This window comes from Amblyomma maculatum, chromosome 7 (genome assembly GCF_055883805.1).
Source record: "Amblyomma maculatum isolate TAMU_Amacu chromosome 7, ASM5588380v1, whole genome shotgun sequence".
NCBI classification, from domain to species: Eukaryota; Metazoa; Arthropoda; class Arachnida; order Ixodida; family Ixodidae; genus Amblyomma; species Amblyomma maculatum.
Genome location: NC_139350.1, coordinates 31,428,627 through 31,500,715, shown reverse-complemented (window position 1 = coordinate 31,500,715; position 72,089 = coordinate 31,428,627). Strand labels below are relative to the sequence as shown.

The following is a 72,089-nucleotide window of genomic DNA, read 5'->3' as shown; positions in this document are numbered from 1 at the left end:
AGCAGGGCACCTCGGTTTCGTGCGCACGTTGCATCGAATCCAGGAGAAGTATTACTGGCAGAAGTCGCAAAGTTTTTCGTCGAACAAATTCTCTCGCGACACGGCTCCCCAAAAGTCCTATTACGGACAGGGGAACGAGATTTACGGAAGAGCTGACGCAAGCCATCCTAGAATACAGTAATACAAGTCATCGACGAACTACTGCGTACCATCCCCAGACAATTGGACTTACGGAGAGTCTCAACAATACTATTCCGGGTATGATTGCAATGTACGTCGACGCCGAACGCAAGACATGGGACGCCATTCTACCCTACGTCATCTTCGCTTATAATACCGCCATCCATGAGACAACCAGGTCGACCCCGTCCGTAGGGAGTCCACAACGACGCTTGATGCAAAGATGCCATACGTAACCAATGAGGAGAACCTGGACGGCACCACCTACCTTCAACGTGCACAGGAAGCCCAAAGACTCGCCCAAATGCGCATTAAATATCAGCAACGAACCGATTCCCGACGTTACAACTTACGAAGACGCGATGCTGAGTACAAGCCAGGAGATCAAGTCAGGGTTTGGACGCCGACTCGCCGCCGCGGACCCAGCGAAAACCTTTCATGTCGATACTTCGGCCCGTACAAGGTGCTTGGCCGACTAGGACAATTGAACTACGGCACGGCAGCATCGCAGCGGCGCCGAGTGCATCCAGAAATTGTGTATGTTGTACGCCTTAAGCCATATTATGCGCGCTAAAGGCTATTCATGTTTTCTTTGTAATGTTTATGTTAATTCATGTCTGTTGATTTTGAAACATCAGGGCGATGTTTTTAAAGCGGGGAGTAATGCGGCGAACTGTTCACATCTTTATTTGTTCTTGTTCGACAGCCGTTGGCATGCGGCCTTATCATTGCGATTCTGGCGCGCTTATCAATTCATCCCGTGTTTGTTCATGCCCGTTGTAGCGATACGACGCGGTATCATTTTCTTTGTCGCGAACGATGCGCCGAGATCTGTCTCGAAGATTTCGATTTCTTGCATATGTTTCTGCAATGTTCCAGGTTGTGCTAGTAGCAGTTATCGACGTTATCAAGCTTTTCTGAGCAGCCTTTAAAGTGAGCATTGACGAGTGCGACGGGCATTCTTTGACGATCGACGAGCATGTCTCTTGCTATCGCCGCCGCCGACTTGCTTAGTTCTTTTGCGGGTGCAAGTCAGCCCAATAAAGAGTTTCTTGCCTTTACTCCAAGACTATTCGTTTGTGTCATCGACCTTGTCACCGCCACTTAACAGTATTACTTTAGTGCGTTTACATGTACATTGCGTCTTCATTATCGGTTTTGATCACGTAAAAAATGTAGTGTACTGCAGCACTAGATGCACAAAGCGGCATTAACAGCAGTATTATTACCGTGGTAATTATGCACAATGCGTGTTATACATTTCGTATTTGAAGGTGCAAAATAGTGCAGCATACTGCTGCACTAGACCCACACTGAAGCATTATCATCATTGGTTCTACCATGGTGTGTTTATATGCATATTGTGCTGAACATTTGGTTTATGAATTCAGAAATAATGCCATTTACTTGGGCACAAAATCCACAATGGTGTGTTAACAGCACTAGTATTGCCACAGTGTGTAATATATAGCACTGTGTTGATCCCTTCAGTTTTGAAGTTGCAAAATACTTCAACATACTGCTTCACTAGATGCACTCTGCTTAACTAACAGCACTAGTTTTACCATGGTGCGGTAATTCTGCACACCGTGTGTTATTCCTATCATTATTAAGCAAACAGCTGCTTTGTAGCTGCTCTAAAAAATAACTGAATTGAACTGAATTGAATTATTTAAGCTTTGAAATAGTGTAAAGCACTTGTTCACTAGAGGCACACAGCTGCATTTACATCAATAGTATTTATTTATCATTTCTTTATCGAACCTGCAGAATAATGAAATGTAATGCTGCACAAGATTCGCACTGCTGCAATAACAGGTGTACTATTATCACGATGTGTTATATATGCACATGATGTGTTTTTCATTTGGATCTGGAGCTTCGAAATAGTTAAATGTGCTGCTGCACTATATACGCATTGCTGCAATAAGAGGAGTGATAACAGGAAAGTGAGTTATATATTGATAATTTTTATTTGATGTTGCAAAACAGTGCAAGATACTGCTGCACTAGATGAACAGTGCTGCATTAAAACCAATAGTATTGCCATGGCATTGTAATTATGCATGATGAATGTTGATCACTCCATTTTTAAAGGTGCTATATACTGCAATATACTGCTGCAGTAGATGCACACAGCTGTGTTAACAGCAGCCTCCTTAGCATGATATGCAAATTACAAGTTAATAATTTTTACGCTATGAAATAGTGCAACATACTGCTGCACTAGACGCAGTGTCATATTTCCACATTGCACGTTGATCATTGTTTTTGCAGGTGGGAAGTCGGGCAAAGTGCATCTAGTGCAGATGCACTTGGCTGCATTAAGAGCAGTAGTATTACCATGGGATGGTATCTATGTGCACTGTGTGCTGTGTGCTGTTAATTTGGTTTATGAAGCTGCAAATTAGTGAAGTGAACTGCTCCACTAGATGGACACTGCTGCATTACCAGCAATAGTATTACCATGCTATGTTTACATCCACGTTGTGTGTTGATTATTGGTTTTGAACCTGTGAAAGTGTGTAGTATACTGCTTACTTGATGCGCAACCACATAAACAGCAGTAGCAATACCACGATGTAGTATTATGCACAATGTGTGTTAATCATATCTTTTTTGAACCTGTGTAATCGTGCAACACACTGCTCGACTAAACCCACATTCCTGCACTAACAGCAACAGGATTTATATGGCGTGTTATATATTCACTTTATCTATTGATTATTCATTTTTTTAAGCTAATAATAGTGCAACGTATGGCAGCTCTAGATGCAGCAGCATTACCATAGTGTGTTATATATACACATTGCGTTTTCATCATTTTTGAAGCTGTGAAATAATGCAACGTACTGCTGCACTAGGTGCACCCAGCTGAAATAACAGGAGTAGTATTACCATGGTGTGTTATATGTACACATATTGTCTTGATCATTTGGTATTTGAATCTACAAAACAGTACAACAAATTGCTCCATTGATGGTCACTGCTTCATTAACAGCAGTAGTTTTACAATGGGGAGATAATTACGCACAATGTGCTCATCATTTGGTTCCTGAAGTTTCGAAATAATGCAGTGTACTACATCACTAGATGCGCACTGCTGCATTAATAGCAGTTATACTATCATGATGTGTTTAATGTGCACATGGCGTATTTATCATTTGGTTCTTGAAGCTTCAAAATAGTGCAATGAGCTGCTGCGCTAGATGCACATAGCTGCAAAAGAGTAGTAGTAGCATGTTATGTATGAACATTGTATTTGACACTTTGTCTTTGAAGCTGCGAAAATAGTGTGATGTACAGCTGCAATATATGCACACTACTGCGATAACAGCAGTTGTATTACCATGATATGTTATGTATGCATATTGTGTGTTGACCATTTTGTTTTTGGAACTGCTGAATATAGCAACAAACTGCTCAACTAGATGTATATTCCCGCACAAAAAGAAGTGGTACAAGTATGGTGTGTTATGTGCACAATGTGTGTTGATCATTTGGGTTTGTAAGCTTCGAAATTGCACAACGCATTGTTGCACTAAATGGACACTGCTGCACTAACAGCTGCAGAATAACCATGCTGTGTTTACATCCACGTTATGTGTTGATTATTGTTTTTGAACATGTGAAAGAATGTCATGTACGGCTTCACTAGATGCACACTACCGTTTAAGAGCAGTAGTATTGCCATGGTGTGGTAATTATGTACAATGTGTGTTTATTGCTGCCTCACATTGTTGCTAGGTCTCACTTGCACTATCCTCTACACCAAAAGTTAGCAGGTTATTTTTTTCGGGATTGATAGTTATTTTCATCAATGACATATTTTAGAGAGAGAATATCACGCGACAATTTAGTTAGGTGTGATTAATCATTGTTCCCTTCAACCTTATTTACTTCAAAAATATGTACTCAATTTAATAGACTATACAGCTTGACAACTATGGCCCACAGCGGCTCTTTGACCGATTAGAAGTCCTCAAGGAATCTGGACTGACCTTCCTCTAGCTTTTTAAGCATCATCAACACATCGTCAATGGTGACTGCAGCGAAAATCCTCAGGTTCAGGGATTGTCTCAACCTCTCCCTACCCTAGAAATACTAATTACGCCCAAGCACATGCGACAGAAAGCATATCGAAACATTTTCGAATTCGGTAAAAGTGAGTGTTTCGGCACGACACCCGAATTGTGCATCGGTTCTAAGTACGAAAACAGTGTGCATTTCGCGTGTAACTGACCCGGGTAAACAACTGACGTGAGCACATAGAAGAGGCGATGACATGCTCCGGCCGCCCCTTATGTAGCTGGGCCATATCGCTAGGAGTGCCTATCACTCCTACCTGCCAGATAATTTGTTGTGCAGAAGCCAACACCGGGGAAATTTCCTTGGCGATCGGCAACTCTACGGCTGTAGGTGGGGTGTGGTTTTTGAAGTACTTGAAGCTGGGACAAAACAAGTTTGCGAGGGTGGTTCTGAAAAGCTGGAAACTCTGTTGACGCCCACGGTGCCAGCAGTGAGAAATACAGAACCTGGGTAAACAACTGACGTGAGAACACTGAAGAGATGTACGCGGATCGACCTTCAAAATAACAGCAGGCTCAGCAGCGCGCCCTCCACAAACCATTTTGCCGACTGCTTCTTTGAGAACAATGCGCATATGTTCTGACCAAAAGGTGCTTTCTGGATAAATAAATTGCGCCCAACGTCGATTGGTGCCGGTAGTCTTCGTTGCGGCTCTCCCATTCATGCTTTATCTGTCGCTGGCCATACAGCTACAAGCGATAATTCAGCGTGCCCCGATGCCTTTGCTTCCACTGACCATAGAGGCACCCAAAGCTTGTCGGCTTGCCTGCGCCATCATCACTTGAAGTTCGAACTTTGCACCCGATATGCGCTCTGCGAATCAGGGACACTCCGACCAGTCGAGGTTACTATGAAGTGGTTCGCGAGAGCTTACAGAAATGTCTCAGCGCGCAATGCGTACAGGGGGCCGCAGCGTTTGCATCCCTTGTTCTAAAGCTTTTGAATGCCTTCGGTACGGACAGAATGGATGTTCTACAGCGACTGATTTGCGGGAATTCAATCCGGTTCACGTGCAACTGGCGACAGCGTCGATAGTGAGCAACATGGCCAGGGACAGCATAGCAATCTGTAAAACACATCGTATATGCCTTCCTGCAGTATAGCCGCCAAAGAGCTTGTGGGGTTTTTACGGGGCTGGGGGGCTGCTTTCAGAACTGAGCTCTCCTCCGTTTGCTCGAACTGATGGCCGCAATGAACACCGCGGATCCGCCAAACACTTCAATCATTTTATTACAGAACTGTCCAATACTAAGTTATCTTGGGCAGCGTGGTCAGGCAAGTAAGCAGACCCCGTCCAGGGTGGGAATAACATCTGCCCGTCCCAGCTTCGTCGACGTTAAGCACGCTCCAGTTGTCGGGTTAAAACTGGCCCCACCCAACACCACCTCGCCCCACCATGCCGCACTCTACCATAAATAAACACTCCTCCGTTAGCTCCTCCTCCAACTGGCTCTTCTTCCCTTCACCACCCTTTCTTCAACGGCTCCAAGCTGTGCGGACATTCAAGCAGAAATCGAGCTTTTCTCCTCCTGAAATAAAAAACACAAAGCTTAGACCACACTGGTTGCCATAAGGAACAACCCGAGCACCGTGGATACTCTAATGTTACACTTCCCTGGGAAGCGCAGTCAGGCAAGTAGACAGGCAGGCAACTGGGGCAGCACGCACTCCTTCCCCCCATCCTTCCTCTTCCTCAGTGGCGGCGACCGGGCGTGTTCTCAGACTGCTGCGCATGATCCTGCCACCACCATTCCCCGCGCATGTACCCCCCTCTTCCTCCGCGAAGGCGACGGTGTTCTCCGGTTTCAGAAGCACCGGCTCGCTATAAGCGGATCACGGTGGGTGAATCCCAAGCCCAAGCGCAGAACCACTTTGTCTTACCTTCTTAGCGGCGTCAGCGGCATACGTCAGTCGCTGCTATCTTCACCACACATTGAGCCCACGTGCCGCCTCCCGCAACCTCCCGATAACTTAATTGCGCTCTTCATTTTGACGACCAGAAAACTTCCTTCATGACAGTCAAGAACTGTTAGTGGAGTGTTTCTTGAAGAAATATGTGTGAAAAAAAATTGTAATTGTACATACATGTCTTGCTCGAAAGTTTTGCCTCAATCTATTGAAAAAGATGATACAGCTTGTGAGCTCTGCTCAAATTTCGTGTTAGAAAGTAACGTATTCGTCGGCAAATTTTTTTCTCTACTCGTGACAAAGACTGAACAGCAATCCTATGCAACAATAAAGATCGGGGAAATATTAACAATTCATCGTTTTAGATTTGCACAAAGTACCATGGTGGCTGCGAACACGATTAGCAAAAGCTCGTAGAGGGTTTAGATGGGAATGCCGCTGCCGCTTTCGCTCCAGAGTATCCCCATAATGCCGGCATGCCGCAACGGCGACGTGGAAGAGAGAGGCATGCACCAGGGAGAGGCGGCGGGCGGGCGTCTGCACTCTCCTTCACAGAGAGCAGCGGCGAGAGTAGACAGCCTCGACCGGGAGAGGAGCAGGCGCAGTGATGACCATCGAAACGGGTGATGCATTTCCGCAGGTTGCATGATTACCTTGCAAATTACTCTTCCAGCGCTAATCCATCAACTGAGCGCGCATCGAAGCACTCGATTGAAGCGGTCTTGTATGGCGCCAGCTGCGCTAAGCATGTCCAACAGGGTGTACGCGGCTGGTGTATGAAAAGCTATTTACGAGAACTATAAAATGATGCACGAGCAAAAGGTATCCCATCAATCGTCACCGCAACGCAAAATCGTTTAGGCAACCTTTATTCGCACTGAAAATTTGGGCGAACGAAACTGATGCTCCTCTCCCCCCTGGATCCAGCCCACGCCAAAGCGAAAGAAAAAAAGTTAACAATTCGCGACGGCGCCCCAACACGCCCCTTCCCGCCAGCAAAACTTCAGAGCGTCCAATGAACGGGTGCGCCGAGCCCACGTGACGGCCCATGGGAGGTTTGAGCACGGGGCACGAGGTGATGTGTCGCCCCAATCGGTCGCGAGTGGTCGCCACGGCTACTTTGTGCGAAATTATTTGTAAATTATACGCTGCACGCAAAGCTGTAAACCTTGACTCGAATATTCATAAGGATCACCTCTATGAATTTCGGTATTCCGTTAGCAGCCACGCTTAAGTATTGGGCATTTGGAGCCATAAAAAGCCTCCTTTTTCTCGTCATTAAGCTGTCGGAGAGTGAGCTCAAATGTTCAGGACAAAAATAAAATACATTCCCCTACAATATGTTCCGTTAAAAAGTGAGCGCGCCTTACCGCTTCATGGCGACATAGAAGGCTAGGCGACAGAAGCATAATCCTATTAACTCCAGTCGCCCGTTCGCAGCACAGCTTCGTTCAGCTCAAGCGAACAGTGCACATGGCTGCACAATGCAAGGGTGAACGTATGGCTCTCTTGTAAGGGGCGGTTTCACTGAAAATATCCAGCCACATTTCCTCTAAAAAACAGGAATGTTGCTACCTTTTTTGCGCCATTCCTGTCTGATACTTTGTCACTTCGGCATTAGCGCAATTATGGTTGCTGAGCATGCCCTGTGGACTGGGTGTCGAACAGAAACCGAACCTGACCAAATATTTTCCGCCATCTTGGAACTGAGTCCAAACCGCAATTAATCGATAGAACCGTTCCGAACCGGTTCGTGGCACGGTTCCAATTTGCGCGCCACAGCACACCGCAATCATCACGACTATACTGAAATATTGTCCATAGCAAAAAAGATCACAAGTACAATAGAAAATATGTTGCCACATGCATAGCACTAATCTCTGGTATCAGGCTATCATTTCATCCGGAACACAGATAGCTGCTGCACCGCGCGATGGCGCCGCTCATGGAGAAAGTTGCCCCATTCGGGAACTTTCCTAGGTAGTGAAATAATAGCGTATAATTCATAAATTGAGTTATATATCTGGATATATGAACACATGACCGTGTACAACTCAAAAACTAAATGACAAATCTAAAAAATTTCACACAAATGATTTTACTTTCCCGTCGTTCCAAGACATCGAAATGAGTCACATGGCACGTGCATAGCCGCTCTATGCGATGCGACTGTAGCATATGCAATTTGTTTGACAAGGCTTCAGAATGATACGCCTATGCTAATGGTGACAAGTCTGACTCTGGTAGCAATTTTAGCCATCTGTTCTTGAAATATATCTGAAGGCGGCACAAAGATGATTCCACAAGTCGATTTCCCTTTTGCCTTTTATTCCTTTTGTTCCTAGCGATGTCTGCTTATTTTACTTCTCTTGGAAAGTTGCCAGAAGTGAAGCTCCGAGGTTTGAATGTGAAGACTGGGTCGAGCAAGGAAGTGAGTGAAATTACTAGTAGGAGTATTAATTAATAAGCGCTATTTAGCGCACAACTATGGTGTCAAATAAGAGGAATGCGTTTCATTGCTTTATGCGCCATCACTGATGCGAAAACCTAAGACCATCTAGAAACATAGTACTGAAAACTAGAAGTGCACTATAGAAAGAAAACGTTACTGTTCTACTGTTCTACGGGGTGCGCGGAAAGGAGGGCGATCGGGAAAAAAAAAACTTTTAAAGCAGGATGTAGGACGAGGTCAAGTGAACAAAAGGAACCTGTGACTAGGCCCTATGCAAAAACGAAAGAATACAAGAAGGAATGATAGTAATTGTGCAATCGTCGAACTGCAGTGTGAGATCCCCGATATTACATTACGTTGACCAGCGAGGAAAGGTGCCAAGCAAAACAACATTTGGTCACCACATGGAAGCGGCTTCGTCGGATTGCCGGTAGCGATAAAGTAGCGCTACAGGCAGCAACACAATCTCCATGCAAGGGCTTACAACCCCAGGGTAAGCTTGAAGCGTTTTTTATGGAACGAGAACACTTTCTGCAAGCACTCTGATACAGTGGCAGTTCTCTCAAAATTTGAGAAGTACAGAGCCGGCTTTACGCATTTTAAAAGGTGCTCAGAATAAGCAAAGGCTGGAGTGTATTAAAACTTTGGGAGGAGGAGACGTTAAGGCGCCCAGAAATCTATTCACTAGCTATCAGTAGCGCTTACTTTGCCATCTACACAAGTCAGCGTCGAATGAGCATTTCCTGGATGAAAGTATATTCTCTCTTGACATCGAACCCGGATTACTTGAGCAATCCTCGACAATGTCCTCTTCCTTCGGTCTTTCTATGCTGGCAAAAAAAGAAAGTTGGTCAATTTACAGATCACAAAATTAAATATCCGCGAGCCTGATGTCATGTCATGCTTGTAAATTTTGCGTCTAGCCTCAAATTGGTTCTAGGAGAAATTATATAGTGCACCTATACAGGCACCCATGACGCGCACAAGACACTGGAGGCATCCTGTCGCGGCCACATGAGCGAGACAATTAGTTAATTTGGTTCTCCGGCACATACGACAAGAATCCCAACACGGATAAGTGGCGGAGGGGACTTTTGTCATCGCCTTTCAGGCCTCAGTAGAAGAGTGCCTTTGCGTTGCACCCCTCTCTTGGGGTATATGCTTCGTTCGACCCTGATCTGATTTTATAGTCCTTTAGTGGGAGACGGACGAAACATGTTGTATATGTAGCAGTAGAGCTTGGTTTCGCTTTCAACTAAAATTCATGAGACATTTTGTGTACCATAAATGTGCAGCAGGAAACGTGATTTCTTTTTAACTTCCTTTCGGCGTTTGACAGCTTAGTTATGTGCCCATGAAGATAATCATTTTTCGCCATCTTGCTCTAATGGTCGGTAACTCACGTAAACATTTTGATGAGGCCTGTACAACAAAATGAAGACCTTCACGTCTGACGAGAAAAACAATAGACAGACTACTATATGACTTTTCAGAACAGGAAAGAAATCTCAGCATCCGAAAAATGCAGTAAAAATACACTCGAAGTTTTTCTTTTTGAACCCGTTTGAACCGGGTGCCTCAGAAGTAGATTTAATGTTTGACCGGATGGGTGTTGCTACGTCGCTGATAGAGCAAGGCGAGATGATTCAAAGTTTGGGTGTCATTTTGCTGTGCGCATCCCTCCAGTCCCAGTTGCCGCCCACCTTTGAAAATCATTGCCTCTCACTACAAAGCTGCTCTGCAATCGGGTTTTTATTCCTTCCATTCCATCATCACCCGACTCAACTGGCTTAGCGCTGAAGGGGAACAACAGCATCGACTTGTCGCCCAGCAGTCGACATGCTTGGTCTGTAATTTTCTGGCCGAATGAAAGTCTCATTTTACTTCTACTAATACCACGCCCAGTAGTTTTCTGCTGTTACGGTGAACGCAAGATGGCATCATACTTTCAACATCGATTTATGTTAGAACGGTTCCTCACCATGGTGGTGTGTACCACTGGTACAGCTGCGCAATAGAATTTCAGGTGAATCCACGTAATTACACGTTCCACGTGTAAAAAAATAGAATGAAAAGGTTTTGGCGAAAGTGAAGTGCCTGAACAGAGGCATAATCACAAGAAACATTAAATGGTTTTGGGCCGTAAAGATATGCTGTGCAACATTATTCGTTCGTAGCGATCGATCTGATGGCGATACTCAGGAGCGTCACGATACTGGTAGAGCGGAGATGGCTTTAGAGGAGCTGGGTAGGATCGATCCCTTGGGACGCTGCAGCCTCCATTGCGGTGAGGATGATCCACAACTGTTGAGCTGGATGGATCAATGCTACACAGAGGTGACTCCCAAGCGTCAGGTGTTTGTGAAGTGAAGTAGTATTGCCGTCTGATAGCTCTCTTTACACCATGGGGAAAGTCAGGCATGATAGTTAGCTAGCTGTATTAGCATGGATTAGGAAATATTCCAGCTAGTCTGCAGCTTTCGTCCGAGTACTCATGCCTCTCGTCTAGGGAGGCTCTAGTCTACGAGAGGGTAAAGACATCAGCCTAGTCTGTAATGTTTCAAAATGTCATAACAGGTAGTTAGAAGTGTCTGCTTTGTTGTGGAATGTTCAGCAGTTCGAGGGTAAGCATCGCGCTCAATATATTTAGCCCGGCAGCTAACACCTCAGACGAGATTGTGTGCTTGGATGTTCACTATAGAAGGGCTCATGAGCAGGGGCCAGGCGAGGATCGAGACATGGAGACGCCTGAGGTTGTATGTTGCGTAATACACGAAATGCTTGTTTCGAGATAGTCCTAGGTCAATTTCTAATTGCCTGTTGCAAGTCAATCACAATGGCTTCGGTAGCAGGGTCGAGCATGTCTATTCGCAACTTTCACAGACGCTGGCGCCAGCAAGCGGAATTCGCCGGTACCCCTAATCCGATGATCGACGTGATCTGCCTGTCCGAGCAAAGCGTGCTCACGAGCTCTGCCGTTTTGCCCAAGGTATTTGTACACTGATAGCGAAGGATCCATAGATGACCATACCTTCAAAATGTGGTGGATAATGGGCACTCCAGCACCCCCTGAAAATTGGGGGTCCACTAAAGTTAGTGACGTCGAATGACGTCAGGGTTACGTATAACCATTGCAAGAAATAAAAAGTGTCTTTTTTCGAATGTGCCCTGCTGTATTTTCGAAGCCGCCTTTCTTAAGGGCGCCTTGTAGAGCTAGCCAACCTTTGTCATTCTATTGGACTCGAATCCTGCTGTGTGAGTGAGGTTAACATTAATACTCAGCATTTAGAGAACAGTATAGAAAGGGAGCGAACCAGTGCTTCTTCCAAAGGGACAGGCTCAGCATGATCAGCATACTTGTACAACATGACCTGCAAAGCGCTGGCGTAACCGCACACTTTGCAGTAGAGTGTCGAACAAGTATAGCTCGAAAACATTCATGTTTTATTATATCAAGCCCAAAATTTGGTGATAAAGCATATGAACCCAATGTACAATAAAGCGAGCACTGAGCAACATATGTAAATTTTCAATGTGTACGCGTGTGGCAAACTATATATATATATGCAGACGGGAGCGCACATGTGAAAGTCCTGCAGGAAACCGTGTAGTATGACACCGACAGTATAAGTCATCGCTGGTTGCACAGTCCGTCAGTCCTTCGCATGCCGCGAGGTTCGTTTCATAGGCTCCAAGCGCTTTAAAAAACCGAGAAGCGTGCCACAACTGCGCAACAAGATTTAGTGCTGGCCACACGTATAGTACACGAAAACGACGGAATTACCGGACTGGGATGATTCCTACTTCATAAAAAATACTGGGAAGCAACTTGCATGAAAGACGAAAACTTTTTAAAAAGCACATTAGACAAGCGAGCTAACCTTGCGCCATTCCCGGGGAAACCAGCGCAGACAGCCCGGGAACACCATCGCAGACAGCACCTAGCAAGGCCTATGCCGATGCAACATTAAAACGGGATGCAACAAGCATGTTGTGAAATTAAAATAAAAATAAAGCGTTTTTATAAAATAGCTTATCTCCTTCATATAGTAAAGTAAAATATATATTATTAATCTTGTTTTGGGGGTGCAGAGCCTTTTAATTTGCAGAAATACATTTTTTTATTTGAGTGTTTGCCCCCCTGTGGACTTACTGTAGTCGCACTAAATCACATTTTTGGGCCAAGCTGTAAACCAACACCGACCTGTGACGTAAGCAAGATGCGGTGGTGCTGCTGCCACAGTTCTGTGCCAACTGGGGGTGAAAAGAAGGCTTAGCGTCTATAGGAATACATGGAACCTAAAGATATCAAAGCAGCTCTCTGATTTTACTTTGCGCGCATTATGTCATCATTGGGTGGAGAGTATCTATGAACATCTTAGAACACATTTTGAAACTATAAAACCTCATTACAGAGGCAGAGTAATAATAAAACACTCAGATGCAAAGGTGGCACAAGTCGGGACAATGGCCCATGGAGTGCAAGCCAGTAACTTACCAAAATAATTTCGGGTGTCAGAGCGCACAACTAAATATGGAAGATAGTAAAATTTTAGCAATTAACTTAGAGAAAAGGCGCGCAAAAGTACGGTACATCAATTTGAAACCAATCAGTTAATAAAGTGTCTCGATAAATGAGCATTTCAGACATACTTCTGAAAAACTGGCTATCCTCTGGGTGCTTCACTCAAACGTGGCAGATTCTTGTGGCTGCCGGCAGGCTGCGTTCCTTCTTAAATATTGCCGCCGCAGTGATACAAAATTTTAAGCTCAAGGCAGTCCTCACACTGCACAATAAACGACCCGCGCGCCGTAGCAGACGACAAAAAAAGAAACCGTCTCCTCACACAAGTAGCGTTAGCGGAGGCTGGCGTCGTCCGCACGACACTGTAAGAATAGAAAGAATTCATAAATGTTTACTCATAACGATAACCTGAGGCATAGAGGGGAAGGCGGTGGGTTTGAGTGAGTTTGAGGGCGCCAGCCTGCGGCATAAAGTCTAGCAGGGCTCTACGCTTGCGCTTGGCGTCGTTATTGGAGGCCGTCCAGTCTTCGTAAGTCTGAATGTGGTCAGCAGATGTGTAGCGAGCACGGAAGCTCGCCGTACCAGAACAGCTCTAGATCAAGTGCTGCAGGTCACTGCAATCAGCAGGACAGTTGAGGCAGCCGATCCTGGGTCGGCGCCATTGACTCCGGATGTCCGGTGTGGGAGCTTGGGGAAGGCGAAAAAGGTCGGAAGTGGTGGGAGGAGTAATATCGGGGACAAGGTTCCGCAACAAACCCCTCCGCTAATGTTTAAGCCGCGTGATGACGGAGTCCGGTAGGAGGAGAAAGACTGGAGAACGGTAAGGGTGGTGCGAGTTGGATGGGCCCACATCAAGGCTATGCCAGCGGTCTTCCTTCAGCTGCGCACGAGTGGCCTCTGGGCAGTACTGTTCCCGGTTCCTTGTGCACAATGTCAAAGTGTCCAATGAATCCGTACCGAGACTTTTGAGGTATCTTGCAGGTAGCGGCAGTGCTGTTTGATGCGGTGTTGCACTGAGGTCTTGTGAGAACGGATTTTCAGTTTTTATAGCCTCTTGACTGTCGGTGTAGATGTGTATGAAATGATCTGTTTCTTTGGTGCAGTTTTAAGGGCCTCGCTGATGGCCGTCAACTCCTGTTTAGTTGCGGACCAGTACCTGCGACCACTGAGGCTAGCAGCGTGCAGCTGCGAACATTCATGATAGCAAGCGGTGGTTGCAAACTAGATGATGGCGTCATCGTTATAGTATAGGGCGGCGTCTGTATAAATGCGGAGACCGGTATGCTGGTCTTTTATATGAATTACGTGGCGTTGACGGTGATCTCTTCCTGGCCCTTCGGTATTGGTTGGAACTGGTTCTGGATCCCTTACCAATGTTCCTGTCCATGGTGCTGTAAAGTGGTTCAATATGGGCAAGAGAAGCTTTGCCCTGTCAAAGATTCAAGTAAGGAGGCGGTACCCGTTGGGTGTGTGTCGAAAGCGCGTTTCATGATTGCCTTGATGCATTGCGATAAGTGCAATCACTGGTGGGAGCTGAGCGATTCTGTGAAGCTCCGTGATGCTCATTTGTATGGGTAGGCAGGTTATAACTCTCAAGGCAGAGTTATAAAGTAAGACAAATCTCTTGTAGTTTTCTACGTTAAGTCATAGTGAGGGGCACCGTAGCGGAGCTCAGCGAGCAGAAAAACGAGTGAGGCGACGTGCTCCCTCCATTCATGCGCCCCCACTCTTGCTAATGAACCGTTTGATCAAGTGGAGCGTTGGCTTCTATTGAGATTTCAGCTGTTGGATCCAATCCTTTGCAGTACCACGTGTATTTATGGGAACGCCAAGTATCCGGAGATGACCTTCCGGATGGTGTTCGATACTTTGACCGGCGAAGTGAGAGTTGCCGTGCCCGCCGTCCGGTGGTGGATGTATGGCGAATATTTTTTTTTCAGGGGCTGGATGCTGCAGCTGGCACTAGATATAATCGACAACGAGTTTCACTCCGCACGTTGCATAGAAACCGCCTCGGTTCCCGGCGCTACGACAGATGGCGCCACAAGGTTGCGGGCACTTTCGGAGCTGTAAACGGCGAAGTAAACTGGGCATTAATAGATGACAGCAAGAATATGTTGAAACATTGGGGAAGTATAGATTGAGACGAAATGTGAACAATCATTTGAACTATACTTAGCAAAAATGTGTAAACAATGAAAATAAGAAACATATTTTCTTATAATTCTTAGTGTTTGCAAGGTAGAACGAAAGGAAGAAGATGGTTTGCACGGTATGAAAAAGAACTGAACAAGGGTAAATGGGGTACGCCTCAGTTCGCAGATGAGCGAACGTTTCGAAAAGTGGACTTGTCTTCGTCTGGGCATAGCGATCATCACTCGTGACCTTTAGATGTTTTAGCCTGTGAGAAACATTGCTAATTCCCACCATTCGTTCGCCGTCAGGCCTTTAAGGAATTTGCCTGTATTGATCGGTCATCCGTAATTCATCAACCAGTCGATCCGAAAAACATTCAGGAAATTAATAACCGAAGTGAAGCTTTTCAGACCAGTGGTGTGGATGGAGGTGAGCGATCGTAATTCTTTCGTTTTGGCGGGCTGATTTTCCATGGGACTGACGAGCGTGAACAGTAGACAATCCACAAACAAGACGCAGAGAATACGAGGACATGCGCTTCTTTTCTGCATCTTCTCTGCGATTGTCGACTGTTTGCGCTGTTCAGTTCCGTTGAAAATCATGAACGAACTAAGCCCAACCACATTTTATTGGTGGGCTGAGCCGAACAGAATCTGATAGCTACTGTATTCGTCATTAGAGGCAATAAACAAATTAAAATTCAAATACTTCGCATAGTGTGAAACTGTCTCAAGCACGACAAAAAAGCGCTCGCAGGGCTGTTTTGTGAATCGGTCCACATGCTATACTGGAACTGCATATACCGGGTGTCCCATTTAACTTGAACCAAGGGGTACAAAATAATATATTTGAGGTAGGTCAGTGAATCCAATTGCATACAACTGCCAGCCTCCTTGCGCACTACAGGCAACTCTTTGTTTTGCAATTACTTCATTAGCTAATTATGTTAATTTTTCTAATTTATTAAATATCGACTTTAGACCAAACATGTCAATTGGAAAGTTGTAGAGTACCTTCAGAAACCCCCATTCCATTAATTTCGATAAAGAAAGTCTCACGTGTATCTCTTCTTCTGGGCTCAAAAGAAAGCCCGCGAAATACAAATAATACCACGTGACTAGTGCATTTGTGCGCCCCGATTGTGGTGCTCTCAGTCGTGGTTTGAGCGAACGAAATTAGCTGCGGCCGTGTCTTCTCGGCCCCGTCAAAGCAGCAGGCCGATATGCCTACGATGGCTTCTTCGCCCGCGTCAGACAGCCGGCCCACGTGACGGTGCAGTAGCAGCGAGAGCGGCGAGCCGATACCACCGACATTCTAACAAGGCCTTTGCATCACCTTGTCTCTCATCAGCAAACGTGACGACAAACGAATGAGCGATAAGGTATCAGCCACTGAATCTGCGCATACAGGCTTGGGTAAAGGAGCGAGATGACATCATGTGACTCGACTAAAATTAGCGCTGCATCTTCATTTGCCGGTTCTTTATCGCCATTCGCCTGTCGTGATGTAGGCTGCTGCGGTGCGCAGGCCTGGCCAAAATCGCGGTGGCGACGGGCGAGCTCGAGCTCGCTCGAACCATCGCCAACATTTCTGCCTGCCGCTGCAACGGGACCATCGGGTCACGGCCGCAGCTGATTTCGTTCGCTCAAACCACGACTGAGAGCACCACAATCGCGGCGCACAAATGCGCTAGTCACGTGGTATTATTTGTATTTCGCGGGCTTTCTTCTGAGCCCGGAAAAAAGATACATGTGAGACTTTCTTTATCGCAATTAATGGAATGGGGGTTTCCGAAGGTGCTCTACAACTTTCCAATTCACATTTTTGGTCTAAAGTCGATATTTAATAAATTAGAGAAATTAACATAATTAGCTAATTAAATAATTCCCAAACAAAAAATTGCTGTAGTGCGCAAACAGGCTGGCAGTTGTATGCAATTAATTTCACTTACCTACCTCAAATATATTATTCTGTAACCCTTGGTTCAAGTTAGCTGGGACACCCGGTATATTGTACTCGCAATGAACCTCATGCAATTGATCGGCTACGAATGACTAGCGTTATTGTTAAAGAGCAAGAAACTGTAAAATAGGTGTAGAGCTAAAGAGCCTATGTATGGCTTACAAGGTAAACAGCCCATAAATAAAGCCTGGGACGCACGTTTTAGGAATGCTTCTGACCCTACGTTGCCAGTCGATGACAGCCCCGCCAAGAGCTCGAAGGCGAAATGTTCGGCAACACTATAATGTTCGGCGACGCTTGAAACACGTAGCTGAAGGTCCGTTATGTGCTCTACAAGAAAGATTTTTTATGCGGGCTTTACTCCGTAGACATGCGGGTCTTGATTTGATGCATCCTGTTGAGGACTGTCGAGCGGCTCAAGAAGACTACGGGCTCTTTTTGGCCTGGAATGTCGTGCCTGTCAGCAGACCTTTTTCTTCCTGACTTTCGACAGGTATGTAGAGAAGTGAGGAAACTTCTTATTGTCTTAAATGCCGGGAAACTGCTTTCGGGAGGGCCTGCCTGATGACTATTTATACTTATGCGCATTGATTGACCTTTTTCTCTGATGTACTGTTTATGGCAGAAGGAGCATCTAGACGGTGGATAAAGTTTCATGATGAGCAATTAAAGCCTGATTTTATGTGAAAAGTGAAACCGCTTGCAGTACTTTCACCCGTTGCATCTTGGTCGAGAGCAAGGAGGTAGTTGTGCTGGACGCTTCTTGTCGAGTTCAAAATTTGCTAGAAAATCTCCGAGGAATGTGTTACGTTTGCGTGTTATCCTGGATGCCTCCGGGAATATTTGTTTCAGGCGATCGTGAAACATTAGCATGGAGTGGTATTTCCGCATATTATTGTTTGGAAGGGCATTTCTTTACAAAGGAAGGCTGGCGTTCAGTGTTCGCCATCGGTCGTTTCGTGGGCGCGTGGTTGCGGTTTAAAGTGGTAGCTTTCTTGAGGGCCATATTAAGGAAGTTAGTTTCTTTGTGTTAGTGTTCTCTACAGTGAGTGTAGTTCCTTTAAGTAATCATTATCCCTACATATTCTAAGCCGCGTCGCCGGCCCTACAAATATTTCTTACAATGTATCGAATGATAACTGGTGAAATCTAGTTATTGTTGCTGATCCATTGGCTTTCCACACAAGGAGACTAGGTTTTCCATTTTCCACCAGCACCGCAGTATCGAGAAAATCGACATTCGATTTCAAAGATTGTCAAGTAAATTCATCCTGAACGATTGGGTCACCTGATACAGCTTACACACTCTTCGAGATCTTTGTACTTGCTTTCAGAGTCCCATTATGAGCGTGCAAAATCTCCATGCAACAAGTGATCACGGATAAGGAAACAGGCATGGCTCTGCAGGCAGCTTTTTTTCCATATACGCGTCAAGAGGACAACGTACGCGTATGTTTACGACTTCAGAATACTGCTTCATTTTCGCGTAAATAATGAAATTGTGAAATATCACGGGAGTGTAAGCAATAGTTTCGCGTGCAACCGTACCATATGTCACCGGAGAACCTCACTGCGTGCTTACGGTTCCCTTATCGGCGGTGGCGCCTCTAGCAGCCGCTCTGTCCATAAATCAAAGTTCGGCGGTGGTTGTATGACCACTCGTAGTATCGAAGGACTCTGGTGATATTAACAGTTATATTCATTCTGCTTGTAATGGGTACCTAAAATCTGACATACAAGCTGGGAGCTTTTCTTAATGTGAATAAAAAATTGCGGAAGTTCATCCGAGTCTAAGCTCTCTTAACCATGGCTGAGCGGGCTTACTGGAGCTTCTTTACGAGGTTTTAGCTCTTCTACCTCCAGCCTCTTCACTGCTGCTTCTCGGCGAGCTATATCGGCTGTAGGATCAGACTCAGCCTGACGACTGCGCTGAAGCGTTGACGCAGCTCATTCATGGCGAGACAGCCGGAGTAGCAGTTTTTAAACCCCCGGCCCATTCACCTGGTATCACAGCGGAGAGCGTCCACGATCAGGTCGGTATATCGGTGGCTCCGGGACGAGGAATACGAAGAAGCGGACAGTGACGTGGGCAGGAGCGCTCGCACTAGGGCCGCTCCAGCGACTCAAAATAAATTGACTTTGGCTGTGCGAAGAGTTCTAAAATGACGCTTCGTGCTAACATGGCATCGATATTTTTAGGACTAGCTTGATTATTGTTTTGTTGGGTTTAACGTCCCAAAGCGACTCAGGCTATGAGACGCCGTAGTAGAGGACGCCGAAAATTTCGACCACCTGGGGTTCTCTAACGTGCACTGACATCGCACAACACACAGGTGCCTTGCTTTTCAACTCCATCGAAAAGCGGCCGCCGAGGCCGGGATTCGATCCCGCGCCCTTGGGAAAAGTAGTCGAGCGCCGTAACCACTGCGCCACCCCAGCGGGGCTAAGACTAGCTTGAGGGTGCCATTTTTAATGGACTGCAGTGCAGTTCAGCTCGCTAAGCAAGGAATGTGTACAGGCAGACAAGGTTCGTATGTATCATCCAAACTGTGATGCTGTCTGTTCCTATTTGCAGAAAGCTCGTCAAACGAAAGTCGGTCAGGGCACTTACTTTTTGTGCAAATTGCGTACACCAGGAGAGCCGAAGTCGCCAAAAACTTGCTATGGCGATCAATGCCGCCTGTAAATATACTTACCGAGAAGGAAGATGGCAGGCCATGTTGAAATGTAATTTTACCGCGTAGTACAATTTCGTGCTCCAAGCAGGTGAAACAATGTGCTTGTGGCTAACTGTCTTTTATGTAGCAACAGCGGCAACACCGAACATCTCCGCACCGCTACGGCCTATATTCTCAGAAGCACGACGAAGTGCAGCAGAAGGCAATTTGTTAACACTGGCGAGCACCGGATGCGAGATGCAGAAAAAAGCGTACCAGAAGGACGAGTCGAAAAGGATGTGTAAGCAATCCATGGCCACCAACCTTGGAGAAAAAGAGTCTGCGCTCCTATGTCCCATCAGTGTTGCCCGCTGTTCAGACCCCACAAAAAAGAAATCCTCACGATACACAGCTTATCACTAGTCAAACTGTAAATGCAGCGGTGCTCGGCGCAGTGCTGTTAGATGGCCACTTTGTCCTTGGAATAAACATAACCTCCACTTATGTGCCAGCGTAAACGTAGAAATGCAGGTGGCTAACATTAGTACTAAAGGTGCCTGATATTCGTCTGTATGAAATACTCATTTTCCCACAGTAAGCGCTCCCGGGGTACTCCCAGGCTTAACGCGGAGGGTGTGCACACAGCCTTCAGCGACACGACGGTTTGACTTATCACATTGCTGTCTTTCGAATGCTCCATCATACGCGAGGCGCGCCTGCCTGCGACCCATTTTTAGAACTCTATGGTCTCCGCAGGTCGTGCAGCTGACGAGTTAGTTGCGATCAGAATCGGGCACATTTTCTCTCTTCCTCTGACAGGCATCATCGTGGATGCCGCCACTAATTGAAGCTGTACAAGCGTCTTGTGTCACCACAATCCTCAAATTCGTCGTTACGCTTTTGAAATTCTAGTTAGGATGCAGAACTGCCCGCATATTATCATAGTTAGTGTTATCAAATTAGATTAAGTCATCATGAAGCACTGTTGAAGATGTATTAAGTTTGGATGAACTTCAATGCAAGTTGTCTTTTTAGTCATTACTTGATGAGCTGAGGTGTACTGCAGAGGAGAGTGCTAGTTTGCAGACGCCTCGGTCTGCTCTTGGGCGGCGCGCATGTCGTAGGCCCGCTCGTAGAATTTCTCGTAGATGCGACGGATGATGAGTATCTCGTCGATGAGCGCCTGCGTCACCATCTGCACGAAGGCGAGCAGGATGACGAAGACAAGGCAGAGACCTGTGATGATGGTGACATTCTCGCGGACGTAGCGGTGCGCTGAGTCAAGGCAGTTGCCCGTGTACACCTGGAACCAGGCGTCGTAGTCGGTCATGTTAAGCACGTTGCGACCGCACGACAGACTCACCACCTGCGATGCAGAGCCAAACTTCTTGTTTAGGGGCTCGTTCCTGGCCGCATTTGGATACATAAAGTAAAAAAAAATAATTTCGGCGTGTCTTGAAAAATTGTGCTGGTGCTGGGACGAACGAACTCGCAGTTAGTGGTGAAACAGCGAATAGAAGCAAGGCAAGACAAAGAAGCACATTTGGCACCGTTAGACTAAATGCGGATAGTGCTCTCTGTCTTTTCCTGCATTATCTACTCTGCTATGCTGTCCACCAAACGGTGTAGTGTGTGCTTGTTGTACTCGTGCTACGAAACAGCTTGATATAATTCCTGGGCCACGTAAAAAATAGAACGACATGGCTGGCGCCGTATTACCGATTCAATTTTGTTTCACATCCACCTGCGGAAAACACACTCTCTACTAAATCAAAGGAGCCCTATTAGGAAAATCATTGAAGGCCGAGCCAGGAAAAACATTTCTGGGCCTGCAGGTGGCCATTCAGGAAAGTTTCCTCTGTGTGCCCGAATGCTATGAACGCCTGTACGTATGACATGATGAATAAACAGCGCTAACGATGAGGCTGAAGAGCAAGAAGCAAACAGGCCCGTACGTACGTACCTACTATCGCGCTCTGTGTGAGCTACACCGCGCGAGCATGTGGCCGAGCGCTCGGCATGGTTGTACAGTGGCTCCAATTGTGCCTTGTTTTCGAGCTATCTGGAGAGGGCGTTGCTATTCCAGCAAGCTCACATAACCTCCTCTTGCTTGTTTTCACCTTCACCCTCGTTTGGTATTTTTTTATATCAGTTTCAAAAATGATAACTGTAGCCGCTGGTCGACGCCCGAACGTTACGCGCGGGGACCCGTCTCGGTCCGCAACCTAGGTGTAACCAGGCATGCCACTTTGCGCTTCATCATGTTAATGAACGGGAGGGGCTAGGCGGAATCGGCGCAGACTTATATGCGTCAACGTGGCTGCTTGTAGATGCTAACACTTTTGAAAACGGTACGTAGATCACGTCGTGGCTTTTGCCGATTTTGCGCTAGGTGCTAACGCGCTCAATTAGTGCTTAAATCATGTCAAAACACACAGCCCTACTTGGGCGACCAATGTGCTGTGCTTGATAACTTCCGCACGTCATGTCTCGTCGAAGGCAAATGTGCTCCAGATCTTGCAGTTTCTGCTTCAGCGAAAACAAAAAAAAAAATAAGAAACAAATAACGTGTCCTTCAGATAAAGGGGAACGAGGGGTTGCAAAGCGCTTGTTGGAACAGCAGCACCCTCTCCAGATAACTGTAAAACGCGGCACAATCAGCGCTACTCTACTACCTTGAAGAGCGCTCGGCCACGCGTTCGCGTCGTGTAGCTCATACTGAGCGCGATAGTACGTTTGTACGGAAAGTTATAAACGTGCACAAACGCATTTGTACACTTGTGTAAGGCAATACTTGCCATCCTTGGAATCACAATTTTTAAAGCCCGTAAGAAAAATAATCTCAGCGCAGTTGATTAGTTAAGCAAACATTTTATAGACCGGCCAGGCAGTAACTTCACACCACGTGCGTTATCAAATTGTAAGATCTGACACAAAAATCACACGGATAGAAAGAAAACAAAAGCTCATCTGTTGTAAAAAAACAGAATATCAACTAAGAACGCTTTCAGATGCACTGCCACCAACCTGATCGGTGGTATTCCGCTTGCAGCACGAGTACGGCACTGAGCAACGCTCGTTGCTGGGGTTAGCGCGGGAGCAGTTGAAGTACATGTTTGCGTTCCAGTCCCGGAAGTTCCTTCTAGAGATGCCACAGCACTGCATTCGCTCCTGCAATCACATAACGGGGCATAAATTTTCGTTCGTCGTCGATTCCTCCTCGCGCCTTTCCTCATGGTTAGTTATAGATAGATGTAAAATCTACAAATCAAAATCGGAGCATGAATCCACTGGGTTGATCACTAGAGACAATGGGGCTGCCTGCGAACGGGCCGTCAGTTGTTGGAATATCTACCATCACTGTATACTGTCATGTGTGTTATCTCCAAGAGCTGCAGCCTGTTCGAGGCAAATCGGAAGCGAAGATAGAGGATGCAGTGGAGCTCTCGTCGCGACAGCTTCTCTCGGTCTTTGTTCCTCTCTCTGTCATTCCTGTCCAGTTTTCATGTGGATCTCAACGACCGAAAACAACAGACTTATTGTGATGCTGATTTTAATTCTGAACAACGACGCAAGCAGTCCTATCAAGGCCCTGCTTGAAATACTACACAAATATTGACCATAAGGTCAATTTTTTCGGTCCTTTTGACGAACCGTGAAATTTTTTTTATTTTCAAATTTTCTTTCTTTGGGGCCCGAGAGTGAGCGACACATCAAGCAATAGCAGTTGCGCTCACTAACGAACACTGAGAGTGAATAAATGAAACTTTCAACAATGTGAGGTAGAAGTTGTTTAAATATAATCTCCAGGTGGGTAAGAGGAAAACGTTTGTGACTATAATTGTGTCGGTCGAGACGAAGGGAACCGAGACTGGTCGTGACCACGGCCACAGAGTAAAGGGCGTTTACTGAGCAAGCACACGCATTTATTTGCTCTGGATACGTGAGACACGACAGCCACTGGAGAAGTACACACACAGGCGCAAAAGTACGCAGGCAATCCTTAAAAAAGTTCAAGGTATTAAAACTAGCCACTGCACGCGAACAAGACTTTTGAAGTAAAGAGCTAAGGGGGCTTTTAAAGTGCCCTTTTTGGGGAGAATAAAGCAATGTACAGAAGGACAGTTCCTCCCAAGCTTACATACGCAGATGCTCAAAATGGCATCGAGGCTTTGGCATATCCCACCTGTATGCTGTCCATGAGCCTCTGAAAGTCTGCCGAATCCCGGTAGTGCACGATGAGCTCCATGGAGAAGGTGTCCGACAGCACCTTCTTGATTTGCGACGGTAGGAAGAAGACGATGAGTCCCACCACCAGGTTGATCAGCAGTAGCGCCGTGATGAAGGACGAGTATATGTTCAGCAGGCACGTGTTCTCGCGCAGAGCGCCCACGCAGCCACAGAAGGACAGAGACATGGTAACCAGGCCGAACAGCATCACTGTGATCTCCATCTTGATGAGGAACAAGCTGCCAACAACCAGAAATTTGAAAATTAATTGCAATAACAAATTGCAGGTATTGCGCATTCTGTATTTTGAACAATGCGAGGCACATTACAAAGCTTGAACAGGCACAGGTATTGCACGAAAAGCTGGAATATAATTTATTATTCATTCGCTTCTCTCATTTGCTTTGGATTACGTTTTCAACCATCAAACTGCGGCCGTGACATTACAGACGAATTGACGTGTAATCTGATGTGTATAGAGAGTGCATGCAGTACGGCGTCTGCTTTATTCATCTTAATTTGAAACAGCCCTTACACAAGCCTGTCCAAGAGATGAAAGAGTAGAGAAATAATTTAAGTAGTGCTACCAGCGTTATTTTATGACTCACGTGAACAGCTCGCTAGTGACATCGCGGGTATTTTTCGGCGAGAAATATCGATATGAAAACTGCACGAGAAAAAAATTAGTTGTAAACTATATACTTAACCTAGGTTAATTTCGTGTCGTCGCTAACGTATACAATATTATCCTCCGCACTAAGCCAAAGAAACAACACCCATCTAAATCTTTGGTGTCTCTATTTGACATTAATTCAAAGCCTCTGTTATAGTCAAATGGATAGCTGTGTTTTCAAGGAAGTTTGGGTGTCCTAGGCGAGTAAAATCGGCCTGACGCCGCGCACGGCCACATCTTTTCAGTATCGGTATTTCGCATGCTAAAACTTTAGGCAATGAATACTTGTTATTTCAGAAACATTTAAAATAATGGCATCAAAAAAAAGAGTGCAAAGTCGCAAGCTGCAGATGTCTTAAAAAAACATCACACTGAAAGGATTACAACGCGCTATTCGCATAGCTGTTGACCCGGAAAGGCAGGTCGGCAATCGGTTAGCAGTTGCTTGCAGTCGCTGCAAACGGAAAACCGCGTTGCGGATACTGATCCAACGTTGAGAAAATTTACGTCTGAGAGGAGGCATCTTAGTGTTCTAATCTGTGGTGCATCATTGCGCGCACCTCCTCCGCCGCCGTGCAGGGTGGAAACAACTGCGTCGACTGCTACGACGTCCGCCATTATGATGCCCGCTCCTCTCCTTAGCCGCCACGGACAGCGGAGGGGAGTATGCCCATCGATGCACCCTAGCAACGTCGGATGTCGGGCAGCGACATGTAGAGATCGTTGTGATAAAACGTGTGCTGTTTTAACGACATGGCAGGAACACAACATTTTCGAATCGGCAAAGCAAAAATATCTCAGATTAATATGCTGTAACCTTCATTTTAATCCGAATTTTTCGGCTTGACTTCCTGCTCCATAACCTACCGTGCAGGCCATGCGCCTAAAGCCCTTAAAAACATTTTCTTGGGCTAGTTTTCAGCTACATAACCGCTCCCAATACGTGTCAGTACACAGTCTAGGCTATAGCTCAACCTCTGTTTACTCCGGTACTCGCCAAGGCTCAGTCATTGATTCTCCGCTTTTCTAATTTATATTACCGGATTGCATTTTTCTGTTTCTTCTGATATACATTTATTTGCTAATGATTGTGTCGTTATCCGGGAAATCAGTGTGTGTGTGAGTCAGTGAACGTTGAAAAACACCATGTGGTCCAAATTTTCGGAGCCCTCCACTACGGCGTCCAATATATCCTGAGTCGCTTTGGATGTTAAACCCCACAAACCAAACCAAAACAGTCCCATGCAACAATGATGCAGCCAATCTTCTATATGACCTCAATTTTTATCTCTTAATGGTGTAAAACATGGCTAATGGAACTTATTATTACCAAATGCAAATTCATTCGCGTGTCTAGAACTTCCAAATATTTCCCTTATGTATTCCATAAATCATGTCCGCTGGAGTTGGCGTTTTCCTACAAGTACCTGGGTGTGCACATCACTCAAATATCGCTTGGTCACTACGTGCCAAATATGTTATTAACAATGGTAACCATATGCTGGGTTATACAGCCGTGCCTTTAAAGCGTCTTGATCCCTCAAACTTCTTTTGTAAAAAACGCTAATACAGCCAAAACTGGAATACAGTGCTGGTTTGATTTGGTTTTGGGGTTTAACTTCCCAAAACGACTAAGGCTATGAGAGATGCCGCAGTGGAGGGCTGCGGAATAATTTCCACCACCTGGGATAGCGTGCATGGACATCGCTAGCACAACAAGCGCCTAGCTTTTCGCCTCTATCGAAAAGCGCCGCCAAGACCGGGATTCTCGGCATTCTTGGGAACAGTAGTCTAGCGCCCTAACTGCTGCGCTACAGCGGCGCGGGAATGTGCTGCATCAATCTGGGACCCTCATCCTGAAAACCTTATTCATTTATTGAAAATGGCTGTAAACGTATCCCGATTCATTATTTCTCATTATAGCAGGCACCAGCCCATATTCAATCAAATCATCTACTACCCTTTAGTTCACCTCGGAAAATATTGCGCCATCTGTGTTTCTCATGAAATTTATTGCTACCCACATTTGCGTAGCATCACCTGCTTCTCGATTAGAACATGCCTATAAAGTAGGTGTCCCATATTGCCGAACTAACGCTTTCTTTTAGTCGTTCTTACCTCTTACAGCAGAAGAGGGGTATTATATTCATGCACCAACCGCAATGATTTAAGATTGTCAGCTTTTCAAGAACGTCATATCTAACGCTGTCTGAGTAGACACGTCGGTAACTGTTTGATATTACTAGCCCCATTCATTTGTTTTTCTCGTGTTGGATCTTTTATAGCTATGCTTCAAAAGCACCATGGCTAACATTCTATGAGTAGAAACACACACCAAGAAAAAAAGGACTAACAGGGGTAGGGAGGTTAGTCCTTTTGAGGACCAACTGCAGGGGGGTAAACACTTAGTCTCCAAAAGGCAAACTGTAGGAGGAAGTAAGATTGCTCCTTACAGATGCTCGCAAAGAGGCTAAGAGTTGACCCTCGAAAATGATCTTAAGAATAGCACATGTTAATCGCTTAAGGGCTAGCAGCTGACCCTCAGAAATGATATCTGGGGAGTGCAAATATTACTCCGTCGGGATTAACTGCTTATCCCCGGAAATTATCTTCGGCAGAGCAAATATTACTGGCTCAACAATATCTGCAGATCCATATGAACGAATTTCAAGTGAGTAACCACTAAACAACTGCGACAAACTTTATCCATAGGCTCGTCACCTCCGCCCGCTGCGGACATGCGAGTTCCGGTCGACTACGCTGCAATCACTGTTGCATAAATGTGTTCAGGAATGTAAAAGACTGTTCAACTTCAGTTTGGACACTTTTTCTTTATTAATTACCATCTCGGCCCAGTCAGCTATGTTCACAGGAGTGGCACTAGACGTAATGAAAGAATGGAACCCCCGTTCCATTCTTAGAACAGCGGTACATTACATTTTAAGTCATGAACCCAAATGATGTTGACTATGCAAAATCACACAGTGAAACATTAACAACAGCAAGCAAAACAAAGATTGCGCCAGTAAGTAGCAAACTTTGATGCTAGAACCACAGGACAAGTGGAACTAGGTAAAAAAGCATCAATGACGCTGAGGATATAGCATACAGTCAGCATCCTCAATGAAACCAAAAATATAAGAAGCACATATCAGGTTGCGTATAACTCGTAACATTATCGACCGTAGGGCAAAATACACAATCTAACCTGCAAGACAGTGTGGCTCAAATAATTGAATGAGAATCGAGGTTTGTTGCACAGCACACAGCTTTCCTTTGATGTCTGTAAGCAGCAGTGTAAACATGTATATGGTAGAGGATGAGAGGATGAACTGAAGACAGAACAGGTATTCAGGACACCGTCCTTCGCACTTCGTCAGCCTTTTCTTCTAACTACCGTCACTTTCACTTCATTCACATCGGTCGCTGCGCAGCGCATGACAATTTCCCTGGTTGCAGACGAAACTCTTCCTCGAGCAAAGCGCTTAAGACGAGCCACATGGACGACTCTGGTGGTACGGGAGCGGCAATTGTGGGCGGTAAGCTTGGAGATCACATAATTTACTTCGCTTAAACTTGTGGCCATGACGAAGAGGCTGGTATACCTAAACAAAAACTTCTGGTACAAGCCTCTCTTGCCTACAGGTGTCCAAAGCCACAGGCTCATATGCGGCCTCAACGTGGCGCCTGTCACAGCGTTCTTTGGAATGGAGCTGTGAGGACAAATGCGCAAGCAAGTCAAGCGACGAACTTCCTCACCACGACATACCACCTGATAGAAAGAAGGGTTGGCGTGAGGCGAGAAGGGGAACATGGAATCTAAAAACGTGCGTGGCATCCTGACATAGAGTAGGTAGAACACGGAATACCCGGTTATTGCATGCTTGGCGGTGTTGTAAGTGTATTCGATGAATGACAAGACGGTGTTCCAGTTCCTATGGTAAGATGCGACTGACATGGAAAGCAGGTTAGTGAGGGCGCGGTTTGTGCGCTCAGTCAGACCATTGGTGTCTGGATTTTAAGGTGTGGAGGGGCGGTAGTAGAAGCCACACAGTCGAAGTGATCCTTCTACGATGTCAGTAGTGTCGTCCACGGTCGCTGATGAGGACACTGGGAGCACCACGACGGAAAGCAATCAAGTGCAGCATAAACGACAATAGGTCGCTTGGCTTGGCGGATACAAGCGCTGCAGTATCCACATATCTTGTCAAATAATCCACACAGACGATAACCCAAATGCGTCCTTCTGCAGACCTGGGAAATGGGCCGAGCAATTCGATGCCAATTTTTTCAGAAGTCGCCGATGGTGGCCTTACTGGTTGAAGAAGACCTGCAGGCGGAGTGGTGCGAAGCTTGATGGGCTGACATTGTTGACTGCAGGAGACGTAATGTTTAGTGGTCATATACATTTTCGGCCACCAAACGCGCTGGCGAAGTCTGTGCAATGTACAGGAGAACCCAAGGTTATCCGATGCGATGTCGTCATCCATGACATGAAGCACTTAATTTCGCAGATTTTCCAGTACAACCTGAAACACGTTTGCAACATCGGCCGCGTGATCCTTTTTGTAGCCCATCTTGCATGATGAACGATGTGGAATGTGCTCCTGTGTTGGCCGGACCAATAAACTTTGCAACGTGCGGTCATTTCGTTACTCTCGATGGAAGGACTCTGTGCTTCGAAATGGCCTCTTCCGAAGTTGTTGGCGACAGATGGCGCGACAAGCAATCAGCATCACTGTGGCGATGTGCACTTTTGTAGGCGACAAAAAAATCGTGTTCCTGAATGCATAATGCCCAACGCGCCAGAGGACCAGACGGATCGCGTAGGCCTGTGAGCTAGCATAAGGAATGGTGAACGGTCACAATCGTAAACGAACGTCCCTATAGGCATGGACAGAATTTAAGGACAGCAAAGACAAAGGCTAGGCATTCCAACTCAATAACGATGTAATCATTCTCTGACTTCGTTAAGGTCCGGCTGGCATACACAATTACATGCTCAGCACCAATATGAATCTGTGCGAGCACCGCCCCGAGGCCGACGCCCCTAGCGTATGTTTGAATGTCCGTGTCTGCAGCAGGATAAAGTGCCGCAAATTGAGTGCCGTTGTCAGAGCAAATTTCAGCTGGTTCAAAGCCGAATCACAATTGGGTGTCCGAACAAACTGGGATTTTTTGTGCAGAAAGCGAAGGAGGAGGAGGAGGAAACAACTTCATTAACGCATTACATTAAGCGTTAAGAATGTCCTGGGCCAGGTTCACCAAGGACAACTGATCTTGCAGCTGGTCAGAGGCTAACCAAGCCCGCCACGTTGGGGGAGGAGGGTGTGGAAAGTGAGGAGATTGGAGGGCGACAGGGCATGAAAAGATGCAATGCTCCAAGTTTGCATAGTGTTCTGGGCAAGTTGGGCATGCAGGGGAATGTATGATTCTGTATTGAAAAGATCGGGCAGGAGTAAGCAGTGTATTTAGTTGTATGCGTCTAAGAATGCGGATTTGCGTGGTAGTGAGAGATTTATCAGGAAGAGGAAGTGTACGGAGAGTTTCTCTAATATTGTCGTAGTGAACGTTGATTTCTTTTTTGTAGTGAAAAGTAGTGTCCCACGTTGGTGGATAAGGCCAGGGAATCCCAGGCGCCCGGTGTTGAAGTACGCGGGCGAGGCGATGCACTACCTCATTGCTTGGGATTCCAGCGTGGCCAGGAATCCACCTCAGTGTTACAGTGTGGGGACGTAGTTTGGTAAGAGCCCTGTGTAGATCATCGTGTAGTTCTTCAGGAATGCGACCCGTGTGAATGGCGCGTATAGCTTGTATTGAATCAGGGTATATGGTATATCCTGAAGGGCTAGGGGGTGCTTGTGCGAGGTCTTGAATACTGGTAACTATTGGTAGGGTCTCGAGAGTTGCTGTAGGAGGAGGATCTATGTAACGACCGAGGGTATGGGTCACTACATCGCAACAGCTCTGAATTGAGTAAGCAGCCGCTCCGACGTTAGTTCGTGATGCATCTGTGTAGATGATCGTGGAATCTGTTGGGTGAACATGGTTGGAAACGCGAGCGTAACGTCTGCCTATGTTAGTGTCGGGTGCAACGTTTTTTGGAATGGGGATTATTCTGAGGTTATCCGGGAGCGAAGAAGGAAGGGTAATTATAGGGAGGTCTATAGGTTTGAGTGCAACCTGCTGTAGTATCCAATGTCCTTGTTTGGTGCTAGAAAGCCGTGCCATTTGCCGGTCGCGATGTTGTTGTATGAGGTATTCCAGGGGCAAGAACAGCCCCGTAGAGTATAGGCGCTCCGTGGACGTATGTACAGGGACGTTAAGGGCGGCCTTGTACAATATGTGAAGCGCAACCTCAATCTGATGTATTTGGCGACAAGTTAGTGTAAGGTAAGGAATCGTATATAAAATTTTGCTAAGTGCTAATGCGTGGACAAGCTGCCTGACTTGACCCTCGCGTAGCCCGGCGTGCTTATTGACTATGCGGCGCACTAGATGCGTAAGCTGATTGCAAACTTTAACGGTTGTAGATACATTGGCCTGATTGGCTGACTCATGGATATGAAGTCCGAGGATCCGGCAGGATGATACACGAGGGATGGGGTGACCTGCCATTGTGAGACTGATCAGCTGGTTATGCTGGCTTTGATAGCGAGTTTTTGCAATCAGCAGCAATTCGGATTTTTCAGGTGCGGGAGATAGCCCTACTTTATCAAGGTAACTAACGGCTGCATCAATACCTTGCTGTAGGGTCTCCTCTACTGCTCCAGGAGACCCAGAAGTGCACCAAAGAGTACGGTCGTCTGCATAGAATGTGTGTTTTAGGTTTGGGATAGATGCTAAAATACGAGATAGAGGAGCCATTCCAAGGTTAAAAATGGTGGGTGACAGAATAGCGCCCTGAGGAGTACCACGTGTGAGGGGGAAAGGATCAGTTATCGAATCGGGGAGACGGAACTTGGCCGTACCGTCGCGGAGAAATGCTTTGAGGTAGCCATACATCTTTGGACCACAGCCAGTAGAGGCAAGGATGTTTAATAGAGGATCGTGGGCAAGGTTATCAAAAGCTTTTCGCATATCAAGGGCCACTATGGCTTGGATCTGGGAAGTGGGCGGAGGGTCAAATTCGTGCATGAGGAGAAAAAATATGTCCTGAGTAGACACACCTTTTCGGAAGCCAATTTGTTGAGGGGGAAAGAAATCTATGGATTCAAGATGAGTCTCGAGCCGATTGAGCACCATCCGCTCCATTGTTTTTCCAGGCATGATGTTAAAGAAACTGGGCGGAGGTTTTGAAGCGCAGTTTTTTTGCCTGGCTTTGGAAGTAGGGTTATAAGTGATTGTTTCCAAGATGCTGGGAGTGTGCTTTCTTCCCAATGTAAGTTTATAATGCTCAGAAAATGTTCTTTGTCCTTGTCAGAGAGATTTCGAATGAGTGAGTATGTAATCTGGTCTTCACTTGAGACTGACTTCCGCTTTAGCTGTTCTAGCGCCCAGTCGAGATCCCAGAGGGTAAACGGCTGATCGAATTCTACATTGGAAGCACCAGTGTACGGAGTATAAAGGCTGGGTAGGGGAGGAGGAATGTAGAGATCGCGGAGTTGGGCTGTTAAGGCATCCGCGCCTAGTTGAGAATAGTGCTTCTCGAGAGTGGGAACAGGCGCCGGTTGAGGCCCGAGTAGTTCTCTGAGTAAATGCCAGGTTCTTTTTTGATTTAGTGTGCCGTTAATGGTGTTACAAATTTTGTTCCATTGATTGGTGTCAAGTGTAACGCAGTGTTCTTTAATCTGTCGCGTCAATTCGGTGACTCGGTCGGAGAGGCGAGCATTGTTGGGCTGAGTGCGAAGAGTGCGCAAAAGTCGTTTCCGCCTCTTCCAGATGCGTACAAGGTAAGGGTCCGGATTATGTGACGGGGCTGAAGTGGAACTCTCCTGCGTAGCTTGTTTCCGAGCATGTTTGAGTGCTTTTGTCCAGCTCTGAAGACTGCCAGTAGTATGAGAGGTGTCGCGTATAGTGCGAAAGGTATTCCAGTTTGTGTGGGAAATTTTACGTTTACGCGGACGGGTACGGCTAGGGACAGTGATGTTAATAATGTAATGTTCGCTGAGCAATTTTTCATCTGCAACTTGCCAGGTGACCTCTCGCAGTCCGCGGCCCACTGTGAGGTCTGGCATGGTGGATTGTTGGCTCCTGTAACCTTCCCGGGTAATGGAGTTTGGGGTGTTATAAACAGTTAATTCAGCTCCGTTTAATGCGTCGTTGAGTATACGGCCAGGTCGGAAGGTGTGTGGGTAACCCCAGATAACGTGCGGGGCATTAAAATCCCCACCTATCAAGAAGTCGGAGTCTCGAAACAATCTTGAAGTAAAGTGCATTAGCGGTTTGAAAAGGGTGTACTCTGTTGGAGGGTTATAAATATTTAGAATGGATAAAGGGCGAGATAAGTGATCAGAATACAGTGTAAATTCAATAAGGTGACGTTCAAGACGATTGGGGACTTCAATGGCCTCAAATCGGATGTCCCGACGAATATAAGTGCTCACTAATGGGGCACAGTCGCTGTCATGCGCTGCATGCAGGGCACGGTAGCCCGGAATACTTTTAAGAGCACGCGATTCTTGAATGAGAATGACGTGGGGCTGCGAGGGTAAAGTCAGGAGCCATTGGATAAAGAGTGTTCGATTGGTACGCAGGTTTCTGCTATTCCACTTTTGATTGTACGTGGCTTTTCATAACTGCTGCCAGCTTCTGCGGATCGGGTCGAATGCCATCCTTATCCACGAAGAAGTCAAGGACAAGAATCTGGCGTTCTCCGAAGTGGCACTTTTTTAAAATTTGAGATGAGTCGAGCCTTGCTGATGCAGTCAAGGACAATTTCAAGGCATTCATTGCGCTCTTCAAATGTCTTGCCAAAAATAATAACGTCATCCAAATACCGCATACAAGTATCCCATTTGTGGCCACGTGGAATCGTATCCACGAAACGCTCGAATGTCCCAGGCGCATTACACAAGCCGAAGGGTATTGCATTAAATTCTAACAAGCGTCAGGAGTAACGAGGGCACTCTTTTGTCTGTCACACGGGCACACCGGTATTTGTCAATACCCGGAGCGGAGATCAACAGACGAGAAGTCTGACGCCGAGCGCAGACAGTCGACAGCGTCATCAATGCGCGGCAGTGGGTACTTGTCCTTATTCGTCACATAATTCAAGCGACCATAGTCGACGCAAAATTGCCATGAATCGTCTTCCTTTCTCACCAGTATTACAGCCACCCATGGACTGGAAGTCTCCCGAATCGCCTCTTTCTGCAGAATCTCGAGGACCTTGATCGTGAATTATTTTGCGCTCGGCTGGAGATAGATCTCGATACGGTATCTGTCTGATGGAATTGGCATTCCGCGTTTTAATTGGACGTTGCATGTGAGAGTCTGGTACAGAAGAAAGAGATGGTTCACTGGAAAATTCAAACACAAAAGCAGGAAACATGAGAGCGTCCTGAAGTGTACGTCGATCGGTGGAGGATAACGATTTGCTGATCATCGCTCGCAACTGGTGAGAATAGTCCGGCGTCTTGGGCGAAGTTCGAGGGCAATCACAAATGGCCGAGATAGCTTCGGTACCGCAGTGTTCAAGTGTTGCGAGTTAAGAGCCAACCGGCGAACGCACAGGCTGTCCGGATATGTTCAGGGCCAACACGTGCGTGCAAACCTTTTTCTGCATCGACCACAGCACGAGGGACCAGCACATTTTTCTTCAACACATTGCAAGTGTTCGGTTCAATTACAAGTTTACAGTTCCCCTGTCGAATTTCAGACGACAGCGCGCGGACAAAAGTGGCTCGCTGAGCTGGCAAGGCCACATCTTTTGTGAGAAAAAGCAAATTGTCGTGCTTCGGGGACAAATTTTCGACTAACGCGGAGAGCATTTGTCGCCACACAGAAATGTCGCCGGCTCCAATTCAAGTGTTGCACCACACTCACGCAAAAAATCGATGCCAAAATGACGTCATGCGTTGCACGAGGTAACACAACCAATTCGGTCCTCAACCTTGTGCCACCCATTTCAACAGAAGCCGAGCAGAGGCCAACAGGAGATAAAAGCTTTCCCCAAGCACTGCAAAATGTGGTCGCTCGGTCCCACGCAAACATACCTTTCAGGCCAAGAAGAATTCCAAATGAAACTGCCATCACAGACACAGCGGCACCAGTGTCCACCAAAGCAATTATATTAGCATTGTTCACACGCACACATCTTGTTTTTAAGCATAACAATGGGAAGAGGTATGGGCGAAGTTGACCGGCCGGCGACCTTTCCTCTATCGGTCGCACCACCTAGTTTCACATGGGTGGCGGACTGGAGCGGCGACGCGTCGACGGTGAAAGTCGCGGCCGGACAGGAGGCGGAGTCATGCTGTGCTCGGAGGCTGGAAGATCAGCGCGATTGGTACGGTACAAAGCCGGTTGACAAAAAGAAGCAGGCAGCTGCTATGACGCGTCTTCTTTAAATCGAGATGGACGTTGTGCAGAAGCACACACAGATCGACGACGCCTGCAATAGACCTCTCCTCGCTTACATCACGAATGACGAATCGAAGGAGAGCCGAAGGGTGCGGCCGCCACGTGGCTTGGCCTGGTGGGCAAAACATTGCGCTGTGGGAGGCACGGTGCGGAGGATTTCGTCTCGTCTGAGGACAACTCGCTGTGTTTTTCTCAATACCGTCAAGCTCTCGCCTAGTGTGATGCGATATTGGATCGAAGATGACCAGCGGCATGTGTTTCTTCCATTCTACCAGTGGCCCAGATGTGGTTTTCAGCTGTGCAAAGAGCTATTCGACAAACCTACGTCATGCGCTGGCAGGTCTTCATATTGATTTTGGCAGTAAGCACATTTTTCTGGTATACTCTTGCGTTCGCGTAATTCTGGGAGAACGAACAAGCACGTATTAATTTCCTTTATTGCCCTTCCGAATGGATCGTGCTAAATGCTGACCAATCGCACTGTAAAAGGCCCGGACTGCATGTGACCAATGGCAGTGCTTTTAGAGATTCTTGCTCAGCGTTGAATTTATTCCAGTTCAGCAGGCCATGTTGAAGGAGCTAGCTTTCTCACAAGACTGCTCCCAAAGTCATGCCAGCGGCATGATCGCACAAGTACAATGCATCCCTAGACGGAACTGTTATATACCGCGTTGAATGGGAGTGCCCAATGCGAAAAATGGTTTGATTGGAATTATTGAAGTGTGCTTATAAATATTTGTACGCCTTGCATGAATATTACTGTGTGGTACAAATCGCGCTTTGTTACTTTCCTTACCGGGGGACTCATTCGCGTGGTATTGCTAGCCTTCTTGTAACACAGTTTAGGGGACTGAATTACACGACTAGGCGGAAATAATTTTTGTCTTTGTCTGGCCGGACATAACGCAAACTAAAAAGGTCTGTGCTTGGGAGGAAAATCATCAAACGAAGCCTGAAACTCACACAAGCGCTGCTGCATTTATTCACAACTGCCCACGCTTCGTGGGGCTCCGCAGTAGCTTTTCTGAACATTTTCAAAATACAGAAAGGGAAGAAAAAGATGCCAGTAATATGTCTGCATTAACTCGTGCTCCCGCATGCTTACGTCCTATGAGATTTAAGCATTTGGTAGGACTTCAGGTCGTCCGCAACCGGGCATCCCAGTCATGGAACAAAAATATTTGCATGCTTTCCGAGACTGTCATCCTTTTCATGGTAAGGATTGCTAATGGATACGTGTACTTAGGAGCGCTGCATATTGTGCTTATTTGAATCAAAAAGTACACAGCAGCGGGAAACTTCCCGCCGCTGCTCGGAGCAGGGAGACCCGGCTGAAAATGACGCTTTTGCCACCATGCCCGTTTTCCTTCGGCGCGCCCTTGTCGTCACGTGCCTCCCTGACGTCACGTTGTTTACAAACAGGCAAAGGGTTATAGCGGGAGATGTGTCCACTTGCGGCCGCTGCTGTAACAGATCGGCACCTCTCGATTACTCAAGAAGGAGGAGGGACGACTCCGCGAAAGAAGCCGGTATTGTCAGTCCTGGTCGGTGCGTCGCTCGCGTTTGGCACATTGAGCCCTGGGAGTAGGCTATTGCATACGTGGCTCAAGTAACGAGCGTGCACGGTGCGCTTTATCCTAGCCGGTACCCTGTAACTGAGAGGTCAACTCCTCAAGCCCGATTCGCCGAAACATTGAGGCTATGTCTTCAGAAGCAGTACGGTCGATGCTGGCGACACTTGTAATGTTAGAAAGCCGACCAAAGTTTGTAGAAATTCGCCGCGATATGCGTGCCTCAAACGCTTGAAACTGCTGCATCACATCAGCTGTACAGGCTAGGTTGTCGTTCGTGATCAGAAAGTTGTAAACGTCTTCAGCAATTCGTTTCATTAGGTGGCCTACCTTGTCCTCATTAGATATGTTTATGTGGACAAGCTGGCAAAGTCTGAACACTTCCTCGATGTACTTTGTGCATGTCTCACCGGGAACTTGAGCTCTTTTGGCAAGGGTCTGTTCGGTTCTCTTTTTCTTGGCACAAGTATCACCGAAACACTTGTTGATTTCGTCCGCAAACCAGGTCGAAGTGATAAGTGTGCCCTTGTGATTTTCAAACCACAGGAGGGCGGTCCCGGCAAGACAGAAGACATTGCTAAGCTGAGCATTCAAATCACAGTGGTTGTATTTGCTGACTCATTGGTAATAGGTCAGCCAATCTTCCAACGTCGCCATCAGACTCCTCTGTAAGCGTACGCGGTTCTCGATTTGGGATGGCCAAGACCTGGGTTGTTCGGAATTGTCTGAGGCTCTTGTGTTGAGATAATGATGGTTTCTGACTGAAACCGTCATTATCACCGTCAGGTAAAGCAGCTAAGCGACGGCTGCGACGAACGACCTGCAGATCCAGGGCTACGAACCCAGCCGTTCTCCACCAAATATTGTTACAAGTGGAATGGGTTTATTGATGGATGCTAAGGAATGAATTCGAGGCATAAGAGGTAGCCAGGCCATGGTCCTCCGCACTTCGTCAGCCCCCTCTTCTCTCGACCTTCACTTTCACTTCATTCACATCAGTCGCTGCGTAGTGTGTGGCAATAATATACCGATATATATATATATTGTCGCGACGCCGGACGCACAGGACCGGAGCCGAGGGTAGCGTTGACCGGCGAGGCGTCGAGGAACCGCGGAGACGTGGAGCTTTCATTAGAGCTGAGTACAAGTAGCTTATTTACATGTTTACACGTTGGAGATTTCAGAAGGAAGCCCTCTCCAGATGTCGGACCCCCGGTTTTCTTCTCTTGGGTCTCCCTAGGTCCCTAGGCAGGGAAAAAGTTCATCTTTGGTACGGGCCAATCGCAAAGCGCGAGGTGACAGTTTGCGCACTGCATCACTGAGCCCCGCCCCGCACATTCTTCCACGTGTGCCACTACACTTTAACAAACACATCGCCAGTTCACAAGCGACCCCCATCGTTCTATTCTCACGGCTGGCCTCTGTTTTTCTCCGTTCGGTCCGGCGCCCTGTGGGTCTCCCCCTCAGCAGCAAACACTTCAGCCAGCAGGCCAGACCTCGCGCGAAGCCGACGATGGCTTCTCCCTCCTCTATTGTCCGACGTCGAGTACCGTAACCCGACACCGCGCGGCTCCGACGACGGTCGCTTGCTCCGCCGCCGCCCCTCTGTAGGTCATTAACAGGCCAGGCTCTTCTTGGGAAGTCAGGCCGTTTCTTCACAAAGCGACCAAATCGGCGCTTCGAAATGGCCATGGGTGAGGACAGCGGCTGTTGAGGCGTGCGTGCAGACCGGGTGGGCATCTGCAGACGCAGACACACCGACGCCTTCTGAGCAATAAATTAGCTCGGACACAACAGCTCCTCCGCCGACGGGAAGATCTCGGACGGCGAGGAGTTTCCGCTGCTCGACGTTAGAGATCAGCTTCTTCGTACGGTGGTTGGGCCACTCCTAAATCGCAAAGACTGGCGCCACAAACCAAGCAAGGCTAGCAAAAGCTCTCAAGCTCCCAGGCTATTGCATGATAAACAAAAATATCTGCCCAGTATCATATTTGCGGACCCTGTCACACTACTGCCACCCGTTTTCTGCCTCACTCCCTCTCTTCTGTTCATAAAAAGAGCTACAAATTCACTCACTTATGAAAACTGCTAAGAAACATTCAGTGCAACAATGCCTAAATTAAACACTTAGAACAGTAAAGGATACATTTGTATCTTCCTCGTTCACTGAAGCGGTAAAAAGGAGTATTATGCACGGCTCCAACCATCGACGTTATCATTTGTCTTTCCCTTTTGGTACCGCACACTAAAGCTCAAATCTGGGAGCGCAATGCTCCCTCTCAATTGTCGAGGATTTTTCCCTGCCATTTGCGAAAGCCACGTTAGTGGATAGTGGTCTGTCACAAAGACGAACGGTGTTCCGTAGAGGTAGCATGCCAATTTTTGGGATGCCCAAACTATAAGCAACCACTTTCTTTTTCGCATGCGCTACAGGCCTCCTCTCTTCTTTAGAGCTGCCCAGCTGAGGAATCTCGGTGGTTAACTCCTCACTGACGTCCAAAGCCATGCTGACTGCCTGAATCTCGCCCTCATATCGCTTCATGAGGTGGTGGTGATAGATCGTGACATCTAGGCGCCTTCGCTTCCGCTCGATTACGTAGTTCGTCTCTGATAGCTTTTTCGCCACTCGGAACGGCCCTTCCCATTGATCTTTGAGCTTATTCGCTCGCGATGGGCGCAGGACAAGGACTTGATCGCCTTCGTGATAGGACTGCAACTTTGCATTTCGTTCGTAGTAACTTTCCGCCCTAGTCTGTGCCTCCTCCATGTTGGCTGCGTCCCACACATCTTTTAGACTTTCGGCATCTTGCTGCTCCTTAATGAGCGTTTCTCTGTTCACAATTCCGAGCCCTCGATCGAGCGACACTATCGACGGAAGCACAGACAACCCCTTACAATCGCTTCCCTCACTTTCCGATTGTCCTGTATTGTCTGAATTGTCTCCCGTTTCTCTCTCATCGAAGTGTGATGGGGCTTGCTTGTTTTTCATTTCATTGAACTGCCTGTTTGGCATCCCCTCACTGCTCCCTTGTTCCTCGCTCCTCTGTGATGTCGGAGCCTGTGAACCCTCAACATCTCTCTCCTCCTGCCCTAAGTCAGCCTCATTCCTCTCTAGCTTGGCAGCAAGGGAACGCGCCTCAGCTCTTGTGAGCGCCTGAACGACTCCCTCTGTCAAGCTTTTCCCCTGAGCTCTCAGAAGCTGGTCCGTTCGGTTAGAAAACAAGTAGGGGTACTGCGGCGGCAGCTTGTTTGAAACTGCAGCCTCAGTACGAACTTCACCGAAAGGTCCAGTGATTACGACTTCCGCTACTGGAAGGCAAACACTAGATACCCCCAGAATCGGCTTTATCCACGCGCATTTCCCGCTGTACTGCTTTTCTTCCACGCAATCAGGATGTACAAGGTCGATTGTTGCCCCACTGTCCCTGAGCACTCGGCATTTTTTTCCGTTGACAGTCAAATCAAACAAATAAGGATTAAGTAGTTCCTCATTCTTCACCAAATCGCAAGTGTATGCGAACGTAACTTTCAGTTTTCGACATCCCGCGGCAATGTGCCCAGATTCTTGGCAGTTATAGCAAACTGGCGCTTTGCGCGCTTCAAAAATCTTCCTCTGTAACCGATCGTGTGCCCCCCTTTTTTTAGGCTCACTTTCTGACTTTTCAACACTAAGCGTTTTCGTATTGCCCGTTGTCACATTTGCCAATTTAGATCCTGAACTCCACTGGCGCTTTCCCAGTCCTGACCCTGTCACGCTATTTCCCTTATCAGTCGGCATAGCGGAAGAAAGCTCCTCTCGCACCTCTCGGCGGGAGACGTATTCGTCCGCAAGTTCTGCCGCTGCCTGCACCGAGCTGACAGTCGCCTTGTCCTGAATCCAAATTCTCATCGCCTCAGGAAGTTTAGAAAGAAATTGCTCGATAGCAATGATTTCTAAGGCCTTGAGGTACTCATTATTGGCTTTGGCGCCTACCATCCATTCCGTTAGGTTTGCCTTCAACTCATAGGCAAACTCTCCATAGCTAGCACCTTGCCTTTTTGTAACGCTCCGAAATCTCTGTCTGAAAGTCTCTGACAACAGACGAAATCTCTTGAGAAGGCTCTCCTTAACTTTATCGTAGTCGTCAGAGTCCTCTGCAGAGAGTCGAGCAATTACATCCGCTGCCTCGCAAGGCAACAAACTTAACAAACGCCGCGGCCAAGAGCTGCGACCAAACTGTGCCTTTTCGCACGTTCTCTCGAAGTTCACAAGATAGAGGCCTATGTCCTGCCCAACCTTGAATGGTTGCAATAACTTTGATAGATCATAAAGATCTTGTCGGAGCGCTACCTCTACTCCTTGAACAACGCTCGTCTTTCTGAGTTCAACTTGCAGGCGGAGTTTCTCTACTTCAAGCTCTAATTGCTTTTTCTTTTCCGCCCGGGCTCTCTGAATCTCCAACCATGTCTCTTCTACTTGCTCACTCTCGGCATCCGAACTTTCTATTGCCACCATGACCTCATTTTTTGTCATTTCAGGGCCAACCATGATGCTTAGCTCCTCCCCCAGACTCACGAGTTGAGACTTGAGCAGTTTTTTCAAATCCATGACAGCAGTGTGACAATGCCCTGGCCTCCACCCAGAAGTACTTTAATTTACGCTTCTGCGGCTGGCCTCCCCAGAAATAAGATTACACCTCTATCTTATTACCCTGGGAACTCAAGAGCAATGCCAGCACTCACCAGTCCGCAACCGCCAGTCTCCGTGATCTCGGTGTGCTCTTCTCCATCAGTCAGCCAGGTTCGATCCCACCGCGCTGCCAATCAGTTGTCGCGACGCCGGACGCACAGGACCGGAGCCGAGGGTAGCGTTGACCGGCGAGGCGTCGAGGAACCGCGGAGACGTGGAGCTTTCATTAGAGCTGAGTACAAGTAGCTTATTTACATGTTTACACGTTGGAGATTTCAGAAGGAAGCCCTCTCCAGATGTCGGACCCCCGGTTTTCTTCTCTTGGGTCTCCCTAGGTCCCTAGGGAGGGAAAAAGTTCAGCTTTGGCACGGGCCAATCGCAAAGCGCGAGGTGACAGTTTGCGCACTGCATCACTGAGCCCCGCCCCGCACATTCTTGCACGTGTGCCACTACACTTTAACAAACACATCGCCAGTTCACAAGCGACCCCCCATCGTTCTATTCTCACGGCTGGTTCTCCGTTCGGTCCGGCGCCCTGTGGGTCTCCCCCTCAGCAGCAAACACTTCAGCCAGCAGGCCAGACCTCGCGCGAAGCTGACGATGGCTTCTCCCTCCTCTATTGTCCGACGTCGAGTACCGTAACCCGACACCGCGCGGCTCCGACGACGGTCGCTTGCTCCGCCGCCGCCCCTCTGTAGGTCATTAACAGGCCAGGCTCTTCTTGGGAAGTCAGGCCGTTTCTTCACAAAGCGACCAAATCGGCGCTTCGAAATGGCCATGGGTGAGGACAGCGGCTGTTGAGGCGTGCGTGCAGACCGGGTGGGCATCTGCAGACGAAGCTTGCTGAGATGCCCGTGGAGCGCACGCAGACACACCGACGCCTTCTGAGCAATAAATTAGCTCGGACACAACAATATATATATATATATATATATATATATATATATATATATATATATATATATATATATATATATTGTGACAGAAGTCTAGGTCGAGACGGCAAGGTCGTGACGACCAGGCCAGCGATGCCTTGTCTAGCGTTTTAATCCGATCACGAACTCAGGAGCGTGCCTGAGCTGGCGCCGCGGGTATGACTATGGTATGTACAAATGAATGAAGATCATGGCATGTACAAATGGAAGACGACCCATGGAAGACACACACAATCTGCCCGGGGATCGGATGCAGTCAGGCTGGCCGCTTCTAACTAACCGATGCACCGCGGCGCACAAACGGTTTTAGGCAAGAAATATGAACAATATCAGTTCCACGGTGGCGTCGATCGGCTGGGGGATCAACAGGCGCGACTTTGTAGTTCACTGGAGAAGTTTTGCTGAAGACCTCATAGGGACCAAGGTAGCGGTGGTGGAATTTGTCACTAAGGCCAGGGGTGCGCATTAGTGTATAAAGCAGTATTCGTCACCAGGACGAAAAGAGACCACGCGATGCATAGACTCGTAGCGACTCTAGCGGTCTTCCTGGGATGCTGCTGTGTTGAGTCGGGCAAGATGACGGCATCTGGTCACACGAGATAAGAACTAGGTAGGTACTGATGTGAAGTAATCGGGCGTAGAGAAGAAGGAAGTATCGAGAATTGTAGTGGGAGGACGCCCATAAACGAGGAAAACTAGAGTAGCCGGTAGTCCACTGTACTGCTGTATTAGAGGCGAATGTGACGAATGGTAGAATAGTGTCCCAATTTCGATAATCTGGTGTGATGTACATTTATATTATATCCGGTAAGGTGCGATGAAATCGCCCAGTTTGGCTATTCGTCGGGGGATGATAGTTTGAGGTTGTCTTATGAAGGGTGGATGACGCGTGAACTTCAGCAACAACTGTCGATAAGAAGGCAGTCCAGCGGTCACTTAGGAGCACCGGGGAGTGCTATGACGCAATACAATTGATCGCAAAAAGAAATTTGCTACTTCTTGAGCGGAACCAGTCGGTACAGGTGCAGGTCCAGGTACAGGTGCAGGTACAGGTCGACAGCTGTTAGAATCCAATGGTTACCTCCATCGGCTAGAGGTAGGGGACCATATAAGTCGCTGCCGACTATGTGGAATGGCGTGACGGGACAGGGAAGAGGTGGTAGAAGGCCAGCGGGCGAAGAAGTCGGCCATTTCCGGACATTTCGGAAAGCATTGCGATGACCGAGGGATCGGCTTGTTTATGCGCAGTGCGAGAAGGAGCGCAAAAGCTTGCGAAACGCGTAAAGTATTGTGCATTACAAGCGCTCTATGTGGGCAGGATGCAACGTATTTGGCAACGTTGGAAGACAGGCCAGGCCAAAAAGAATCGTTTTTTCACGCTGTCGTAGGTTTTGTCAAAATCAAGGTGACCTGCAGTGGCGTCATCGTGGAGAGCAGCCAGTATATGTGGCCGCAGCACACGTGGGCACGACAGGGATCCAGCGAGTTCCATCAGGGTAATACACGTAGCGGCGTAGGATGCACTCTTCGAGCTTGAAATTGCAAGGCTCTCGGCGAAGCCGAGTAATGGGCGGGTCCAAAGCGCCGATAAGGCGGTGGATGATGGCATGGCATTAGGCATCGGCTAATTGCTGTGAGCGGAGAGCGTGTTGGTTCTCAGAGTCGTCGGAAGAAACTGTTGTGATATACGGCGGGGAAAGAGATGGCCGGCAGTGGTCAGAGGTGGAAATGCATTGGGAAGAAAAACAAGCTGATTCAGAAAGGGAACAGCGAGAAAGAGCGTTGGCGTCTTGGTGTTGGCGACCTGGTTTATGAGTTACGTCGAAATGGTATTCTTGCAAGTGTAGAATCCAACGGCCAAGTCGGCCTGTCAAATTTTTGAGTGAAGACAACCAGCAAAGAACATGGTGATCGGTCACAACTGTGAAGTGCCGACCGTGTAGGTAAGGACGAAATTTTTGGACAGCCAAGAAGACGGCAAGGCACTCCTGCTCGGTAATGGTGTAGTTTTTCTCAGCTGGAGTTATAGTCCGACTAGCGAAGGCAATCACTCGGTCCAGGACCGATTCTCGCCACAGGATGTTTTTCCATTGAATTCCTCAGCCAATAGGAAGGCGAGGAAGTTCAGCCGGCGCTGCCCGTGGCGTCAACCGGTTAGCATCCCTCGGGAGCCAACATGGCAACAGCATGCTCGCAATCGACTATCGGCTCACGATAATTGTGACGGCCACAGCTGAAATGTTTTCGATGCTTGACGCCGTGAAGCTATATTGTGCGTCGTTTTTCGGCGGTGTCTTGTTTCGAGAGTTTCCACTTTTCGTTACGTAGTTTCGAGCGTTTCGAGAGAGACGATGATCGGCGCAGCTGTCTCGTAACACACTGGCGATTAACGTACTACTAAATCTGGAATTGAATAGCGTGGTCTAAATACATAACAATCTTAACAGCTGTTCGTGAGGCCACTCTAACACGATGATTACTGCCAAAATATTCACTGCAGGCTGGCAACAGGGCCTACGCATCAGAGAGCGTAGCCCGTACCGTGGCCCAGTATAAACAGCAAAAAAATAGACGAAACGAAGAAGAAATAATTTACCGAGAAATGGGCCCATAAAAGAAAAAAACATAGAGCGCTTGTAATGCACAATACTTTACGCGTTTCGCAAGCTTTTGCGCTCCTTCTCGCACTGCGCATAAACAAGCCGATCCCTCGGTCATCGCAATGCTTTCCGAAATGTTTACATACAAATAAGATATAGGTACCAGCAAACTAGTGTCCCTGCTGCTGCGCTTGTCGATTTTCAAGCTTCGTCGCACTTTTTCCTTTGAATGCCACAGCTCCCTGTTGAGCGAAAATTATGAACACTATAGCAGTGCATGACCGAAGAACCGGCGGTCCCAAATTTCCCAGCGCTGTGAAGCTCCACATGTTAAAATGATTTCAGTGCACTATATAGTGGACATAGGTATCCAGAACATTAGTTGAAAGTCCTGAGAGCAGACAGCATGCTCCGATGGTCAAGAAGTTGCAATTTTTAGAGCGGCAGCAATGGCCTGTACACCTCAAAACGTTAAGTTCCAACATTATAAATGCGACCTTGACATAAAATGCAAAAATATTTCCCAGGATTGCATGTCTCGGCGTGGCCGAGTGGGCCAAAGTCAAAGCATAATGCCACAAAACGTTCTAGCAAAAGTAAGGTTCACAATGTTTTAAAAACGCTTTAGGTTGGCCAGTTCATTCAACACTGGCAACCATTCAGGTTTCTCACTTTGTGTATTATGGCGGTCAGGTTGTTGTACTCTCAATGAAGTACTCCCTCGCTGAGCGAGCATCCACGTCCGCGTGTCTCACAGCCATTCTCGTTTTCCCATACACTGTGGAGGCAAAGCCGCATGAATACGTCATATGGCACACCCCCTTGTATATGGACCGGCAGGAACCGTATACCATAGGGTGTAATTGGCAAGTCCTTTTTTTAAAGTCCTCTGCAAGATATCCCACACAAAGACTGCATACCAGCAGTCAAGAAAAATATGGTCTATGGTTTCCGGTTTATGACAAATCAAGCAGTCCACCGACCACGGAACAGACACCTTTTTTCCTCAACCACAGTTTAACAGGCAATGTACTACTGTGTAGTAGGAAGAAAACACTTTTTGCTGACGACCGTGCTGGCATCTTTTTAACTCTTTTAGGACATCCTTACCTACCCCTCCAAGTGTAATGATCATTACAACGGCACTGGCATCATTACATCAAGAAGGTCCTTATATAGTTGCTTTTGGGTTACAGCGCTTAGGTATTTCATTGAGAATCTTACTTTTAAAATGTCAAAGGAAGCTATAACCTTAGGTGAATAAACACAGTCTTCTGTGTTTAAAGTTGCTAGAGGACACCAAAATTTCGGGTAAGCCTTGGCTCAGTCTAACTTGAAAAACCATTTGCAGAAAAGGGTCGGTTTGGTTCCGTAAGAACATAAACATGGATACTATTTGTCGTAAAAATACATGGGCCAAACCAAGTCCTCCACTTTTTACCGAGCAAAACCAATTTGTACAACTTGTTCTCTCCCAAGCTGAACCTCAGAAAAAACCGCCAGCAATCAGTGAAACGTCTGGACGCTAACCCTTGACATAGACAACGCTTGCAAAACATACCAGACTTTCGCGAGAATGAACAAATTGCATACAGTTGAACGCTGGAACATTGATAAATCAAGGCCACCGCACTTTGTTGTTTTCACCTTGTCCCACTGTAAATATCATTGTTAACAGGAAATAAAGAAAAGAAACCTCGGCGTGGCCGAGTGGTTAGCGCAGGACGCTACGGAGCTGGCAAGGTAGAGATTACAGTTGGGCACAGATGGGCAAGGTAGAAGTTGCAGTAGGCCAGCAGGAGGGGATGTTGAACGCTTGCGATGCTGGCACGACGGACATAATGAAATGTATTTGGCGACGCTGGCAGAAAACCTAGGCCAGAAGTAGTGGCTCTTGATAGGTTTTAAAGTGGCCTAAATTTCGAGCAGTAGAGTCGTTGTCGTAAGCCTCTATAATTTTAAACCAAGGGAGCGAGGTACAACGGGTACTCAGCGTTGACCCGTAGGGTGATAAACGTCTCGGTAAAGTTTTCCATGGTGAAATCGTAACCGACGAAGCTGACGGAGCAAGCGACTGTTTGGGACAACTGAATCTCCACGGAGGCGAGCGACGATTGTGCGGCAGTAAGGGTCAGTCAGCTGCAGGGACGAGAAATGAGCGTTGATCTCGAGTGGAGCTATCGCGACGGGTGCCACATTCGGGTGGCCAGTAGAAGGCTGACTGGGATGGCAGGAGGGAGGAGGAGGCCGTAGGTGGAGCCGCGTCAGTAGGAAGCAATGGGCAGCGAGAGAGGGCGTCAGCGTGGTGGTGTTTTCGCCCAGATTTATAGGTGATGGTGAAGGTGTACTCTTGAAGACGTAGCACCCAGCACCTGTACCACTTCTAAGGTACCACTTGCACGAACGTCTGCTGTTTTTTTTTAGAACCAGCTGGCACACCGCACGACGCTCCGAGCAGCAGTCAGCGATGATGATGATGATGGATCTATACAGACGAAAGAGGTGAAAGTTGGCGCACTGCACTCAAATTAACATAGTTTTTGTGCCATGAGCACAAGTGACGTTCGCTGAAGGCTGCTACACAGAAAGATAAGAGAAAACATCTACGTTCTATATTCCAGTATCTCTTGCCTACGCCATTGCGCGAACGAATGCCAGAAAAAGGCATTATTTAAACTTGTGATTCACATTACGAGTACATACCAGCCACTTCACAGATGCACGTTTTGCACATGAATGAACGTCCGCTTGAAGCAGTGCACGGCTCATGCTCTTCTATAACACACACCACGTAGCCACAGAAATGTCTCACCAAGTATAGTAAACAAGCAGTATACCCAGAAGAAATGGACATGGGCAGGACATGTAGTGCGAAGAGAGGATAACCGATGGTCGCTGAGGGTAACAAACTGGATTCCAAGGGAAGGAAAGCGTAGCAGGGGGCGGCAGAAAGTTAGATGGGCGGATGAGATTAAGAAGTTCGCAGGGGTCAAGTGGATGCAGCTAGCACAGAACCGGGTTAAGTGGAGAGATATGGGAGAGGCCTTCGCCCTGCAGTGGGTATAATCAGGCTGATGATGATGATGATGATGATGATGATACCCACCGCAATCAAATAGACATGGCTCGAGGCTGACGTCACTGCATCTCCTTGACGCGCCGAGCCTCCAGATTGTTTTTTCCAACGCGCAAAACAAAATGGCTCTGTGACACAAGCAAGCAAAGCATGGAGGAAGGAAACAAATAAAGAGAGGCCCTTGCCATTCCCCATGCATTAAAGAAAGTACGGCGGAAAGGACGTCAAACTTTAGGGTTAGCCAAATCGGGCCATTAGCCATGGCATCGCTGTTGATATGAAAACTCGAACCACAAGCAACCGCCTTGCTAAGGGCCCGAGGTACGTGAGCGTTGCGGAGAGAGAAATTGCGGAGGGTAAAGGAGGAGGAGAGATTTTGCAGCGTCCAGTCGCGGCGCGGCCGCGCTGGCTTCAAAGAAGTGACGTCAGGGCCTCTCCTTAGTTGTTTCCTTCCACCATGAAGTGAACCGTTGACAGAAGACAAGATGACCAAGGAGCAGCACCTGGAACTGTTTTGCAAGCAAGGCAGCGGGGCTCTCCCAACGTAGTTCCGGCAATTTTGACGCAGCGTGAACGCCTCATCGCCGTAGGTAAAGCGGCGACTGTGCCAACGTCACGCCTTCGAGAGGCTGCTGGGCATCGCAACTTCCGGTTTTTTCACCGCCGGCCGCCGTCTCCGGACTGGGGCACATCTCAGCCAGCCAGTAAAAACGCTCCCCGTTCCCCGAGAGACCCCCAGAGGGAAAAAGCGTGCTACGAGATGCGAGCATATAAGATCTACCCCATCCGGGCATTTTGTATCCGACCCTTCTTCGACGGGCTCCTTCCATTTCGGACGAGTTTGCTTATTTTATTTTGCGTGCTTTTTTTTCACTGAACTTGCTTCCCTGACTGGCAAAGAAACGTAAGTCAGAAACGGCTGTCTTGTGTACTTCTCCTACTGCTGCGTGCGGCGTGAAGCATTCGACGTCTTCGGCGACTCTTCATCGCTCGTGTGAATGCGCGAATTCGGGTGCGGGGGCGAGTTTACCCAGCCCGTGACGTCGTGCACCTCCTTCCCACGTGAAACCTTTTCGGAATCCCCAGTGTGAATACTGCGCAATGGGCAGGCCATGTGACTATTCCGACCGGCAGTGACTGTATGCCCACTCATGCCGCCGCGGCGCCGAAGGAGGCCCGGTTTTTCTAGTGAAAAGCACTTCCCAGTCACCTTTGTTGTTCCTCACCTTATATATTTATATTTCATCTCCTAAACTGAACGGAAAAGCGTGCTCCGTTCACTTATGTCAGCACCTATGTTTGCAGCACTGCGAAAGACAGGGGCGCCCTGGGCCAGTAATGAGTGTGCATGATCATATATACCCTGTGCTACCCTGCCTTTCGCAGTGCTGCAAACATAGGTGCGGACATAAGTAAACGGAGCACGCTTTTCCGTTCAAATTAAAATCGCGCCTTCTGCTCTAGAGATAAGAAAACAATATTTGTCCAAGTTAAATGGCACTGGTGTATACTACCGGTTGGAATATACTACGACTGCCAGTTTCATCTCGGCAATGCGTGAAAAAATTTAGAAGCAAATAGCGTGCTTCGTTTACTTTTGTCCGCAGGGGTACGTTTTGTTCATTCATTTTACAGAAACACGTGCACCCGAAACGCGCGCCGAGAAAGTCGAGACGAGAGATGGGGAGAGGGCGGGGATCAAGTGAGCACTTAGTTCTGCCGTTCATGCTTTCGTTAGTAATTTTCGAGACAGGGCAAAATATTAGTCCTCAGAATTTGCACACGGCGCACCTCTAGCCGCAGTTGCTACTCCTGCGGATAACGGGTCGATTTGGGGACCAAAGTGTAGTTTCTCCTCCCTGCAGCCTGTTTTTTTCCTTAGAGTGTACATGGGGGGTAACCTTTTTTAACACCAGCACCATTCCTCTGTCTTGTTCTTTTCTTTTTTGTTCCTTTGATGCCTGTAATCACTCCCCTCACTAATGACTTCGGCCCTGAGCGTACACAAATAAATAAATAAAAATAAATGATTATCTTGGTTAAATGCCCGAAAGACAGATGTGAGTTACGTCCTCGTTCTTCGTGTCTATGTTACCTGCATTTAACCGAACCGTAAAGACAGTTTTGCTTCCGGCTGAAAGACGAATTTCAGTAACAAATCATATGCCGCCACGAGACAAAAAAATCTGTCATCGCACACCCCATATTTAAATATTGTTTTCGAACCAGTCATCAGCTAGCCCATTTACTGACTGCGATGGTCGTGACAAAAAAATAATTACTTTTTGACAGGGTTTGACGGGTCCATGTATAAGTCTCGATCTGTTGTACTTAATCGCTGTTTCCGGTGTCATGAAAACTGCAGTGAAGGTAGAAGTTTTTTCGTTTGAGGCTGCCGTACTTACATTGTATTCCAATTTTTAAGCGCGAAAACTGATGTTCAATACCTTTTTGCTGAACTTCAGGTATGAGGCAGCTCGCTAACACACCTTCTTACTTTTCTTATTTTCTCTGTTAGTTCTATTCGGTTTGGTTTGTGTGATGTAACGTCCCAAAGTAACTCAGGCTATCAGAGACGCCGTAGTGGAAAACTCCGGAAATTTCGACCACCTGGGGTTCTTTAACGTGCACTGACATCGCACAGCACACGGGCGCCTTTCGCCTCCATCGAAAAGCGGCCGCCGACGCCGGGATTCGTTCCCGCGTGTTAGCTCTATTCTATGCTTACTCTGAAGCTCTGCATTTCTCACGTTTGAGCAACCTTTACAATCGCATATTTTAACCTATGTAACAATCACGGCCTACTTTGTGATTTTGCGACATCGGCTGTGTTGAAGCCGTGACATAGGTCATCAGAAATTTAAACCACACGAGGTTCTATCATCCTGCACCGATATCGAACTATTACACAACACCTTGTTTTTTAACTCAGCAGTCGAGCACCATATACAGGGCTGCATTTATAGTTTAATTGTTGTTCCAAACGTAATTTATACATTTTTCTGTAGGGTTTTACATACTAATGCTACAACATGAACAACGTCTGGCACATTTGTATGATCAGCTTGAATATACAGCATGTTTTTTTCATTTTGTGTCACACATTCTGGTATATAACAGGGCTGGGCAAGATACTTCGAAAAAGAATCTCCGATACCGACACTTGATACCCTGAAAATTTGTATTTCCGATACCGATACCTGATACAGGATCGAAATCGAGTTTCGATGCAGATACTCGGTACTGTATCGTCGATACTTCGATACATCACTGAAATTCTAACATAATAAAGGTGGTAATACGATTAGCGGCATTAGAAAAGTTTACCGTGCAGTCTGGAATCTTTAGAGCATTCCTATAGCGTAGTTGTTCTGAAAGAGCTTAACAAATCTGTTTATCTTTCCTTTTGATACCAATGCACCAACTAGCACAGCAATTTACTTAACAAATACGCCGGCACGAAGTTATTGTTTGGGCAGTTGTTCTTGTCATAACTTCACATTGAATTGAAGCCGTAGTTACAGTTAAGCGACTGCTTCCACAAGCAGCCTAGCGAAATATTTCTTTAAACTAATGCTCTTCATGCGAACAGGCCTGTGAATACTTTGCTATACATACAAATACAAAGGCGCAACCAACGTGCATTTGGAGAACTGAGCTGTTATATTGCAAATAGTGCAATAACAAACTTCTCAAAATCTGCATATGGTTAAAAGCTAAACGGAAAACAACATAAAATGGCTGAACCTTTTTAGTCCGGCAAGACCGCGATTTTAGCGCGAAAAAAACGACGCAAGTGAGAAAAGCCTCTCTATATACGCACACGAGCACACGACAGTGTTTTATTAGATGAAGATGCCTTTTATCAGAGCGTAAGAGTGAACCATAGCCGCGTTGACTCAAGCATCCTGGAGGTATCTAGGAACTCGACGTTCAATAGCGGCGCTGAAAAACTACCGCTGGGTCTAGATAAAAGATACAACTCTCTTTTTTTAATCGAAAGTGACTAAAATTATGTCAATCAATTCGCATATTTTAAAAAGAAATATTTAGTTTTTTAAGTAGAGATACCTTTATAGGTATTATTCAAGGTTTGTTCAAATATTTTTGCAGAAAAATGTTTGACAAGGCATAATTTGTTTTTCGAACTGTACTGGAAAATTGCATTCATACCTTTCATGTCATGCATTTCATAAAATTTTGTACGTAATATTTTTCCAGAAAAACGTCTAGTGGAAGCCTGTTCCCTGTGCAGTTACAAAGGATGGATTTGCTTTCCGTCAAACGCCTTAACTACAATAACGTGGCTAGCCGATTGCTTCGTGGCGGACTGAGGCCTTAGAAACTTGAGTTCTTGCCGCCAAGCAGAGCCGGAACGTGGAGCCCAGATATTTTGGGTTGTGCATATGTTACTTCGTCCGACAGTACACTGAGGGCACTGCTTGACGAGAATAAAAGGCCGCAGAGAGGGGGGTGGATGCCAAAGGGTGGGAAGAGTGGGTAGAGCAGTGTGCGTGATCCTTACTGCGTGTTCGCCTTGCGTTTCTGCTTTGTTCATATCTCTCTGTGTATCTGATAAAGGCTTAGCAGCTTCTTGGTGCGCACTCGGTGCTCAAAAGTAAAGCACCTCGTGAGCACCTACTTACCATTGCCCCCTGAAGTTTTAAAGAAAGGGAATCTGGAAATGGTGGTTGACGCTGAGGGGCATTTGTAGGGAACTCAGGCGGTACTGCAAGCCGACCTGTCTCTGGTCTTGCACTACCACCCTAAACGAGCGCTGCTAACCCGAAGTTCCGCAATGGCTTCAAAATTTGTAGTTTTTGTTTAGTATCGGGTATCGTTAAAATACATGATACTCTAAAATGTATTTTCGTTATCGATACTTTCACTTTCTGCACGAGATGCCTAACACCGATACACAAAATGTACCTAAATATAGTATCGAAGATACATGTATCTTCGATATTGCCCATGACTGGTATATAATAGGCGTTTTCTGCCCAGCAAACTGTTTCCATAACTATTACGAATGCCGTTTTCTTTTACGCTAATGTAAATATGCAGATATGGGCCAGCAATTTATTCATACCACATTATTTTGTTCTTAATATCTTCCTTTTTCGCCCAAGCTTGTCATCACCATTATGAATTTTTTTTAAAGGACCACTTAGCCACAAAATCCCCGTCACACATCTCTTGTCAGGTGTTCAGATAACTCGCCGATCATCGAGTGATAAAAAAAGCGAACGCCTAGACAATGTATGATCACATGGGTGTACCCAATACCCAGCTCTTTTACACATAGCTGTAACTACCAATTCACCGTTACTAATCAGTCATGGTGATTCCCGATTTTACGTTCGTGTAAAAGCCACACATGCGTCATATTTGGTCATACCCCTCATCTTACGCATACAAAAACGTACGCGCTCACAGTGTCCTAGCTTGATAGCGACACAAGAATAACAACGCTGGGAAACTGTTTCAACCCACTCCGTATGTCATCACACGAAAAGCAAACTTAGAGCACGCCTTACGTTCTCCTGCGCCTTGCACATACTCATTCCGCAGCACACAAAACCAAATTGTACAAGGTTAGCAGAGAGCACACAACGATTGGCAATACCTTTGCGCCCGTGTAAGAGAGGATATTAAGAACTAAGCATTTTGTGTTAACCAGAAATGAACACTTTGAGCACGCAAGCATACGTGCCAGATATCAAGGCTACACGGCAGACAAATACTACGAAAAACAGCCCGCAAATGAACGACTAACTTTACGACTCCGGAAATGACACACACGAACGGTTCGTTGGTTGCTACTTGTCGCGTTTGATTGTTACCAGCCTGAGAAGTCGCGGTTCTTCCGGAAATCAGGACACCGTTCAGTCATTTCGTGACTAGTTCGGGCACTGGGGCACGCAACACATGGTCATATCGCCCCGGAAGATGCCATTCCCGCGTCTTTTTCAGCGAGCCGCGACGAAGCTTGGGGAGCGCAATGGCGGCCGCCGGTCGCAAGGTGGCACTCACCACTTCACAGAATGACTCCACCTTGCAAGAGGGTTCACGGATCGTGGCACTCTATACTAATTTTGTTTCGCAAGCATTTTACCACTAAAAAGAGCTACGGAAATGTTACCTTGTCTCAGTGATATAAACCCTGCTTCAACGTGACAGCATTCAAGACCTGTTCACCAGATAATCTCGCGTAAACATTGCCGGCGTTTTAAGGCCACGTTCGTAAGGCTTCGTTAAAGTTCGCGACTGTACGCTGATTAATATGAGTGGGATAATTAGAGAGGCACAAATCAAAGGATCGACGACAACGCGAGCAGCAGTGTGTACGAAGGATCTGCAAGTGAGACTGCACATGGAAGCCTCCAATCGCGTCCCACCCTAAAAAGCGGTGCTTAAATGCTTGCAACGTCATCTACAACTTCCAATGTAGCACTTTGTTCCGAAATATTTAAGTAAGCTAGTAATTAATTACTAATTATTTACTCTCCAGAACAAAAAAGAATTTTATACAATAGCGCACACGACAGGGAACGACATTCATTTGGTTTTACTCTTCTTAGAGACTGTCTTTTTCTAAACAAGCTTCGTTAGATATATAGCTGGGACACCGCAGGTACAGCGCCTCCTGTTTCGTTCCTGCTGGTAATGATTTGCCTAGCACAACCGCTGCTTCACAAGCCAATGCATCTTCTGTGAGAAGGTGCGACACGTGTCGTGTAGCGAGCAAACATTATCTCCCGGTAGGCACTAGTCATGGGCTGGTGACTACAGAGTAGCCCCGAAGCATAATGCCATCATGCCTTTGATCGCCACGAAAACAGCGGTGACAATGAAGGGAAACACCGAAGCGGCCACTACCTCTGACGCCGGCCCGTTGCGCCTACCTGAAGAAGTTGTAGGAAGTCTTTTGCGTCGGGATATCAGCCTGCGTCCAGGTGTCCACGTAGGCGTATGCTCCGACCAGCAGTAGGGTGAGCCCGATGAGCCAAATGACCAGGTTCATCACCAATAGCGGGAAGCGCACGTACGGGTTGACGTCCAGAATGACAGTCGCCTCGGTCGAGGCTATGCCGCCAACCTCGCTGGTCATCCCCGATTTGCGGGCCACCGAAGAGAGCGCTGTGTGCAGGACAGACTCGCTTTCAATCTACCGAGGGATGCTTTTAGTCAGAGCCAAATTAACAGTGATGAAGGACCGGGTTAAAAAAAATTAAGAGGGCCCTTATAACCTCCCACCGTCCTACCTCACCGACCTGGTAGTCATGTTTGAGACTTAACGCGCTTTACAATTTCCTACAAAGAACAAGCACCATATTTACTCGAATAATCTGCGGAATGTCTTATCATTTACTATCCCTCAGAGCAAGTGGACAGACCAGCATCTAGACCTAGCTATTCAAGCAAATAAATAACCAGGACATACAACATCCTCCCTAAAAAAACAGAGTGCGCACTGAAAAAAAATAAATTCCTCGAGTGGTTATTTACTTGGTAAATCGATAGCGCAGGGCGATTGGTTGCATGAGAGCACAGGCGAATTAGAGACGAGCTCGTTCATAAGCTATGCGCAAATTCTTACCGTAAGTATCCTACCAATCATATAATATTTTTTGAATTCATCCAGCAAGACGAACTCAAGCTCGTCTAACGCAATGTTTCTAAACGGAAACTGTGATATTGTGTTCTTTATGGTAACAAAGCAAATAAAAAATAATGTTATTTTCCAAACGCTGTCGTAATGGGGGGGGAGAACAACCTTTTCAAAATGATGGCTCCTGTAGAAAACGAGATCGCTGCAGAACAGACGCAAAATAAAATTTTAACACGTTGAAATAATCAGTAATATACGGTATATTTACGTTTAAACAGATTGTCGACATTAACAAAGATAGTATACTACAGTTTGCACGTAACCTAAATATATAAGACGGAAGCACTTTTCCATTGATCGTCACATTATAGAATTAATTTCTTTTATGAGCTAGCGTAGGCAGCGCACTGCACCAAGAACATGCCGCTGCTGTAGACGGCGGTCGGAAAAAGTAGTACAGCGGATACTTGAAGAGACAATTCTGGTAATTTTTTATCGTACTGAGTTAACGATTCATTTACATTGCTGAAGCGTGGTCCTCACAGTACGCGATTACATTTTTTTTACAATACCCGAGCAATATTTTCAAATAAGCGAAAAACATGAATCAAAATTGTAACTCCCGCGCATGGCCCGGAAAGCAGTGCCTTGCGTGACGTCAGATGATGACGTCACAGGCATGCACCCGCTGCAGTTCTGCCGAGGTGTGCGAACGGCAATTGCTGTCACGTGCGGCACCAGGTGAAACATATTACGTGATGTCGGTGAGTCGACCTCGATGTCATCGGACAGGGACAGCAAGAACTCTTTTCATCCAAATGCAATTTAAAAAAGAAGAACAATATTTGACATGCATGGGCAATGAGGGTAAAGCAAGCTGGCGACCTTGAATGCTGCTAAATTATTGTCGTAGAAAGCATCAATTGCATACAATTTTTTAGCCAATTACACACTCACAAACCCGATTCAAGTGGTTGGCATACATGAGGGCCACCGATCATTACTACACATCCTTTTCTTTCTTGATACCGACCCTAAATCCGACTCACTGCGAGTGACATTGTCTACACAGCGATACCCCTTCCACGTGGAAAATTTAATGTCATCCCCAACGAATGGCATTTTTTAAAATTCAATATCATTTTTTCTACGCGCTGCTAAACGACAAAAACTAATCAATTTCGCAAATAATGGCATGATAAAAACTGAGCGTGCTCAAAATTTTATAGGCCTTAGATACGTTACGAAAATGATCCCTCTCTGAAGGAAATCAGTTTTCAAATTCCCGCTGACGCCTGACATGCAATGCGTCACCAACCTGCTGATCACGACTATCCATTTTTTAAACTCAGCGGTGGTGTCTGCGTTTGTTCACGTAAGGGTACGGAAAGTGCGCCGAGCACAGATCTAAACTTTAAAGCGCACGGGCTGGCCATGCAGTTTCAACTACGTGCACTTCGCCTACCAAAGTAAATTTCGAGAACAAGTGATATAGGCATTGCCTATAGTGGGGCGACCTACGGATGCAACCTTCAAGAGTACGCGCCCGACGTCTTAGCGGCGTTCCGTTCTCTAAATATTAGTAATATAAAAATAGGCGCAATAAATATTAGGTGATACATTCAAATACGACAAACCCCAGCCGCATCAAGGAAGTAGACGGACAAATTCGCAACACCTACCGCACTGAATGCAGCGAGCTTACCGCACGGTTGTGCCCGCGAGAGCAGCGGACAACGGCAATCTGTCTGTGCGCTGCGCCCTAATCGTCGGTAGGCCTAAACTGATTCACACAAAAGCCGCAGCAGACGGCCCTTTGGAACTGATCAGTAGTAAACTGTTCGTGGAATAGTCGTACTGTCAACCTAACTGTCTCAGAGTAAATGAAAGATTTAATCTCGGCGACACCTTAGTAGCAGCGGAGCTATTGAGTACGAGATCGGATGAGCTGAGCAACATATCGGCAACTGTGAACTGCGAGCAGAAAATCGCTCAGTTGTATTGTAGTTATATTCATAATTTCTTTGCAGATCAGCAATCCTCAGTAAGGCGTTTTTTCTTGCATTGATTTATCCAATCGCTTCTTATTTAACCGATCAGTAGACTTTGGCGTGCTTTTTTTTCCGACTGTTGCTCGCAAACAATCCGCCGTGCCGACACCCGCGGACTGCGACGCAGGAGGTTTATTTTATGTCGTCTGCGGAAAGAACTTCGGCACAGCATCCGATTTCAATAATCGCCTAGTAATCTTGAGGCCAAACTCTTCTATCAGAACCATCCCGTGTTGGCAGCAGGCCCGCGTGGAATGTTCCTAGCATTCCTAAGTTCCCAGGTGTAGAGAGGGGGTGCCGGATCGCACAATGCAATTAGTCGCAAAGCTTTCTTTTTCTCGTTATATTAGTGGTAAATCAATGTGCTGTTTTCCGCATAGAATAACTCGTGCAGCCAGCACCATAACACTAGCCATCACCCATCTCTGCAAAGGAACGCATTAAATCAGGTGTGAGCTAAAACACGAGACAGTGATTTCAAGATCAATGCGGTTTGCAAGCAAGAGATGCAAGAGCATCGAAAAATCATTGGAGTCAACTCCGGCTATATTTCGATTATTACAGATATCAACGAAATTTGCAGACGTTCTTCTCAACGTCAATATTACGTGTTCCAAAAAGCACAGTTGAGGACGCTTTGGTTTTCCCGCAAGGTAATTTCAAAGATAGCGTTCCGGTAGCAGCGACTCGCGCTGCCAGACAAGGAATTTTTACGGCCAACACTGTGCTTAATGACGTCACAGTCGTGAAGGGGTTTTCGAGCAGACGACGGCGACCATGCAACGGCGCTACTGAGTGCGGTTTGGACGGCATGGCGTCGCCTGTACGATCCTATGAGGTGCGGCTGACACAAGGCAGGGCGACGGCGGTACCACTCAGGAGCAGCCTGGCACGACGCAGGCATGGCCGACAGCTTGCTTGAAAACAACATAGATCTTGAAATAATTGTCTTGTAGTTTCTGCTCATACTCATACTTTAGTTTGTTCCTTTGCAGCTATGGATGGTAGCCATGTGTTGTGTTCTGTTGGCTGCACGAGTTATTCTACGAAAAACAACACACTGATCTACCACCGATTTCCCGGGGAACAAAAAGCTTGGCGACAAATTGAATCGTGCGATCCGGCGCCCCTTCTCCACCTGCGTACGCATACATCCTCGGAACGTTTCACGCGGGCCTGCTACGAACACAGAATGGTTCTGATAGAAGAGTTGTTGACGCTCTTTCCGCACACGACATAAGCTAAACCTCCTGCCACAGTCCGCCGGTGTGGCACGGCGGATTGTTTGCGAGCCACCGTCAGAAGAAAAAAAAAGCATACTAAAACCTGTTGGTCTGTTTAATAACACGCTATCGGGTAAATTAATGTAAAAAAACCCTTACTGAGTATCGCTCATCTACAACGAGATTCTGGGGATAACTGCGATACGAGCTAATTTCTGCTCGCAGCTCACAGCTGCCGATATATGTCGCTCAGCTCATCCGAGCGGTGCTGCATTCAGTGCGGCAAGTGTTGCGAATTTGTTGTCTACTTTCTTGATGCGGCTGGGGTTGGTCATATTTTGATATACCGCTTAGCATTTATTATGCCGAGCAAATGATCATGAGAGGATGGAACGAGGCTATGCTGTGCCGTCGGGTGCGTACTCTTGAAAATTGTATCCGTCGATCGGCACATTTGCTGTTGTTTTTTTTAATTGTATTTGGATGACTACCGTCCTAGCTGTACCTGTCCGATCATGTCGAGGGCGACTTACCGACACCACATAATATGTTTCACATAATGTCTTACGTGACAGCGATTGACGTTCGAACACCACGGCAGAACGGCAGCGGGTGCGTGCGGTGTGGCTGCACGCCTGTGTCCTGATCATCTGACGTCACGCAAGCACTGCTCTTCGGGCCACGGCGGGAGTTTGAATTTTGATTGAAGTGTTTTGCTTTTTAAAATTATTGCCGGCTTATTGTAAAACATTTAATCGCGTAAAGTGCTGACCAAGCCTTCAGTAATACAAAAGCATCATTTACTCAGTACGGTCGAAACATTGCTGGAGTTGACCTTTAAGCTCCGACTTTATATGTATTATAGAACAGTGTAATGGTGCCTCTTTGCCGCCTCCCCATGGCGACTCTCATTTCCTACATGCACGTTGCTTTAAAATAACGTGAACACTTACACTATAGTGCTATCGCGTCTACAAGACCGCTTAAACGTCCTGCTATTTTTAGAGAAGCATTTATTTTATTTATTTATTTATTTATTTACCCTCAGGGCCCAAGGGAATTACAGAGGGGAGGGGGGGTAAAGTAACGAAAGTAAAACACGATACAGCAAAAAAAAATACAGCAACCTAAATGGTCATTATACAGTAAATGATAACGACTGCGCAACAAGATATAAAAATACAAAATCAGCAGCAACACAACCAAGCGGTAGATGGTGAACAAGCAAAAGCACAAAAACGACAGCAGAAGTATGTTAAACATTGGAGCAAAAAAGGTTAGTAACAGCTGCACGAAAAGCAATTGCACGAATTGCATGTTTACTCCAACGAAGGAAATATAAGTTTAAATACTTCACAGGAATCCAGCTTTTAAATGGGGCCTGTAGTTGCATAACATTTTTTTTTCATTCCATTTATAAGCAAGTGAATAAATGTGTTTATGTTTCTATAAGCGTTTTCGAGCATATACTGGTGAATTTCATGATGAGATCTTCGACGTTGAGCCGCCTGAGAATCTCACGTGTCTACTCACAGCAGCTGAGGCAGCTGTCAGCTATGGGCAGTAATAATGTTTAGCTAATAATTTATTTTTCATCGCAGCTTTAACTCCTAGCGCTCAAATTGATAAAACTCACATCTGACCTCGACACCAGTAATGAGTGGCTACCAACTGAGCTAATGAGCTGGCTACTAACTGAAAGCTAGCTAGAACCCGCTTATGCAACATGACCATCATGTGGCACCAGCTGACTTCCAGCTGGTAGGCATTGGAAACCAGTTAATGCATTTTAGTACCAACTGGGACCAGCTGAAACCACCTTAAGCCAGTTAAAACCACCTATGAAGTTTTTTATCCAATTGGACGGATAGAAAGTTCTCTATTTTGACTGGCGAAATACGAGGCTAGCTTTAGAATTAAGCGCACCATCTGACGAACAGCTTTTGGAGCATTCCACATTGCAATACCTAAGCACTAATTTTACCCATGAGAAATACCGAAGATGATGGTTTGACTATAATTTCGACCAAACCTGGATGTCTGCCACTTCTCAAGCTCTCGGAAGGCCCCTGAGACAAGTGGGCGCGTTCATTTCAGCTTTTGAACACAGGATAATCTGGCCCTGGTTTTAGTGTAGTGCACATTGACATCAGATACCTGAAGCCTAGTCCAAAGCCTCAGATTTAGATTAAAGACAGTGTAGTGAGATGACCAAACGAAGATGACACCAGTAGCATCAAAAGTATGGTTCAGATACAGTGTGCCAGGTGGGCAGACTGGAAAGTTTTCGGCACTGGTATAAGGCACGGTTATTCAGAGGTAATTAAGACATGCGTTTTTTCCGCAATGTACGCCGTTAGGCAGAAGAGAAGATAATGGTGAACGTTCGAGAAGGGCAGAGATAAAATCAGCTTTAAGGATATCAATAGGATATTCGCGAGTATTGAATTCAGTGGGACATGGCCTCTTGGGTGATCCATTGAATTTTAAGGCAAAGAAACATACAAGGAGACCGCAGAATGTAACGCAGCGATGTGATAAGACGATCTGGTGGCATAGCATGATGGCGCAAAATAGAGATAAGGTGAAAAGGGATGTGATAAGGTGATCTGGGGGCATAGTATGGTGGTTGCTAGCGCGAGACAGGTAAACGGTGGAAAGGGATGTGATAAGGTGATCTGGGGGCATAACATCAAGGTTGCTAGCGTGAAACAGGGATAAGGTGAAAAAGGGTGTAATAAGGTGATCTGGGGGCATAGCATGATGGTTGCTAGCGCGGTACGGAGATAAGATGGAAACATGGTGATGATGAGTTTGTCCTACAATGGTCACCACCAAATTGGCGATGTCGTAGACGTGCGCAAAACGATAGCGGACGCAGAAAAATATCGTAAGCATAAGCCAAGCACTATTTGTGGCCGTGCCGCTTGCAGTGTGGCCCGTGGCTGCTGACATTGCATTTCTATGGCAGCCGCACACAGTTTTCTCTTACGCTTCTCATCGCGGGAGAACGGATTTCTAGCCTTGATGAAAACTATTTGATAGCCAAGATATTAGAATTTTAGTTTAGCGCTGCCGCTTACCTCGGCCATCTACCGCTACCGCGCACCGCCAGCACAGCACGCGCTGATTGGCCCCCGCGTGCTGCGTCCGCCGAAATTTGACAGAAACGTGGCGCCATCTGTCAACATCAGGGTGATCTGCGTATGCGCACTGACGCTCGCACAGTAGGCGGTAGTGGTAAGCGGTAGCCATAAACTAGAAGTCTCGATTGTCGTATGAAGGAAACGGGACACAGCGTAAGCACAACACGAACTCGTTTTTCGTTTGCACAACACGGATCAAGATAAATAACGATATTTTGTCATTAAGTGACGGAATGAAGCTTCGAAGCGTTGCTGATGCTGCTATGCAGAGATCTGAAGCTGTTTCCCCGCCAGTAAAATGACCTCAGTTATAAGGTGTCTGTGTTAGAAGAGTGGTGTTCTCAGGTGTCTGATAAGTGTGGAGCTCGTCTTGACAGTGCCGCCAGTGAATGCGGCGCCGTTCTCTTCTGAACAGTGAACTCTGCGTACTAAGTGCGATTACTGGCTTCTACTCTTATTCACCTAGTTGTTTCCCTTTTATTCCAAGGATCGCGGTTGCTACCTTTTTTGAGTAGATATGTTCCACTACCACTTCTAGTGTTGCCAATGCCACTAGGTTATTCAAAATTGCTGAACTAAAGCTTCTGAAGCAAGACCTGTAGTATAATTTCTCCAAACGTCTATGCAGTTCGTTCGCTTGTTACACAGAAAGCAATGGCATATGGGAGTGGTTACACTCAAAGCGCCTTGTCCTTACCATTCGCTGTGCTCTCGAAGCGCTTCTTGGCCTCTGGCTGCTTATCCTTAGCAGCAGCCACATCTGCTGGCAACGCGTACTCGGCCGAGGCGAAAGGAAGCTCCTGGATGGACCCACGCATCGGCCACAGGTCATGGGGTGTGTCCGTTCCAGTGTCAACTGTTGAGGCAGTTTTCACCCCAGGAGCAGCCATTGCGTTGGCTGGAGTGTGTTGTGTAGCCATGTCATTCGTTCCTGCACCGGCGTCGGCTAGACATGGTCCAACGGTATTCACTTTTACAGTCTGGGGCACCGCTGACTCTATCTGCGGCTTGTTGGGCTTCGGCTCTAACTTCACGGCCGCTTTGAGCGTCGGCTCCGGCTTGTTCTCTAGATGTGTCTCTTCTTGGACTGCTATATTCACCTCTCGCTGCGCCTGCGCCTGAGCGTCAACTGGTTTGGTCTGGTCTAGCTGAGCATCGCTTGGTTTCATGCTGACAAGCTCCTCGGAGCTCGGCGTCGATCCTTGCTCCTTCCGAGGCTCATTCTGCAACTCTGCTTGTTGTATATTTAAAGGTTGCTGCACAGTGTCCTGGACCTCCAGTTTTCCCGAAGGTTTCTGAAAAGCCTCCTGAGGATTTGACGCACCGAGAAAAGCAGCAGCTTGCGCGGTTGGGCGGCTTCCCCGTCGTCCAGTGCTGGAGTTGTCGAAAGCGCCGGGTGGCGGCGGCAAGCGGTATGATTTCGGCGATACAGGCGCTGAAGTACTGACGGCACTGCCGAGGACTCCTGTTTCGGGTGTTTGTTCACTTTGAAGTACTGATGATGGGGAACTGGCGTGAAGACTGGGCGCCTTACCGTGATGATGCTGCGGTGCGCATAGAAGAGGAAATTATATGAAGAGGTGGGAAGGTATGGAATATTGCGCACGAGATTACTGAACGGTGTTGCAGAATTCCGTATAAGCTGTCTCATATCGCCCTGAGGAAACATCTCACGCGCGCAATGAGTAAAGACTTGGGAAACGCAGATATAATAAGGCTTCTCGAGGAGACTTATGTTAGTGATACTTGAGTAACTCAGCGATGTCTGAGAAAATATTGCACACTGAAATGGTATACTGAAATAGGACCTCGCGTAATTGTTTAGCGCGGTACCATCCACCCACTTAAATAATACGGATATGATAAAGCCTTTAGAATTTTTTTATGTCAGTACTGAGAACATTTTCAAGAACGGGCTGTGGCGTGCATTATTGTAAATAACAGCTAGAAATCACAATAAATTGGAGGTTTCTGGCATTTTGACGTCAATATAGTTTATAAGCCATATCCATTTGCAATGCTAACGCAGTCTTCTTACATTAATAAACACATTCTTACAAAATGTTCTTTCTCTCAAACGGAGACATTATTAGAAGATGGTTAGGTGATTCCAATCACGATTCAAGCTATCGCCTTCAGTTGTGCTTCCAAGATGGCGAAAATGTGTCGTGTGTGATGCGTAATGATAAATGCTGGCGCTGGCATCATCTAAGGGAATCTGAGTCGTGAGTCTCGGAATTTATGAAAAACCTCGCTCCTGAAAAGTATCCCAATACCGACCAATATGACGGACAAAAAGCGCTTTGTTTTTGTTAGGTGAAACTGTTTGTTTCAGTCGTGTGGTGACAACGCCGCCTACGTGAAGCACGGGTACTCAACAAGGACCTCAATGGCATTCAATAAAGCCCAGCAACTACCGGACAGAGTGTTTGACTTACGAGCCAATCTCAGTTCTAACCTCAAAATCTTTCAGCGTTGCCTGATGGAGGAGCGTTTAGTACCTGATTCAACTCTGTTGGAGAGCGCCGAGACGCCTCCCCAGCCGGTACCCCGGCCGGTGCGGCAGCGACGACCGACTTCTCCGAGCCCGACCGCGTCGACTCGTCCACGTTTGAGGACGTAGTCGACATCGACGACTGCTGCAAATTAGGAGTGCAAAAGCACACATTCTAGCTTTGCCAGAAGGGCGATACCTAAGTGGGTGGATGGTTATAGCGCGAGGAACTGTTTCCAAAAGCAGCTCAATCTTTCCAGGCCGCCGTGACAGGATCACGTGAAACATTCTGTTCAAGATCCCAAGAGCTACGACTCAATTTAGAGAGCTCTATAAAGCGCTTTGATCGACGGAATTATACGGTAACCTTAGCGGCCAATTGCAGCTCAATTTCATGACCACAGCGCTGCCAACGGAACTGCACAACGCGGCTGGAATATCGAAACACGAAGACGTATCGGATTTTTCTTGGAAGACTAGGTTTGGACGCACAAAATGATGGTTTCCGGGCGAACGCGCCTGTGGCTTGAATGTAGTCGCGAGCACGAATGGCAATAAAACAGCTTTAATATTTTTTCCGTAAGATTTAGGGCAACAACCTCCTCGATACATTTAGTAGCTACGCTTGCCCCTGGCAAGCCTCACTGTGTTGCCAGTAGGCCACGTGAGCACCGTGCTACACGATTGGCACTGGAAAGTTGGAATTCTTCAATGCGCGTACAGTGGTCGGGCACAAAGTCCAGCTACTATAGGGGACACTTCAATCAAGTGAATATCTTAGTCCATGCATGGCAAGAACAGTGTAAGCAACAGTCGGGAGGAAAGCTTCAATTCGATGTCCGACGTTTCGACTATAGCATTTTGTCTTCATATTAGTGAGGGAGGTCATCAATACCAGGTTTTACAGGGCTGTCGTACAGGCTGCTCAATGAGGCGCCTGCATTATCTCTATCACTAAGGACTACACTGGTTTATCCGAAAACGGGGTCTGCTATTAGAGCGTCAATCATTGTCTGGGGCTCTCTTATCGCCTATTGCTCAGGTATAAGCTGGGTGCCTAAATGTAGGAAACGTCACAACAGGTGACAGGCTTTTTCACTACTTCTACCATGGTATTAGCAAACAAACCAAAGAAGACACCTGTAGGTACTTCACCATCCCACTGATTTACACGGCGTCCCGCCTCCTATTCTTATGCGGTAGGCGCTTACTCTCCAAGGGACGACAGACCTTTCAGCTAACTGCTTTGAAATGGGCTGCTCCTGGCGGTGCTGTTTACATCGGGTTAGCGGGGTTCGAAGTTCAACAACTCTCATAAACTATGCAAAATGTCGCTGTGGAAGGCTTCAGGCTAACTTCTACTCCACAGTGTTCTTGAAAGCGCGTCTACATGCACGGCACATGAATCCATTTCTGCATTTCGTCATCATCAAATGCAGCACTCGCGGCAGAGCTTCAGCCCAGAATCCTCGGACTCGGCAGCTGAGCGTTACTGACATTGAAAACCTCAGTGGTTAGGACGCCGCTAGTATATCGATGATAGCTATACCGTCCCAAGCACGCTTAACGCAATTCGCGCATCTGATCATAAAATGAGATATTAATGATTGATGTGGTGCCGTACCCGACTCGATTTAGAGGTCCGGCGCTTCTTGGTTTTGGTCTTCGACTCTTTTGTGGGCTCCATCCTCGGTGGCTGCAAGATGGCGGGTCCGCTTCTTCTTCGAAGCGCACGGCCGCGAGGAGATGCGGTCAGAGCAGTGTTGCCAAGCGTGGACTGTTCTAATCTACCCCTTAGTCCATGAGATCTGAATCTACTCTACATGCCTATTTAATCTCGCGTCCTCATCTCTGAAATGGGTGAGGTTCTTCTGATAACTCTACTCTCTGTGCTGCTGCATCATAATTCATGGCAATTGATGCCCTTTACTCTACAGTGGGCTTCAGTGGTTGCTTCAGGCTACTGAGACACTTCAGTACAAATGAATTCAAGGTTTGTAAATTTAAATAGTTACTGCATGACGTAAAGCATGTAGAAAGATGTCACAAATTCAGAAAACTATAGGTGATACTAAGAAAATGGGTTCATTATAAGAAAAGCCAGTAACAGCAGACACGTAGAGTGATTAATAAATGAAAGTGATAAACAGCAAACACATATTCAAATTCAACCAAGCGAAAAAAAAAGAAATCCAATGATTAGTAAAATGTCACCTAATATTTATCGATTTTAAAGCATAAATACTTTCACACGGCTCCTGAGTGGATGCAACATTGTTGAACTTTTATTGAAAATGATAATGAATTCAAATATAGTATTGAAACGGTTATTTCTTCAACTAAATATGGCGCTTTTCCTGAGAGCACCCAGGCTCCTTCTTAGATGGCAGGAATGTCAATTCTTAACTGAGTGATCACAAATAACATATCTACCTTAAATAACAGAGTTGGAGACTGAAAGACGGAAATGCAGGAGGGTTGGTGGCCACCATAAATACCGGGAGGAGTACAAGCGGAGTGAAAGGAAGTTCAGTCTTTTATGTTCACGGTACATGACCCCAGTTCAGTGCAGTGAATGGCCACAAAAGAAAATTGAACAGGCACGCCCACAGAAATTTTAGAAGAGAGGTAAGTTCAGTGCTACAATGTGCATTATAGCATTCAGTTCTGTTCAGTCGTTCAGTCGTGTCCGACTCTTCGTGACCCTACGGATCATATCAGGCCACGCTTTCCGGACTCCCACTATCTTCCTAACATAACATAACCTCATCTGCAGCGCCTCGAGGATGCCATCCAACCATCGCGTTCGCGGCTTATCCCTTCTCCGGTGACCCTCAACCTTTCCCAACATCAAATCTTTCTCCACCGACTCCTCTCTTCTCATCAGATGACCAAAGTAGCTGAGTTTTAACTTTAGAATTTGACCTGCCAATGAGCAGTCAGGGTTTATGGTCGACAATATCGACTGATTTGATCTTCTGGTTATCCAAGGAAGTCTCAAGAGTCTCCGCCAGCACTACAATTGAAACGCGTCAGTTTTTCGGCGATCAGCCTTCTTCACAGTCCAACTCTCGCATCCATACATCAGGACTGGAAAGACCATAGCACGAGTTATAAGGATCTTGGTTGGCAGTGTAATGTCTCTGCTCTTTACTAGGTGGTCAAGGCTAGCCATGGCTCTCTTTCCCAGAAGCAGGCGTCTCCTAATTTCATGGCTGCAGTCTCCTTCCGGGGTAATCTTGGAGCCCAAGAAAAGAAAATCTGTTACAGCTTCCACTTCTTGTCCCTTGATGCTCCTGGATTTGATAGGGCAAGACGCCACGATCTTTGTCTTCTTTAAGTTCAGTTTAAGCCCAAACTTATCACTCTCTTCTTGTACGCGCATCAGAAGTCTCTTGAGTTTCAATTCACTTTCCGCCATTAAAGTGGTATCATCCGCATACCTAAGGTTGTTGATACGTTTCCCAGCAATCTTCACTCCAGCTGAAGACTCGTCCAGACCGGCCTTCCTCATGATCCACTCAGCATATCGGTTAAATAGGCAGGGCGACAGTATGCAGCCTTGTCTCACTCCTTCCTCAATCGGAAACCGACCCGTAAGACCATGCCCAGTTCTGACTGTGGCCTCTTGCCCTTCATACAGGTTCCTGAGGAGACAGATGAGGTGAATTGGAACTCCCATCTCTTGGAGAGCTTGCCACAATTTTCTGTGATCTACGCAGTCAAACGCTCTCGCATAACCAATCAAGCAGAAGTAGATGGGTTTCTCGAACTCTCTTGCTTTTTCCATAATCCAGCGAAGGTTGGCAATCTGGTCTCCAGTTCCTCTGCCCTTGCACGTCCGGAAGCTCGCGATCTACATACTGCTGCAGCCTACCTTGAAAGATTTTCAACATCATCTTGCTAGCATGCGAAATAAGCGTGATCGTGCGGTAGTTGGAACAATCTTTGGCACTGCCTTTCTTTGGGATGGGGATGTAAACTGACCTCCTCCAATCCTGTGGCCACTACAGGGTTGTCCAAATTTGCTGACATAATGTATACAGAACGGTAACAGCGTCGTCATGGTTGAGGTTTTGAATCAACTCAGCTGGAATGCCATCAATTCCGCTAGCTTTGTTCTTAGCAAGGCTGGCTAAGGCCCATTCAACTTCACTCTTCAGGATGCCTGGCTCGAGATCAGTAATCACAACCGTCTTATGTTGGGTTTGCACATCCGGGTCCTTCTTGTACAGTTCTGTGTATTCCTGCCACCTCTTCTTTATCTCTGAGGCTTCAGTGAGGTCCCTGCCTCGTTTGTCTTTTATCAGGCCCAGCTTAGCACAGAAGCTTCTTTTGATGTCTTTGATTGCCTTATACAGAGCTCTTGTGTTCCTTAATTGGCTGTTGTCCTCAACTGCTTGGCACTGTATGTGCAGGAAGGCATTCTTATCTATTCTTGCTATTTTCTGAAAATCCGCATTGAGAACCTTGTATCTTTCTCTTTCCCCCATAACTTTTGCCAACCTCCATTCCTCAGCTATTTGCAAAGCCTCTTCAGATAACCAGTTTGTTTTCTTGCATTTCTTTTGCTTTGGAACTACCTTAGTAGCAACTTCTTGTATTATATCACGAACATCAGTCCACATTTCTTCGGGCTCTCTGTCTTCTAGATCTAATTCTTTCAATCGATTACTCACTTCCACAGCATATTCTAATGGAATTTGATCCAGATCATACCTGAAAGGCCTTCTAGTTTTCTGCGTTTTCCTCAATCGAAGCTTAATTTTGGCAACAAGAAGCTGATGATCCGTGCCACAATCGCCCCAGGCCTTGTTTTTACTGCTTGTATAGCGCGTCTCTATTTCTGCCGGCAAAGAATATAATCAATCTGATTCCTGTACAGACCGTCCGGTGAAGTCTATGTGTACAGGCACCTCTTGTGCGGTTGAAAATGAGTATTCGCTATGGTCAGGTTGTTTTCTTGACAAAACTCTACTAGCCTCTGCCTGTAATTCCGGATATTTCTTCACTCCCCACCTTAGCATTCCAGTCTCCTATGAGAAAAAGGACGTCTGATGATGGAGTGCGGTCTAAAAGGCATTGCAGGTCCGCATAAAATCTCTCAACGTCAGCTTCTCCAGCAGTAGTGGTTGGTGCATAGACTTGGATAACTGTTATGTTGAAAGGGTGACGGATCCGAAGTGAAATCATTCGGTCGTTTTTGGGGTTCTACCCCAGCAATGCTTTGCCCTTTTTTCTGTTCACTATAAGAGCGATCCCATTTCTTCTCTTGGATTCGTGCCCACAATAAAATACATAATGGTCGCCGGAGTTAAATTCTCCCATTCCGGTCCACTTGAGCTCGCTGATGCCCAAGATATCAATTTTCAATCTGTCCATTTCTCGCTTGTTGACATCCTGTTTACCTTTCGTCATAGGTCTTACATTCCATGTTGCTATGTGATATATCTCCTTTCAACATCGGACTTTCCGGTCGCTTCCCGACACATCCACAACTGAGCGTCCTTTTGGCTTTAGCCCAGCCGCTTCATTCGTCCTGGAGCTACTAGGAATTACCCTTTGTTCATCCCCAGTAAAATGTGGGACGCCTTCCAACCTGGGGGCTCACCTTCCGGTGCCATATCATTAATGCTATTGTGATTGGCCATAGGGTTTTCTTGGCAGGAAATACCGGAGTGGGTTGCCATTACTTTCTCCCGTGAATAACATTTTGTCAGAACTCTCTGCCGTGATCTGTCTATCTTGGGTTGCCCTACACAGCAGAGCTCTCGACGTCATCGAGTTTCACAAGCCCCCCCTCCCCCCCCCCCTCCCCGCCACGACAAGGCAGTGACCCATGAAGGGGTTTGTATGAACACGTCCTCACTGAAGCAGCCTGCGGTTGACAGCACGCGAGGTTTGATCAGAATTAGAGAATGCTTCACGATGAACTTTATTATGGCACATCTGCGTTGCGAGACAGCTGAAATTACAAATTTGCCATTTCTGACCTTTGCATGAGGCGCATTACTTTCTTGGCTGGTATTAGACTACGAGATTACACGAGTCCGTGAATACCGCCTGCGCCCAGTCATGTGTTATAACTGTCACGGCATCGGCCATGTAGCCAAATAGTGCTGATTTTCCGCGTTTTGTCATTACTGCGGTAAGAACACGCACTCTGAGGACCCCGGTGCATCCAGCTCCCTCATTGCGAGGCCGGTGGGGTTTCCACGCATATATCGCCCTGAGTGTCCAGTGCCTGGCGCGAGCTTATGCAAAACCTGTCGACAAATCGGCACGTATGGAGTCGGATGATTGGATACGCATCAGGTGACATCCTCACATTCTGCCTTCAAACTGGTAATATATGCTGAAACGATATCTTCAGGGTTATCCCAGGTCATTGAGAGCCTCAGAACAAAAAAATTTCTGAACTACGCGGCGAAAATCAGCATCCTCGGGAGATGGCAACAAAGGGCGCCAGAGCTCGCTTCCAGATTCCGCAACGCAGCCGCTCACAGAAGAGCCGTGAAAGCCGATCGCCTACTCGCCGGCCGCAACCGGTCACAGCGTCTGATTCCTGCTACGCCCACATGCTGGGGCAAATCCGGCAAGAGCGTGCCCAGGAGACACAAAAACTAGAAAAAACTGCAAATCGATGTTAACGCGACTCTTACTGCTGCCCTCACTTCCATTCAGAGCCATTTGCAGTCAATGTTTGAGGAGTTCCAACCTACCACGCTCACAGACGATAGCAAGCGCCGTAAATCTGGGCCACCTTCATGAGAACTCTGGCTTATGGGATTTAATGGAACTGCAGAAGATTCAATCAGAACGGCCCTGCCCTTCGTGCATTTGTACCTCAGCGCCATCCTCTTATACTCGGCCAAGAAACGCGCGGATCTTGTTATTGGTTATCTTCCTGGTTACTGCACTTACCAGATACCAACTAGCCAACACGAAAACGGCCTTTCAGATGGATGGACAGGCGGCCATCTCAATCCGTAACGACTGTCCATCCACTCAGCTTCCGCTTCAAACCCTTTGCTAACCCTGCTGGGGTTGAGCAGTGGTTGCGGCACTCGACTACTGCCCCAAGGACGCGGGATCGAATCCCGGCCTCGGCGGCCGCTTTTCGACGGAGGCGAAAAGCAAGGTGCCCGTGTGCTGTGCGATGTCAGTGCACATTAAAGGTCCCCAGAAAGGGGTCACCAAGAAGGGTAAACAACGCCATAACACTGATAGTTATTGAACCACCCGTCATTCTCCCGCAAAAATTTTTGATCTAGCTTCTGCACCAGAGATATCGGCGATTAAAAATGACCCTTCCAATTTTCCCTCTCAACTCGTACGCCGAAGGGAGCCATAAAAAAAAAACAAAGAATACAAGC

The 72,089-nt window shown here is 46.9% G+C and overlaps 1 protein-coding gene across 1 annotated transcript; it reads right to left on the bottom strand.

The window, feature by feature from the left end:
• Positions 1–19,426: 19,426 nt before the first annotated feature.
• LOC146182899 (tetraspanin-33-like) lies at positions 19,427–55,456 on the bottom strand. Its single transcript, XM_084608968.1, has 4 exons — positions 55,093–55,456; positions 24,096–24,378; positions 22,937–23,080; positions 19,427–21,275 (listed from the first exon to the last, which is right to left on the bottom strand). Exons 1-4 carry the CDS (start codon positions 55,296–55,298, stop codon positions 20,985–20,987), a joined length of 924 nt encoding a protein of 307 aa, XP_084465094.1. The 5' UTR covers positions 55,299–55,456; the 3' UTR covers positions 19,427–20,984.
• Between the last annotated feature and the right edge of the window lie 16,633 nt (positions 55,457–72,089).

Excerpts from the sequence above, each read along its gene's own strand:
- LOC146182899 (XM_084608968.1), bottom strand. The coding sequence starts at position 55,298 with ATGACCAGCGAGGTTGGCGGCATAGCCTCGACCGAGGCGACTGTCATT. Across the intron at positions 24,379-55,092 it reads ACTTCCTACAACTTCTTCAG|CTTGTTCCTCATCAAGATGG; the intron begins GTAGGCGCAACG and ends GGTTGTTGGCAG. Across the intron at positions 23,081-24,095 it reads GGCTCATGGACAGCATACAG|GAGCGAATGCAGTGCTGTGG; the intron begins GTGGGATATGCC and ends ATGTGATTGCAG.